This window comes from Sinocyclocheilus grahami, unplaced genomic scaffold, assembly GCF_001515645.1.
Source record: "Sinocyclocheilus grahami isolate Dianchi unplaced genomic scaffold, SAMN03320097.WGS_v1.1 scaffold1704.1, whole genome shotgun sequence".
Lineage (NCBI taxonomy): Eukaryota > Metazoa > Chordata > Actinopteri > Cypriniformes > Cyprinidae > Sinocyclocheilus > Sinocyclocheilus grahami.
In genome coordinates this window covers 8,699-67,141 of record NW_015506883.1, presented here as the reverse complement: position 1 = coordinate 67,141, position 58,443 = coordinate 8,699, and the positions used below count along the sequence as shown (strand labels likewise).

Below are 58,443 nucleotides of genomic sequence, written 5' to 3'. Positions count from 1 at the left end.
CTTCTTTCTTTGCGTGAACATTTGGGCGGTGTTATGCAAATCTTCCCACATCGTGATGTAGACATGTGGGGGCGTGTTAGAACGAGGCGTTTTAGGTAGGCGTGGCTGACTCTTAACTTTTATAAAGAATATCTCTTTGGATTTGAGACTTTAGTCTTTGCATCTTTACAGATCTTCTTTATGCACCAAGAGCTTGTAACACTCCAAAGAGAAAGGAAAATTTTTTAATTTCATCATATGACCCCTTTAATTTTATACAACAGTTCAAAAACAAGAAGTTAATATTGAGTGAGTTACATTCTAGACACAATATTGTCTTTTTTTTTTTTTTTTTTTTTTTTGGCGAAAATTGTTCCAAACAAAGCTAGTACAAAACCTTTGCTTGTCTCAGAGCAACACTGCAAGTCAAGTCACCTTTATTTATATAGCGCTTTTAACAATACAGATTGTGTCAAAGCAACTGAACAGCATTAATTAAGAAAATAGTGTGTCAATAATGCAGTGACAATAGTAAACACTCATTTTTCAGTTAAAGACAGTTCATCATTCAATTCAGTGATGTCATCATCCAGCTCAGTTCAGTTTACTGCAGTGTTATGTTCCTGAATTAATCTGTTTTTGAATGACTCACTGATTCAATAATCTATTCATAAAGACGGCCACTTGCTTCATTCCTAAATGAACCAGCCGTTTTGAATGAATTGTTTGAATGAATGATTCAATGGATCACTCATTTATCACTCATTAAGACAGGGACTTGCCGCCACCTACTGGTGGTTTTAGTATCATATTTATTTATTCATGACAGGCCTAAATCAACCAAGGTACCAGCATAAAACACATTTAGCAAAATAATTATCGTTATTGAAAATAAATAGTTTTTTTCTCAATATTGCACACCCCTAAGTCTGAGGTATTATAATTTCTGTAGTTAAGTGGTGTGGTTGAAGAAACCAGTGTGTATATTTGGTTCATTATTATTTTTTACAAATTAATTAATAAATGTTTTTTTTGCTGAACAAGTTACTTAAGTGAATTTAACCCCGCCCCCGGGAACGTGCAACAAAGGGGGTGAGGCCATGTTGCGCTGCTTTAGAGAAGAAGAAGAGTTGTTGCCATGCCGTCAAAACTAGGGGTGCACGAAAAAATCCATTCATATGAATTGCGATTTTGTCTTCTCTAACGAGTTTCAAAATCAATGTTCTAAAGCAGCGGTTTTTAATACTGTTCCTCGCACCCCTCTGCTCTGCATTTCTCTCTCTCTCTCATTCAGATCATCAGCTCGTCAGCTCCAACAATGAACTGTTCCATTTATACACTTTATGTATATAGACTAGACAGATATTTTTTACATAGCTATGAGAAGAGTTAAACATGGATGCGCATGTGGTTGCCATGCTGTATTAAAGCTTTAATCAGGATAAAACCATATATTAACAGCTAACATAAGCAGTAGCATTTACAAATACAGGTAACAGCGTATCTAAAAGTATGAGACGACAACAAACAAAAAAAATACCATTAAGAGCCTTGTGTTTGCACAGGTTCTGCGTGATCCTCTTCACTAATATCCTCTGCGTCTCATTCAGGCTCAAATTGATAAGCAATATTGACGACGCCATTGTTTACAATACAGTCAGAGCACATGCCGCTGAGGGCGGGACGTTTAGACGCGCACTAGGTGCGAATCTAGCGAATCACAACACACTGGGCCAGCTAACCAATCAGAGCCCTTTGCGTATTTCTGATGGAGGTGCTTCATAAAACTAGGAAATCATCAGCTCGTTTATAGGAGAAGGGACAGAGCGGTGTAGCATAAAGTTAAATTATGTGAAAAAGAATGCGTTTTTTTTAACGAAGCATTAACACATGTTGGGGGCCATTGACACAGAATGCTCTTTGCGTCTAAAAAAAGCGCAGAGCAGAACGCTTCCTCTGCCACGTCAAAGACTATAGAATACCCTAGACGTGTCACTCGTATAGTTTTGAATGGGGAAAAATGCAATGCTCAATACGGCCGCTCTATCGAACGAAGCCCCGCCTTCTGAGCAAAAGAGCCAATCACTAATCGGTAAAGTTAGCGGGTCACTGCAGCTGCCATTAGAAGTCCCGGTTGCTATAGAAACAGTCAGCGTTCTGAGATGTGCGCCTTGGACTGCGCATGCGCACTGGCTGATCTAGCCTGAGAAATTAGCTTTTTATAACACCATTTAAACGAAATAAACAACATTTATGACACAGTTGCTGTCAGATTTCTTTGGTGATTTCAAATATGAAATTTAATCGCAAGCTTAGTAAAACAGTTTTGGAGAATTTGATGTTTCCTCATTCAAAGAGATAGGAGTTGCACTTGCATGCTCGAGTGGCGTTTCAAAGATGGCCGCCGAGTGACATGACTTGTCTTAAAGAGACTTTGGCCATGTTGCCATCAAATACAAAAGTTGCCATGCCAACCTGCTACTGTAAACAAAAGCTTACAACGCTTGCCCCGCCTCCGGGGTCTTCTGATTGGTCCACTGCTTTGGAACTGACATTGATGAGCGGTGCTGCGTGTAAAAGTTGAAATTATTTTCAAAATGCGCTGCAAAAGATGCGAGACACGAGCGTAATGGTCATGCACATCTGTCAAGCACATGTTTACATAGAAACACAATGGAAAAGTAGAGCATTGGAATAGAAAAACGCATTTTGTGGGAATGGCCCCTTAGACTGCACCCCATAAACACAATCAAGCCTAGAAAAAAGTCAACCACCCCTTTAATTGGTCTATATACGTTTTATTCATTTTTGTTTTGTTTATTTTCGTTTCTCAAAGTTAAACTAGCTGAAATATAACTATATTAACCCTGATTTCTAGTACAGCAAACAGAAGATGCAGAGCAATAAGAAACAGTCGTTGTAAGACTGAAATGCAAAAACATAATGCAAACATGCAGTGTTTTAAGATGATATCACTAGATTTTTACATTTAAAGAATGTTTTCCATTAGTTTTTATCCATCAAGCAAAAATACTACGTCTGTTCACATAGAAAAGTAATATCACTCACAATTGCACAAATTATGTTGAGCAAGTTATGCACCAAAGTTAACTTTATTTGTTGTATTCACACGCTCAAGTAATGATGAAACAATTTTGGCTCTGGCCCATTCCATCCCCCAAACTCGGCCTAAGGATGCGCATCACTGCTCCCTGGCATGATTTTCGGACTCCATTGTGTGGCTTTCATTGTCCTCCCTCCCTCGAGCCCAAAAACTCTCGTAATCTTTCCTCTAGTTCACTGCACGCCCCCTCTGCCCGGCCTCTGCACACCTGGTCCTGGCAAATTAGTGCGAAAGAGAGGGGGCTGCGCGGGTCTTTAAGCATTCCGACGGAGCAAAAAGTTAATGATGGGAGCTTCAGTGCAGCTGACAGTGGGGGAAAAAAGTTTGAGAAACAGAAAGAAACAAAAGAAACACCATACATTCATAAAAAAGGTTCTTCCATAGTTTCATGAAAACCTTTAACATCCTTAGAACCTTTCCATTCCACAAAAGGTTCTTTATAGTGAAAATTATTTTTTTAAATGTTCTTTACACTAAGAAAAAAAGTGATTCTTTGAAGATCTGCTCACTGAAAGGTTCTTTGGGAAACCAAAAATGGTTCTTCGATGGCATCACTGCGAAAACCCACTTTTGGGGGCCTTATTTTTTTAAATGGAGAGTCTCTGAATGTTCTTTTTACTTAGTTTGACACTGACATTTTCTATGCATAGCTATTTGGTATTCAGTTATGCAGATTTATGTCTAAAACAAGTGGAAGAATTAATGCGCGACAAGCTAAATCAAAAACTCTTTTATTTTTAGTCATTCGAAGACTGAATAAGTGAAATTTGCACAACACTTTTCTCTACTTGTCCTGCTTTTTTTCCTCTAATAAAAGCAGTTTATATGCCCGCCTTCTCTACAGGGTCTAATCTGGCCTGACAGCTTCCTCTTGTAATTGGTGCTAACACCCAGATGGACGGGGCTCTAATTTGCCGTTCCCAATAAAGAGAGGCGGCTGAGGGGGTGGTGGAGAGGGGGAAAGCCTTGATTTGTTGGTTATAGATACAGAAGCCGTAAACACCCCAGGCCTCTGGGCCGACAGTTTGAGCAGGCTTTTGTTCACACGTTTGTTCAAAAGAAGCGCTCTTCGCAACCTCACCCTCCTCCCGCTGCCTCTCTCTCGCTCACACACACATACAGTCTATTCCCTCGGTTTCATTCAGCCGTTCCTCCATGCAGCACTATAGCTGGAGTAGTAGTGGTGCGCAAGAGTCTGTGTCGTTGTCGTGTGTGGATGGGTGGCCGTGACCTGAACGTTTTTCAGGCCAACTGCTTGACCTCTAGCTATTAATGAGGCCACAGGCAATGAGCTCTGGGTCAATGGTCAGGTAGAGGTATGATGTATAATTAAGCTTCCGTCACACTCTATCATCTCTGTCAATCTGTTGTTCTGTTGTTCTATCTGTCCATCCATCCATCCATCCATATCTATCTATAGTTATAAGTAATAACTATAAAGTAATAACTAAAATGAAAACTAATAAAAATATTTAAAATAAAATGAAGATTAACCAAAATAAAATAAAAATTCCAAAAACTTTAATATTTTACCTTGATGTACTAAAATAACTAAGGCTGGTGATACACGGGGCAACTTATTTTGTTGCCATCAACGGGCAACCAGGTGAGACACAGGGCCCACGACCGATCTAAAGTATCCAGGTAGAAATTTGTTACCCATTCTCAATGGGAAAGTGCCCAAGCAACATTGTTCAAATAAAGTTGCCCCATGTATTATCAGCCTAAGACGTGAACTAAAATTAAAATAAAAAAGAAAACATAAAAATGAAAACTGATTAAAAATGTGAATAAAATCTATAATAATATATCCCTAATAGTAAAATAACATTGCATGTCAGTGAGATAATTGTAGTGAGATATTGTAGTTTATATTCATATTTTGAGTTACTTTTTTTGCCTTTGTTTTAGTTCATTTTAGTCAATTTTATATTAGTCATGTTTTGTTTTTTAATTTTTCTGTATAGTTTCTGTTCATTTATTTTATATCAAGTTAAACCAGTTGAAATAAAATAATTTTTTATGTTTTTGTTTTTATTTTTTATTTTACTTCAAATTTATTTTAAAGTAACAAAAGTGTTTTCTAACTATAATAACCCTGATTCTAGTGCAGCAAACAGAATGCGCAGAGCAAGATGAAACTGTCGATGTAAGACTGAAATGCCTGTGCAAAAGCAAAAACATAATGTGCACATGCGGTGTTTTAAGATGATAAACACATACTAGATTGTTACATTTAAAGAAATCAAATTGTTTTTATCCATCAAGCAAAAATACTACGTCCAGCCGCTTAGAAAAGTACAAAATAGCTTGTGAGAATTGGTAAATTCACATCCAACAGCCGCACCATCAGCACTGGCACCCCCCAGGGATGTGTTCTCTCCCCACTGCTCTTCTCCCTGTATACCAACGACTGCACCTCTACTGACACCTCTGTCAAATTCCTTAAGTTTGACACCACACTTATTGGCCTCATCCAGGACTGTGACGAGTCTGCTTACAGACAAGAGGTTGAGCGGCTTGCTGTCTGGTGCAGTCTTAGCAACCTGGAGCTGAACACACTCAAAACTGTGGAGATGATCCTGGACTTCAGGAGAAACCCCCCTGCTCTCCCCCCACTCACCATCATGGACAGCACTGTAACGACAGTGGAGCCATTCAGGTTCCTGGGCACTACCATCTCTCAGGACCTGAAGTGGGACACTCACATTGACTCCATTGTGAAAAAGGCCCAGCAGAGGTTGTACTTCCTTCGCCAGCTGAGGAAGTTCAACCTGCCACAGGAGCTGCTGAAACAGTTCTACTCTGCTATTATTGAATCCGTCCTCTGCATTTCAGTAACTGTCTGGTTCAGCTCCGCTACCAAATCTGACCTCAGAAGACTTCAGAGCGTAGTCCGGACTGCTGAGCGAATCATTGGTACAACCCTCCCTTCTCTCCAAGAACTGTACTCATCCAAAGTGAGCAAAAGGGCTGGCAAAATCATACTGGACCCTTCACATCCAGCACACTCCCTCTTCAAACTGTGCCGTCTGGTCGGCGCTACAGAGCACTGAGCACCAGAACGGCCAGACACAGGAACAGTTTCTTCCCTCAGGCCATCTACCTCACAAACAGTTAAATGTTCCCCCCACTGTGCAATAAAACGTGCAAAACCCACTATCCATACTTATATTTATATTTTATATATACTTATTTAACATAAATTACATCTTTTCAAATTCCCTGTCATCTATCTATTTTCAAAATATCTTTATCAAATCAACATTCAAAGTTTCTTGAATTATTCATAATACTTTATTTTTTAATTCTCAGTGGTGCACAACCCTGTTGAAACAAACTGCATGATCAAACAGACATTAACTTTCATGCACAGACGCTAGAAATTTTAACTGAAATGGATGTTATAAAATGGATGGGTGGTAGAAAGACTTCATTGTGTTCTTTCAGTGGTTATCTCTAACAGAAAACTGTTTGATCTATGTAATGATACATATTAGTGCATAGTACCACTGATCACAGTGAACTGTTTAACTGTGAGTTATTATGGAGTAAATCTAAGACTGCACTATGAAATCACAGCCCAGCTTTTGAAGTAATGTTGTGTGAGGGCTGCGGTTCAGTAGTGCATCACACTGCACTGTGCAAAAGAAGCTGGAAATAATACAGGGATGCAAGGTTTAATTGATTTTGAACAAATGTTAAAGGACACGAAGCAAATTCATGGTCTCTGTGGAGGAGTCTTGATCACACAGATGGAGAAAACACGTCCTTGGCTTTTATTGTAGGACTTCGTGTGAAAATTGGGGTCACGGGGTCTAAAAATGGGTGGATTTAGGTGAGGAATTGACTTGTTCTCAAAGAAAAGGTGACAGTCAATGTTTTATTCAGCACACTGATGTTACCATTTGGAGAAAGCCAAGAACACAATCTTTTTTATTCTAAAAATTAACAAATCATTGCAGTATTGTGGGCTAAATGTGAGAAATAAAACCACGTAATAAATATAAAAGGTTAAAGACTAAAAGATATATTATCCAGACTAAATTATATATGAATGTACCAAAAATTGATTTATTCCTTTCTTATTAAGGGAATTTTTGCACATATCTTCCCATGACATTTGTCCTAAGGAGTTTTAGAAGAAATATCGGAGACAAAATTCACTGAAAAGTTACGAATCAATAATATTTCATGTATATATTTCAGTGTAATTTCAACATTTGCTTCACACAGCTCAACAGAGCTTTTATTGTACCTAGTTAAAGACTTATTATAGTCTGGAATACTTTAAGGGCTGCCAAAAATGTTTTCTTTGTTTCCGTTGAGCCATTAATATCAGAAACCGCTTTAGTTTCTCTAGTGTTACTGAACAAACAATTCCCATTCTTTTCAGCAGGTGCTCTTCATTTTAATGCCGTCATTCTCTCTTCGGCTCTCAGGAAATATCTGTGTTGTTGAAAGAGCAGCTGTGTGTTCTCAAACCCAAACTTTGTTTCTCATTCTGGCTCTCTGTGAAAGGGCTTCAGGTTTGGAGTGGTGCTCATCTCACCGTGGACCAAACCTTTCAACTCAATCCAGACCCAACAAATACACGCATCTCCTGTGTCTTAATAAGCCATAAAAAGAGTTTAAAAGAAAACGACGAAACAAGAACACAATTCTCTGCTCAATCTCTTTATTGTTTATGATTATAAATGGAGAGTAATAAAAAATGGGGAAAAAAACATTTCATTTGCTGAAGAAAATATCAGTGGTTCTTAAAGGGATCGTTCACCCAAAAATTGAATTTAGCCCATGCTTTACTCACCCTCAGGCCATGTTAGGTGTATTTGACTTTCTTCTTTCAGATTAATTCAATCGGAGTTATATTAAAAAGTGTTCTGGCTCTTCCAAGCTTTATAATGGCATTGAATGGTGGGCGAGATTTTGAAGACCAAAAAAGTGCATCCATTCATCATAAAAAAAGTACTCCACATGGCTCCAGGGGGTCAATAAAGGCCTTCTGAAGGGAAGCAATGCGTTTGTGTAAGAAAAATATCCATATTTAAACTTTTATAAAACATAATCTCTATCTTCGCGCATTCACAAGAGAGTGGCCTCCAGCGGATGATTATTAACCCCCCGGAGCTATGTGGAGCACTTTTTATGATGGATGGATGCATTTTATTTTGCTTCAAAATCTCGACTACTATTCCCTGCCATTATAAAGCTTGGAAAAGCCAGGACTTTTAAAAATATAATTCCGATTGTATTCGTCTGAAAGAAGAAAGTCCTATATGATGGCTTGAGGGTGAGTAAATCATGGGGTAAATTTCATTTTTGGGTGAACTATCCCTTTAAGTAAAACTCACTGCCACAGTGCTAGGGCAATGTTGGTCATTTGAGGTGTTTGAATGGTTGCTAGGGTGATGGAATGCAGTTGTTAAGGTTTCAGAGTTATCTTTATCACATCACTATACAGTTGCTAAGGTGTTTTAAGCACTTTAGTTTCTACATGTGGTATACGTCTCATACTGCTCTTTTTATTATGCATCATGTGAGCACCGCAAGTCAGATTGTTTAGAAATCCAACTGCAAACCCTTTCTCAACCAAACACGATTTTAGAATTCATTCACGTAGCTCAAAACGAAGCAGGACAAGTCACGTCCTAAAGTTGAATACTTTGGGTTAGGGGTTTGTTAGAGGGATCGTCTGATCATTCTCTTCTTCGTCGCATGCCTTCCTCCTCCTCCTCTCGTTCTGTGGAATGCGCTATCATTCTTTCATGGTGGGGTCGGCCTCTTGTGCGAAGTCTGTCAAAACAAGCAGCCTTCATCTTTCCTGAGCTGAAAAAATCGGCTCATGCTAGGAGGCTCTGCTGAGCTGGCCGGGCCCCGGGGTCTTCCTGTAATTAACCCTTACTGCGCTCCCTCTTCTCGCTAATCCAGAACCTTCACAGCTGATCCGTGCCCCCCTCCCCGTGACCTCCGACCCCGCGCACCTCTTCTTGGGTCACATGACTGGTGCAGGTGTGGAGAGGACCCCGGCCCCGTCGCCCCCCAATTAGCGACCCTAATTAGTGACGAAACCTCCTGCAGGGTCACTGAACAGGTTCTAGGGAGCGCAGACGGGCAGAGAGAGCGGGAGGGAGGGAGCACGAGAGAAAAGAATCGCACAGGAAGAGGGAGGGTGGCGGCGGTACAGCGATGCGTGGTTAAAGGCACGAAGGCCAAAATGGCTTTTACACTGAAAAGGAAAATATTGCAGTTGCTGATGGACAGAGTTGCTTTAATGGGGCTCTTTTTTTTGTCAAGGTGGCGTTTGAATTGTTGACAAGCTGTACTATTGAGTGCAGATAAATACAAAGTTTATGTTCTCTTTCATTTTCCTTTGAAAACATTCTGGGTTTAAAAGTCCTGCAGTATTATGCCATTTTCTTAAAGGGGTAGTTCAGCCAAAGAAATTAGGATTCTGTCGTTATTGACTCACCTTCGTGTCATTTCAAAGCTGTGTGCTGTAGAAAAATGCTGTCGTGAATGGACGTGGCTTGCATATTTGAATATGCAGAAAGGAGAATGCGATTTGAGAGCTGAAGCAACAGGCTTTTGAGGAATTTCAGACTGGAATAGCTTGTATTGCTACAAAGCAGTACAAAATATTTCTAATTTGCATGAATAAAGGCTACTTCAATGTTTTAACTGGTTTGCTGTAAGTTACCTTGAGTGAAAAATACATTTATAGTTTTTGTAAGTAAAAAGTAAGATTTACCTTACTGCAACAACATTCAACTAGACAATATGTATACAATAAATACTTTATATATTATAATAAACGTCATATAATTTATGTATTATATAATTTACATTATTAATGTAACTAGTTTATATAAACACTACTGCCATTCAAAATTTTGGGATCAGTAAGATTTTTTGTTTTTTTAAAGAAGTTTCTCATGCTCATCAAGACTTCATTAATTTGATCAAAGATACAGAAAGAAACAGTAATATTGTGAAATTTTCTATTTTATTGTACTTCAATAAATGTAATTTATTCCTGTAATCAAAGCTAGTAAAGACTTATATTGTTAGAAAATATTTTTATTTTAAATAAATGTTAACATTTCATTCATATTTTTATTCATGCATGTTTAGCAAAGCAAATAGACTTGAAAATAAGAGAAAATGCCCAAATCTAAATATTGTATATTAATTTAATGGGCTGGTTAGTCACACTTCTGTTGTTGGTTTTTTTGTCCATTTTTATATTGACATGTTTCAGTGTTTGATTTTAAAGACATTTTTGTTAATTTGTGTTACTTCAGTTTTGGTTCCGTGTCGGGTCACCACTTGATGTTTTATATTGATCCCAATATTGAGTCCTGGAACCAAACCAGTTAGGAATGACCGTCTTAGTGAACGCTGTTCCTATCATTTGAGTTCCTCACCCAATCAAATTCTTTTGTTTTGTATTTTACCTACACTAAAACCACCAGGCCACCCATCCAGGTCCCCATTCCCTCCATCCATCCACTCCCATGAAGAAAAGATGCCAATCATTTTAATTGGCACCCTGGAGTTGATTGTCCAGGCGAGACTCTGAAAGGGAGAGCAGCGCTGGGAGGAGATTGAGGGGACTAAACATGTGGTTAAACATATTGTGTCCGCTTGTCCACCATTTCCTGAAAAATAACTGTGCCGCCCCCTCGTCTGGAGAAAAGAGCTGGAGGTTTTAAGAAAGAACAAATTAATACTTGATCAGCCTAAACTGATATAATAAATATTCAGTACAGTTTAAATATCGGCATGATGCTGTTTTGAAACCTGAAAATCATTGCTTAATGACGTATTAATTTATTTAGTAATCAAATTTCATTTGTTTCCTGAAGAATGCTCTTTATATACATATATATATATATAGAGAGAGAGAGAGAGAGAGAGAGATGCAGTTAACAGCGACAAAGTCAGAAAAATGACACACAAGTAGGCAAATTACATAGACATATATTTATATGCATATGAATAAAGAGCAGCGCTGGGAGGAGATTGAGGGGACTAAACATGTGGTTAAACATATTGTGTCCGCTTGTCCACCATTTCCTGAAAAATAACTGTGCCGCCCCCTCGTCTGGAGAAAAGAGCTGGAGGTTTTAAGAAAGAACAAATTAATACTTGATCAGCCTAAACTGATATAATAAATATTCAGTACAGTTTAAATATCGGCATGATGCTGTTTTGAAACCTGAAAATCATTGCTTAATGACGTATTAATTTATTTAGTAATCAAATTTCATTTGTTTCCTGAAGAATGCTCTTTATATACATATATATATATATATAGAGAGAGAGAGAGAGAGAGAGATGCAGTTAACAGAGACAAAGTCAGAAAAATGACACACAAGTAGGCAAATTACATAGACATATATTTATATGCATATGAATAAAAACACATGTACATATTGTACAATATCTTGGCTTTTTAGCCAAACCATGAGAAAGGCTCTTTTGCCACAGAACACAAACTTTTTTAAATAAGTGCAAATAGTTAATGAGACAAAGAATTGTAAAGCATTTATATTTTTCATTCATTTTTTTTTTCTGTAAGATCACATAATACAACAGGAAAATACTGTGCAAAGACTCATATATTTACATACTGTTTAAGTGTTTTCTTATGTGTGAGAAGCTGGTGCCACCAGGTAATTTTTTTTATTTTTATTATTATTATTCATTTTCTGACACGGTCACACAAATGCAGTACTGCCAAAAAGCTTATGGCTTACTTATACATAATCTTTGTGCCAGAACAAGAGCACTGACCCTTTAACAATGGAAGAAAATATGGAAGTGAGATCAAATAAAACATAAAATCTTTCCACACAATCACAGTAAACTCAAACCACATTTTACAATCATATCTGTGGCAATGTGAATTATATATACTGTCTTTGCTTGTTCAGCATACTTTGAAAACATATTTCAGGCATATGGTTCATAATTAAAGGGGCAACAAGTTTTATAATTTTGTAGTGATGGCAAAGGTCTTCAGTGCTCAAAGCTGTTTACAAAGCTTTCTTAATCTACAACTCTGCTGCATTTTTAAATTCACAGGTCTGTGAGATGCCCCATTAGTTTTTCAGTAATCATGTTAACAATATGATCAGCACATCATCATTCTTTTAGGAAACCGTTTGAGAGATGTCACCAAAAACCAAAGAGTGGGAAAAGAAAACGTGAGGTGTGTGCGGGTGTGTTTTTGTCTCGTAAGCCTCGGCTGCATGCGCTAATGTTATGAGCCAGTGTCTGCCACAGCGCTTCAGGCTAAATTATGCTGCAGTGAATTATACATGAATCTTATAGAAAATAACTGTGTTCGACAACAACACCACCACTGCAACAAGAATTTTTATGCACAAGTTACAATCCATTTGCAATCAAATACTAGATGTATAAGAAGCTAAAACCATGTTCGTGTCTTTCTCGGAAAGCAATGGAAGAGCAACTCAACAGGGTAAAGTCACTTACACCTTGACTTAAAGGACTAGTTCACCCAAAAATGAAATTTCTGTCATCATTCACTCACCATCATGTTGTTTCAAAGACATTCTTGCTCTTTCCGTGCAAGCACGAAGAATAGGGACTGGAGCTTTCAAGTTTCAAAAAGCAACACAAAAGCAAGTGTTGTTAGTTTGATACTCACCCAAAATTATCATATGACTTTCAGAAGATTTAGTATATCAGTCATTCATCAATGTTTCTCTTTTCTGTTCCATAGAAGATTTGGCATTCTGTGAAAGTCAGTACGGGTTCAGAATGACACAAGGGTGAGTGAATGATACAATTTTCATTTGGGGTTTAACTATTTCTTCAACTGTCCAACCTAGGATACTGTTAGAGGATCGAAATGATGAAAGAACAGTGTTGCGGCTATGGAAGCTTATTTTCATCACCACAGAATAAATGTATAAAAAAGGTAACTTCTCATAATTCTTGAGACTTTTTTCTCGCAATTGTCTTTTTTTTTTTAATTCTGAGTTTCTCACAATTAACTTGCAATTGAGAGATACAAACTCTAACAGAATTGTGAGTTTATATCTCAGAAATAAGTTTCCATATGTAGTTGACTGACTTAGAAGCTACTGAAAATGCCTATTCATATTAAAGGGCGTTCACACTGACAGCAATTTCAAGTGACCGGAAGTCATTAACTTTTTGTTTTTAGGGGTGACATACTGTAAGTGGGAGCAACTGTTAAGCAACAAAGTTAAACAGAGTTCAACTTAACGCAAAACAGCAAACTTAAAAATTGTAAGCACACAGACTTAGCAAGTTCCAGCGCCTGAAATGGCTGTCTCTGTGAATGCTCCTTGAGAGCTAAATAAACAAGTGCTAAGGTCCTTTGGTCCTCTAGAGCAAAGCAAAAAAAGCACATGTTTTAATGCAAAATACAACTCAGTTGCTCAATGCAAAATAAAACATCAGACAAAACTGATTTTAACTCAACCAGACTGTAACGATTTCACTCGGCATGGATACATCTATTTTGTGACCCCAAATCTAATTTGTTGGTGGGTTTTTTGCCACACATAGGAAAAAAATTTACTTTACAGGACTCACGATGTGATTTCGTCCCAGTGTGAATATGATTGCTTTGTTTTTTACATGCAAATTCTTGGTGTAGCCTTTACATGATACAGGCTACAAAATCATCCTTTAAATATGAAAATATTGCATGAGTCTGCATGTATTAGCCTAGCTTTGGCGCATGAATTCATTTAATCAGTTTAGAAGTTGGGAAGTAGTTGCAGTAGATGTCTTTGGCTGTTTTTCAACACACAAAAACTGGGAATATTTGGGGAATTTTTTAAAACCGGTGCATGCTATTCTTACTGATATGCATGGTAGGTTTTGAGTGAAGAAGACTAAGAAAATCCATTAACGTAAAGTGCATCTGATTCGAGGTAATGACAAAATGCTGATTAATTGTGGGTTGTAATTCTGCAGTCATAAAAAGCATGTGTAAAAGCCCCAAACTGACCTCACGGCTCTGACAAGACACTTGGCATCAATAACTAATACTGACAGGGGAGGACAAAGTTCATTAATTGGGGTGGTGAAAAAAAGTTTATAAATTTCACACAAAACAAAAAAGTACTACCAATGTATTCTTTAGAGCAGGGGTGTCAAACTCAATTCCTGGAGGGCCGGAGCCCTGCAGAGTTTTGTTCCAACACACATACCATGTAGTTTTCAAATAAGCCTGAAGGACTTGATTAGTTGGATCAGGTGTGTTTAATTAGGGTTGAATCTAAACTGTGCAGGGCTCCGGCCCTCCAGGATTTGAGTTTGACACCCCTGCTTTAGAGCAATCCTTCTATCAAAGTACTTTTTTGTAAGTGTGTATTTTTGTTTTGATTCAGTCTCTGAACCTGTCGTACTGCAAAGCAAGCATTAGTGCATGTAAACTGCAGTCGGTGTCTAAATGATGTGCACATGCTGGGGTTCTCAGAAGTGAGACGAGACGAGTTTCGCAGAGTTGTGCATTGTGACAACTTATCCTTGACGAGAAATGCTCGTGATGGGCACTTTTAGATGCTATTACTTTGCATTTAGCTAAAGACCGGTGTAATTCTCCACATGCTCAGATTTAAAGGGTTAGTTCACCCAAAAATGAAAATTCTCATTAATTACTCACTCTCTTGTTGTTCTAAACCTGTAAGAGCGCCGTTCATCTTCGGAACACAAATTAAGATATTTTTGATGAATTCTGAGAGCTCTCTGACCCTACATAGACAGCAATGTAATTACCACGATCAAGGTGCAGATACGTAGCAAGGAGATCGGTAAAATAATCCATGTGACATCAGGGGTTCAACATCCGTAATTACGTAAACAGCGTATGCTATTCTGTGTCAGCTGCATCACGTTTGGTGGATATTCTCCAAAATGGCACCAGGGTGACCCGAAGAAGACAAATTGTTGAATAAAGTAGTTATTTTTGTTTTCTTTGCACACAAAAAGTATTCTCGTAAAATTACGGTTGAACCCCTGATGTCACATGGATTATTTTACCGATCTCCTTGCTACGTTTCTGGACCTTGATCGTGGTAATTACATTGCTCTCTATGCAGGGTCAGAGAGCTCTCAGAATTCATCAAAAATATCTTAATTTGTGTTCCGAAGATGAACGGAGATCTTACGGGTTTAGAACGACATAAGGGTGAGTAATTAATGACAGAATTTTCATTTTTGGGTGAACTATCCCTTCAATGTTGCATCTCTGCTATATGAATAATCATTCTTTCCATTGAACTCTCATTAGTACTAAGGTCTTGTGTGGAATAAATGCCACAAAAGTTGTCAGTGCCTTGTAATTGTTATTGTACGTGTTCACTCTCCTAATTCTCTCATTCTTATATTTTCACATAGACTCACATTTACATTGACACGAAGCTTCCCAAAGTCAATTAATTTAGAGCAGCATAAAAACGACGTACCACAATGATGATCATTTTTTTCTTCATTTTCTAGTTTTTTTTTTTTTTTAACACCCAACTTGCGAAATGATTTAGCCTTTTACAGTCACGGTTACATTTACAGCGTTTTCCATCGTTCACATAGAATAAGTTCCTCACCACACAATTAATGCAAAAATGGAAGGAAACCTGTGGACGATGAAATTCACCGAACACAGCGATACTTAATTACAGGCTTCGTCCCAAACGCTCACCTCCACTGGAACGATGGAGTCTGACCGGCCTCGGTTTGGTTGTAGGCACTAGCGCAAGAGAGGCCGTCTTTCAATCTCTTTCTGTTAGTTTGCGAACCTTCCGGTTGTTCACGGCACAGGTGAGACCCCTGAGACAGGTAGAAGGGGGGGAAGGTACCAGTCGGTTGGGAAAGTTTTTAGGAAACCGTCTTCTTCCCATTTAACTCTCCGTCCTTCCTCTCTATCCTCATGTAGGGCTCGAAGGCTGAGGATCCGCACCCATATCCCGATGGCAGTTCGTGATGGGTGCCACCCAGGTGAGGCATGGTAAAGCATAAGGAGGGCGGTGGGACCCCGAGGCACGGCGAGGTGCCTCCTAAAGAAGACAGCGACAGTCCGAACGTCCCGCCCGCCACCGCCCCGGGAGGCGTGGTGCTGCTACTCACCCCAGAGGAAGTGGATACGGACGGGCTGCCCAGGAGCGAGCCGTTGCCTGCGTGCGGGTGAGCCAGCAGCGGGTTGGGCGGATGTGCAGGCACAGACAGAAGACGCCCCTGTTCAAGCAGCCGCAGGATGTTGCAAGTGGCGAGCGATTCGGAAGTGGACGACGACCGTTTGTCAGTGTCCTTGGTCTGGTCCTTCTTCTGTTTGGTGCGGCGGTTTTGAAACCACACTTTCACCTGCCAAACGAGAGCAAAAGTTGTAAGAGAAGTTTACAGTGTGAGGCTTTTGATTCATTAGCCTGGTCTTTTCAACAAAAAGCCAATGGGATTTTTCCATTGGTTTTTGGATGATTTCAGAAAATAAGCTCTGTGACTAACAGAAGTTTGTGATTCCTACACGTTTTGTTCATCATGATAATCTTCACAAATGAACACAACAAGCTAAATTTAGGCTATAAACAAACTACATCACAGTCTTCAACATCACTGCCATTAAGCTTTCAACTCTGAATAGTTTGCAAGAGTGTGATTTTGAACACAATGAGGCTGTAAGAGCGGACTAATGAGTAGATGAATTTGCCAGTTTGATGTTTAATGTACCTGACGTCCTCTTTATGTACACTCTCAGAAAAAAAGGTACAAAAGCGGTCACTGGGGCTGTACCTTTACACAAGGTACATTTTTGTACCTTATTTACCCCTAAAAAGGGTGCATATTAGCACCTTTAAGGTACATATTAGTACCTGAAGTGTACAAATTAGTACCTTTTGAAAGGGTGCCGCCCCAGTGACATTGTGTAGTTGCTAATTAGTACCTTAAAGGTGCCTATAGTGCCTATAGTGTACATATAATACTATAAAATAAAACATGAATAAATCTTGAGCTTGTGTTCAGCAAATACATTATTTCAAGCATTTAACCAAAAAAACATTTGAAAAAAACCCATTAACATCAGGACAGTGGAACCAGAAGTGCTAAAATGCAACTAATTTCTGGGTTTTAGCAAAAATATTTCATCCCTGAAGCACTCTATAACTAGAAGAATAACAAAGTGCAGTAAATGGTACAATGATAATACATTCAAACAATATAATAACAAATACCCCTTTGCAACATTAAGTGCCAAAATGCACAGTTTTTATAAAGGTAATATAACTGGAAACAAATGACACCAGTAACCTCAGACATTCATGGAAAATAAAATGGTCATGTCTGCTTTTAAGTTAAAAACTAAGGTGGATACAATGACTTTGGGACCAAAAATGTATTTGGACACTTAGGACACTCTTAAAAATGTCTCAAAGCAGCTTCACGTTAATAAATAGGAAAATAACGGTTAACACTGCAAAATTAAGCAATTATGAAACATGTCTATAGCACGTATTGTATGAGTGAAGTCATTGTATGCGTCAAGTTACGTTTTTGGGTTAGGTGTTTGGAAAAACGTGCCTTAGCAAGCATCACTGATTACCACAAAAACAGGGTTCTCTGTTCAACAACATTGACACACATGGGAGGCTTCTCCTTATGGCTTCCTCATAAGCAAAGATCAATGAAGCATGTTCAAAAGTGCGCTGAACTCGAGTTAAAGCGCTGCTAACCTCAGGTTAAAAAGCGCACTGTACTCTGCATGTCCTTGTCCTGCATGTTTAATTGATACAGAGCTGCTTTATTGCAGAGTGTATTCTGGGGTTGACGGCGGGTCGAGATCAAGCTCCACTCATAAACATAGAGAAAATCAGGCCTATGAAAAATGCATTTCATCCTGACCGGATTTTTACCTGTCACCTGCTGCTTTGTCCCACCCTGGGGACCATAAAGGAGGAGATGGCGCCATTTTCGATGAACACATCGTGAGCTCTCAGAAATTCACATTCACACTCATTTTCTCACTCTTAATGTTAAGGGCTCTAGAACATGGGATGATTGAGGTTCAGATCCCATCGAGTACAGCACTTCACACTTGTCTGCTCTATGAGATACTTTTGACGCTTTTCTCTGTATATGGATATGTCCATGCACAAGAAAAAAGGACTTTAGTTTTGTGAATACTTGACGCTTGAGGCAATGTGAAACAATATTTGTGGCCTGTTTTACTTCTGTTATGTATTTTACAGTGAAATGTGTGAGGATATTCACCAAGAAAAACCTAAGATGGGACTTCACTTTACTATCCATTAGGGCTTGACTGGATTGACTGAAGGGGTTGACGCACAACTAGCATTGTGTGACATTGACATTACATTTAGTAGTGTTAGACAAATAGCAAGCAGCAGAATGATTTCTGACACTGAACTGAATGATACTGTGACACTGAAGACTGGAGTAAGGATGTTCAAAATTCAGCTTTGTGTCACCGGAATAAATTACATTTCAAAATATATTCAAATAGAAAAGAGTTCTTTTAAATTTCAATATTTAAAATTTTACAAATGGACAAATATATTTTTGTCATGACAACTCTCGGAGGGATTGGCATGGTAATGTACATGACAATGTTAATGTATTTGGTCTTGGCGGAATAGATCTGCTACACTGCTGCTGCTGCGGCAGAGCAAGTACCGAGACTTGCTACTGCCAATACATCCACAACATACTGCTGTGAGCATGTAAGAAATCTTGCTGCTGCAAATGTAACACATGAAATAACCCCCATATAGCATGCATGAATCACCTCATAGCAGATCTATACAGGTGGAGCTGGGGAAGGTGAAGGATCTCTGAAGCAATCTGCAACTGCTATGGCAAGCACTAGTCATATATTTGAATGTTGAGCAGCGAGCTCATTGGCTACCAATACAGGAGAGAACCAATCAGCTGTGCCATGTGATAAAGATGTCATTAGGTCAGATTGAGTTAGACCTATCGCACTGCGCCATCTAGAGTTTCATGCCAGAACTCTGTATATATAGCACGTTGTAAACAGTGTTTCACCATATGAAGGCTATAAAGTCCGTCACACAGTTTCAGTCCCTCTCATTGGTACAAACTCCATTCATTAGGAGTCTCTCAGAACGTATGACCCAGGACCTGTATTGTTTACAGCTGTATGATGACCTCCATGACGACAGCAGTTTACAAACACACTCCGGAAATCAATTTCCATCGTAAACCCCGTAAGACGCTAACAGCTGAATAAAACCTGGGCCAAACAGTATTGCAAGCTGAGGTCTGGACTCGATGTGGCCATTAGTGTGAGGATAATGAGATTGTGGAGTGATCCCTTCAAGCTTACGCGAGCATACTGATGATGTGTTCATGAATAGTATGTGTATGAGAGCATGCAAAGTATGTATTTACATGCTCAATATATTTAAAGCTTTTTTATACTTTAAGGCTGTAATCTATGTATTTGGTATTCATATTTCAGATTTTTTTTGCAGACCCTATAGTGGGCGGAGCTTACAGTTTTAGATGAAAAAACTCAACCATATTTCGACTTTACAGAAAGCAGAAGAAAAAAATTAAATATGGGAGTGAAAAGACGAAAGCAAATCTCTTCAATCGTACATCTAAACTATTGGGATGAAATCCTCTTTAATGAGATCGAGGGTTAACCGCTGGGGCACAGATTACTAAAGGCAGGATCTGCATGACCTGGATTTGCACCCTGGCCTGCGGCATCCCAATCCACTCCACTCTCGTTCTTCAGTGAACTCAGAATCAGCACAATGCACTGGTGCAGAACGAAGTCAAGCACGTCAATTCATCAGATACTTTTGCTATTCTACTGAAATTGTATCAGTTCTGCTGTAATTGGAGCCCCTATATCCTCCACCATAATCTTCTCTGTTTATGTCGTTGCTCTGTGCATGTAGATATGAATGATGATGTCATGGACTGTAGTCATGGTAAATGGCAATCTGACATGACAATTAATTTGACAATTGAATTTGACATGAATGAAAATGAGGTTGCAAGTTTAGTGTTTAGTGGGGCTCATGAAACATGAGCGGCATGAACTTTCTAGAGCAAAGTTTGTCAAGACAAACAGTGTTCATTGTCTTTTGGAAAGTGCTAGAAAAAGACTAAGCTAGTTAGCTAGATGGAGGGATGATAGAAAGATAAATGGGTAAAATGATGGATGGATAAACAGAATGATGGATGGATGATAAAGATGGATGATAGATGGATAGAACGATGGATGGATAGATGATAGAAGGATGGGTAGAACGATGGATGATAGATCATAGAAAGATAGAAGGAATAATGGATGGATGAATAGATGGAAAAAAAGAACGAAGGATAGAGGGACAGATTGATAAATTGATATGGATGAATAGATACTATATGATAAAGATGTATGGATAGATGATAGAATGATGGATGAATGATAGATGGGTAGAAAGATGGATGAATAGAATGATAGATAAATAGATGATAGAATGGATGGATAGATGATAGGATGGTGGATAGAATGATGGATGGATGATAGATGGATAGAATGATGAATGGATGATAGATAATAGAAAGATAGATGAATGGGATAGAATGATGGATGGATGCTAGATAGAGAGATATGCATTTGTCAATTCTGAATTTTGCACAACCCTGAACAACACATTGAAAATCCAAAGAAATAAACTTATTCTAGAGTATAAAAAGAGTGAGATGCTCAAGCACCTGACCGTCTGCTGATCTTTTTGACACCTTTGTTGACCCTGTTCAGAAGTTATACTGACCGTTAACTGCCCTCTTGATCCCACACAACGCTGTGCAGCCAGCACGATGAGGCATTCTGGTTATTCTGTGACCCCTCTGTGACCTCTCTTCTTTAAAGAGCTTGTAGCTCATTAATCTCATGCATCTTTACTGAGGGATTTTTGATTTAGCCGAGGCCTGAGTTGATGTCTTTAGAAACTCTCTTGGTGCACATGCATATGCAGACAACATATGGTTTGTCGTGAACATACTTGTGCTGTTATGTCCGGTCAGATGTTGTACACGCATTCTGTAACACGCAGCTCACCTGTATTGTAACGTGGAAGGGAAAAGTGGGGAAAAAAGACCAGTGTTGCATGCATGCATATGCAAATATAATATTCTTTCTTTCTATTCCTATTACCTGATCATCCTACCCAATTACATCTGTTTACCCACTTTTCCTCATACCCTGACCCTTGTTCCTAGTTTTAACGAAGCACGTGTTTGCGCAGGTTCAGCCAACGGTCAACCCTGTCTTACCGATGGCTGGTAGATAGGGCTCTATAATCCTCCTAACAGCAAAAGCATTTGGACTATTATTAGTTCCCTTCCCCCAGCACTACTGGATAACGCGGCCTGTGTGCATATGTGATCGGGCAATTAGGCTTACAGTGTGTGGGCAGATACTGAGAAATTGTGTCCTCCCATTGGATTAAAAGGCATCCCTGCTGAACCACAGAGCCTCTAGTGGTCGACGTTCAACAGCACAGTCTAATAGAGATCTCCACTGTGATCATGCATTTCCACCTTAAATATTTTTTTTTTATTTAAATTATTTAAAATTATTTAATGTACATTTAAAACACTATACTTTGTGATATTAATATAATAATATTAGTATATTTGTATTTGTTATTAAATTATTTAATGTACATATAAAACTATGCCTTGTTAGCTATATTAGCATAATATTGTTATATAATTTTAAATATTTAATTTATATTTAAACCCTATACATTGTTTAATTAATATAATAATATTGTTATTAATTGATATTTTAATTGTACATTTAAAACATTATACTTTGTTATATGAATATAATAATAGTGTAATTATTTTGTAGTGAATAATTAATTAATTTTATTTATAGTGACTGTAAATTTGAGCATTTTTTTCTCCCTCATAATTCATCTCTATTTTGTACCTCATTTTAGAAAGACAGTGCTCAGATCTGGGACTCCGATTTAAACCGAGTTAAGTGTTTAGAGTTTTCTGTTCTCTCTGATCCTATCAGATAATTGTATTACAATCTGGCTGACGAATGACAAACCGCAGAATTACATGCAAACACCGTCCTTCAATCTCATCAAATTTTCCGCTCCTCTGAGGCCTGACCAGCGCATGCTGGTTAAAGTCCTGACTCATACTTTCTGCTCCTAAAGTAGTTTTTTCACATACCGCTATCAGCAAAGCAAACTATAAGCTGCAAAATAAAAATGAAATTGACTTACTAACATTGTCCACTAACACTGTCCATTCTAAGTGCTCAGATTGTCTAAACTGGTGCCTTTCTTTCTTTGCCTCTTCTAGATCTCATCTCTTCTTTTTGTGCTAGACGTTACGTTACTTTACATGCTGTCTGGGTGTAGAAGAGAACAATGAACAACGAAAGCATTCGTTAGGTCACCAGCTCAGTGGCGGATGTACAGCAAGACACGATTATCTGTGAGTAAAAAGCAACCAGAAGCTCTATCTATCTATCTATCTATCTATCTATCTATCTATCTATCTATCTATCTATCTATCACAGATATAATGATTTTTCCTTCTAAAGCTCTTGCTTCAATCACTTACACTTCCTATTTATTCATGGCTTACACAATCTTTCATCCATTAAATCCATGGCTTTCACGTGGATGAACCGAAAGCAACAAAAGAATGGTACAATGTGTTAAGCAAAGCCCAGAGATCTTGGGAATAAAGACCACACAGCAGAGCCACCAGTTGCTACATTTAAGCACATAATATTCAGACAAATAAAAGCTGCATTCAGTTCATAAATGTTCATCTATACGTTCTTAGGTGTTTTTAATCATACCAAACACAAATGCATCAAATGCATTCTCTGAATTGGCTACACAGTTAAGGTAATTACTCCTTGGTCGTTCTCCTGTGTAAGCAGAAAATCAAAGTCACCACATTATGCTGATCGGCATTGGCTATTCTTCACCAAACAATGCATTCCCATTTTAAAACCAAGCAAAATCATTTCATATGTGGAAAGTAAGAGTCTTTCTGTCCTTGACTGTCTGTGATATTTTATTTATAAAGACAAAGAAAAGAAACATTTCAAGGCCCTGCTTGATTAACACAAAACCACTGAGAAAGATGGACAGTGTTGAAGTCAAAGACATCCCACTTTGATTAATGCAGCATATTTCGAAGTGAAACAGGATGATTCTGTACCCAAAACATTATGGTAAACCTTAAGGGAAAAGCACAAAAGGCTCAAAAGAGTTCAAGTTCAACTCTAACAACAGAACCTTATATCATAAGCTTTGTGTGTGCGCAGTAAAGAAGATACAGCCAGCGTTGAAGCATCCTCAACCCACTTTAAATAAACAAACATATTTCTAAATGAAACAGGACGTTTTATGACCCAAAACATTATTGTAAACCCGAATTTAATGGCACATTCTTAAAAATAAAACTTCCATCAGGGGGGTTTCACAGCAGTGCATTAGAAAAGTTTGAAAAACATTCTAAAAAATCTGTAGAACCTTTTGTGGAATGGAAAGATTCTATGTATGTTAAAACTTTTTCATACTGCCATCGACACCAATAAAAGAAGTTTTATTTTAAAGTGTAAAGACAAACACACAACAAAGTGAAACAGGATGTTTCTTCACCTAAAATATAACTGTAAACTCCAATTTCAAGGTAAAGAGAAACACAAAAGGCTCAAGAGTGAAAGATCAACTGAAAATGACAAAAATGGTATTCCTATGTCATTAACACAAGACTTTGTGTGTGTGTGTGTGTGTGTGTGTGTGTATGAGATTCCATCCGTGCGTCGTGCTTTGTGGCAACATGCTGCTGGCTGTATTGATAAAAAGATTGCGCACACTGACTCACTCAAGGCTTTCAGAACTGCCAATTTAATTCTTTTAAAGCTGCTTTTTATCACCGCGAGGACCTGCGAATTCAGAAACATTCAGATTTAATGTTTGCCAGCTGTGTTTGTACATCAACCTCACCCCAAAACCCAAATATGTATTCAATCAAACATATTTGCGGCCTGAAACTTGCTGCTAGAACCTTATAAATCATAATCTGACTGTTGCCTTTCATCAAAGGGTCCCGTTTGAAGTCAACCCCTGCGTTCTGCCTATGTTTGTTAAGGTCACACTGATGGAACAGACTCATTGTGCTCAAATAGAGAAACGCTGAGGTGAACTGTCACTCACTCGGCTAATAAAAAGCTCTCACTTTAATAAGCACAAGGAAACAAAGTGCTGCAAAAAAATCAGTTTATTTCCTCACGCTTTAAGAAAACAGGTCAGGATGCCGCGGCTCAAGCTGTTCTTGTTCTTCAATTTATTTTTCCACGAGCCTCTATTTTGTGGGCTCTCATTCAGTGATGCCAAGCTATCAAAGCACAATTGAAATAAGGTTAACAGTTAAGCCTGAATAAAGGCTCCTGATTCAGTCTGTATATAAATTAACAGCAGTATCTCAGATGATAAATATCTAGCAGACATCGGATCTGCTTGACGATCAACGAGTCTACGGGGCCCTGGATACCCCATATTCAGTTCGGATCCCTGCTGTGTTACGCTGGAGCGGGGAGCCATCTGCTGGGGACAGGGTCTGAGGAAAAAAACCCTCATTTTGCTGTAAACAAACAGGGAATTCTTATAACTTTGAAATACTTCACATTCAGCCAATTACTCCCCCCATGCGTACACTCCAACACAGACTAAACTGATCCTCGGAGAAGCTGCAGGGAAAAAGTTGAGCTGCTTTTAAATCTCACAAGGTGAGTCATCTTCAACTGTGACACTGAAATGCAGTTCATCAAATGAAAAAGTTGAATAAACTCCTTAACAGTCCATGATTGTCCTCCATAAGAGTGGTTACCTATATACCATTACAAAAGAAGTACTATAGTATGTACAGTGATGGTATCATATGGTAATGGTACACAATCATATTCATGCAACATCTATCTATCTATCTATCTATCTATTTATTTATCGCAATATTTTTTGAAAAAAAGGGGAAAACGCTCAATCTCGTGCCTTATCTTTAAATTCGATTCAGTTTGAAGATAATTTAAAGCTCTATTCTCTGCTTTCACAAGACTGACCACTTTCTCTATTCTTATTCAATTATTATGAGAGAACGAAATCAATTCTGCGTTGAATATAGAGGCTAGATTGAATTATTCCATTCGAATAAAAACCGCAATTGACGCAAGAAATCACGGCTTTTCAAAAAAAAAATGTCAAAACGCAGCTTAATGCATCGTCTCTTTCTCAAACGAGTCCTTGGGTCCATTTAGAACCACATTGATTGGGTTTTAAGCCAAGACGATCAAATACAGCCCTCGTCGTTTAGTTTGGATAGATTGAGTGTTTTGACCATTGACATTTTTATCATAAGTTTCTGACGCACATTTTGTCTCTCGGGAGAGAAGCACAAACGCAAAGACTGTGAAAAGTTAAAGATAAGGATCTGGTCGTGTTATATGCAGAAATTCATTGGGAGTTCATTCATAGCCAATGCAAATGTTTTCAGAACTGAGGCGCAGCAAGTCGCATGCGCGCGCCTGACGGGAGATGTTAGTTTCTCTTTTCCTCTAGTTAAACTCATGCGATTCAGAAACTAGTATCAGATATACAAAACAGTCCACAACTCGGGAGTGCACGACTGCATGTGTATGAGTATGATTGTAAATAAATAGTAAGTAATTTTGGACTAAATGGATTTCGATAAAGCTGCATAATATTGGAATAAATTATTGAATAGTGTGACGACTTTCGATATTGTACCCCTAGAAACACCTACAGATGCCACTGTGATGCCAAAGGATAGGAAAATAGGCTAAATGCGCATTATTTATAAAAACATAGCATTTCTATAGACACGTGATTATCCAAAGGCTCAAAACACTGCATGTGCATAACTAAACACTCATTACGTTAGGTTAGATTTATGTTATTTTGCTTTCATATATTTATGAATTATATTAATTCATACATATTTACATAGACAAATTGCAGTGGAATAAACTGAAATGCACATATTTTACAATCGCATTTGCACGTCGAAATGGAAGCTGTTGCACCAAGATAATTTGTCTGAGCATAAATGGATATGAATAAGTATTAGCACTCAATCTGTGATATGTACATTTTAAAAGCAATTTCATTCAAATGAAAATGGAAACGCTTTGTGTATTGAACACGATGTATTGCCTCCAAAGCCATAATTATATCACTTTGGTGACCAGCTGGTTCATAGCTTTACAATATATGATTTACAGATTTGATTTCAGTTGTACGTTGTGTATATATTCTTTTTTTATTTTTAAGTTCAATTAAAACTTAATGAAAGCGGATTTTCCATTTTTTATATTTTCATTGTCAATAATGAACTCTTATACTGCGTCTGATGGTTTTGGGCTCTTTATTCATAAATTATATTCGTCACATTTAAATGAAGAGATTAATTCTGCCTTAACAAAACTTTTGACACGATTTACAGACTCGTTTACACACTGACCGCGAGTTCTTCAGACCAGCAAAGTTTTAATTAGTTTTAATTTCAATTTAGAAAAATAGAGCATATACCTGAATATTAGTGCTCATACGAATTCTATAGAAAGATTGCATACGATGATTTTGTTTCTATAGTCTATACTTTTGCGAGAGGCAGTAAAATGCACTGTTCAAAGCTGACTGAAGTTCTTGTTTACTTTGATTAATTGCATTTAGTCTTTAGTTGACGTATATCGTATTCATACCTTTTTTATTCATCATCAAGTTTAATGCTTATCTAACTAGTCACTATTTCTCTTACGTTTTCACCATTTTAATGACCTAGTTAATTTTGAATGGTCCTGCAGTGTGGGGGAAAAAAACATGATTTGGTTACAACTATTCTATGTAATGGAACCTCAATTATATGAGCTAAATAATAATACAAACTGAATGCATGATACAGTTTAGTTTTAGATGGTCCATAGCAAGTCACACAGGCTTCAAACGTATTTCAGGTCAAATACCATGCTCGTTCAAAACTTAGAGAGCTCTTCTTTTATTTGTTGTAAGCATAATGTTGTTATATGGATCTTTCAAAATCCATGCGTTTATAATCGTTTTCCAAATTCACTTATAAATGCATCTGTAATAATGACACCCGCACAGCGTCCCTAGCTTCACATTTCTGACCTGCCACCAAACTACATCAATATGATCATTTACACAGATGGGATTTTTTTTTAAGGGAAACAGATTGAAATGTACAGTATGCCGCTATGCAGGTCTACAAGAATTTGACATAAGGGTATTATTAATAACTCGTTTCATTAATTCATGAATTTCTAATTGGGTAACAATATTGTTTTGTTTGGATCAATTTAAAGCAAAATATAGCACGGTTTGAAAACATGACTGCAAACATCATAAATGCATGGCTCCATTAACCTTTTAAAATCGGTTTGTTTTAATATACCCTTGCAGGTGCCAGCTATGTGCTGAAAACATTGTTTGAATCAAACCATATAATTGATTATCTACATTGCATGAAATCTTATTTTTTCAGATGCAGCTTTATGGCGATCTAAGACCCGTGGTCAGTGCCGATAATATATTGAAATTGCTTTGAAATTACTACATCATTGTCTGCTATTTATAAAAAAAATAAATAAAAATACAGCATTGAACCAAAATTGCGTGTTTTGAAAAATTGAGCTCTGAAGCCATCATGAATGTCCACATAATACCGTGCGTCTAAACACGATTCAGTGTGATTTATTGAGGTGATTTATACAGGATATTCTCTGTGTGATGGTCTATTTTGAAAACACGCTGATACACGCTATGTTAGATCGGTCTTGTGTTTTGAAAACACAAAGATATGTGTTAGATGACCAATAGGTGGATCCGCGAGTAACGGATTATCGTTTAATCGTATGAGTTTTATAGTTGTTATTCGGTTTCTTGAATCCCTTGGATGATACCATTTAACTAAATTAAACTTTTAAATGAATTACAAAAAAATTGTAGGCAACCTAAAAAATAGATAAAGTACATCTGACGCAGTTCAGTGCATGAATGATGACTGGACAACTGGGGCCGTTGTTTTTTTTTCCACTTCTGGATAAAGAAATGCTCCTCCCACTAACGCCCACTGTGCGAACACTGATTATGAGTATTGTGTTCATAACAATGGTGGCTGACATGCAGCATTTGCAGACAGGAGCTCGATTTGACGTCTACACTCGTTACATTTTTTGCCAGTTTGCTATAACATCTGACCAGCCTATGGCTGCTTTGACAAAACAGTCATTCATTCATTCATTCATTCATTCGTTCAGTAATTTATTTATTCATCCATCTATCCGTCCATTCGTTTATTTATTTATTGTTTTATTTATATTTACTTATTTTCTGTTTCAGATCAATAAAGTCAAATGTTCAGATTCAAGACAGAACAGGTCAACGAAAACAGGTCATTTATTATCAGTTTTGTTGGGATATGAATAACTAATTAACTAAATATATATTTATTATCTGTCTGTCTGTCTGTCTATCTGTCTATCTGTCTGTCTGTCTGTCGTGTTAAAACCTTTTTATTTTAATTTTGCATTAGGGTACATTTACTTAGTTTTTTTAGTTGGCTATTTATTGTATTTTTACATGCCATTATCATTGAGGATATTACGCAAAAGATTTATTTAGTTTTATAACCCAGTAAATATGTTTTGTTGTAAATACACTGTAAAAATCAAGAACAAGATCAACTTTAAAATAACAGGCAGTCTCTAAAAGAAATGTTGAGGTATTTTGCGGACTCTTAAAAAATGCATAGGCTATCTGACGTAAATGTTTATCTTGACACTGCACTACAGTTAATCTGATCGGATCTAATCTCCTTTACCGCGCTGTACGACAATCAAAATCAAACACTTGAAAAATCGAAGAAATAACTTCGATGTCATCAAAACATATCACATGAAGAGGAATTCAGGAGAATTTACAGAGACGCAATCAAATTGCAAACAGAAATGTAATCAATATAATATAAAAAAAATAGCTTACAAAGCATAATAATAATTTGCTATACACCAACCATGAAACAAAATGTTTTTAAAGGCTATTAAAATATATATTTATATTGCATTGAAAAGTAGCACATCATTCAAAAGCGAAGCTCACTATTATCATGTCTAGCAAGCATGAATGCGTTTGGTACCTGAGTTTCTGACAGATTGAGCTGTCTGGCGAGCTCCGTGCGCTCGCGTCCGACCACATACTGGCATCGCTGGAACTCGAGCTCCAGCCGGTAGAGCTGCTCCGCCGTGAACGAGGTCCGCGTGCGCTTCGGCCGGTCCAGATCCAGGCCTTTTGGCAGAACAATCTCCCGAATAGTGCCCTTGGCGTCTGTCAAATCACACACGTGCATTACATGATTTACCATTCGTTTTGAGAAACCCCGGTTTAACGTATTTAAAAATACGGAGGACAATAAGAGTGTGTATATGTATTTTAGATCATTTTTGCATCACAGAAAAAAACTGAATTTGTACATATTGTCAGATAAACAGACTAGAATTTATCTCAGTATAAATACGTGTATTGCTTACGATTTCTAAAGACGTTTGATTATTTATAGTGCCTGTAAGAAGTGATTAGTTTAGTGGCGGAATTGTTGAACATTTGAGTAGTTTAATCGAGATTTAATTTTGTGTCACATTGCGAAATTTAGTACACAACAAATAAGTTGCCAAAGAGGAGCTTTAAACTCCAATATCTTGTCATTGAACTGCTTAAGTAAGCAAGCTTTTTTGGTCTATTTGTTGGATCAAATCATGAAAACATATTTACATTACAACACTTGTGTTCATGTTCACCCAGACAGACCAAAGCAGCATAACAAGAAAGTACATCGTTTGCAGTCACTTGAAGATTATTATTTTTTTGTCAGCATGAAACAAAATGATCAACACAGTAATACAACATTGTATTGATATCACGACTGACATGCAACATCAGAAATCATAATATCAGACAATTATGTGATAAATATGGCATTACATTCATCTGCCACCAAGATATTCTTAGTCTTGGTTAATACATTTTATAAACAAATGTAAGAAATGCTTTGCTGTTCAAATGCAACATTTTTATTGATCATTATATTTTTGATCTACTGTATACTATTCATATTTTCACATCCCTTTCAAATTAAATATCCAAGCGGTTCTGAGTCTTTGTGCATATAAGTTACGCGCATTAAACAGTGCAATAGTATTGATTAATTTAATTAATTTCTTATTTGTAAGTCGCTTTGGATAAAAGCGTCTACTAAATGACTAAAAGTACAAAGTAAAGTAAAAGTAATTTGAGAAAGATTTATTCAATGTATAGTAATTGAATTATATACACAATTCTATAGCATTGTCAGTTCTTATTCCACATTTTCCTAGAAACCAAACATAATAAAGATATCCTTGACAAATAATAAACAGAAATTAATATATTTGAACTCATTTTAAACTGGCCTATGAAACTGAATAACAGCATACACTGCAGTTTTAATATAGTGACTTTTTCATGTTTGACTGATGCCTCACCATCATTAGACCTTAGAAAAAATGTATAAAGTAAAGAAATACTAAGACTTATGTCTCAAACCAAAATATGCACTATTTTAGGGGGCAAATGCTTTTGGTCATATTGCAGTGAGTCATATCAGTCAGGTAGTGACTACAAGAAGATACTTAAGCTTTGCTGATTTTTTTCAGAACTTCAGAAATTGTAACTGTTAAATCATATTAATGTGATATGTTATTAGAATGGGTTTAATTAGCTCTGTGTTAAAAGGATGTGGTAAAGTATTCATATTTAGCATGACCGTCTGTATGTCTATAGCTCTGCCTATCTGAATGTCTGCCTGGCAACCAAGCTCAGTGTCTTACGATCACACTTAATATCACAATAAGATTAATGGTATTTGTTGATGTAAAGAGGTATAGAATGTTAATGGCGAACACTTCTTTAATCGCATTTTCCTCACTGTTTGAAATCACCACGAGCCTATGACACAGACTGCTGACCTTTCAGTGACCCCTGTTCTCACGAGGACTCGGGCGCATTCAATCGTCAGCTTTAAAAACAAATAGTGACACCGGGGATTGTGGGCTTACTGCGCCAAAACCACTCGGATCCCCTACAGCTCGTCCAGTCATAACCCAAATACTAGCTCGGCTATTCACTGCCACTATTGCAGGACTCAATGCTCGGACAGTTTGTGTGCATTGAATTTCATAAACCATAAAGGGCATTTAAATGAAAAGCCTGGGTATTTTAGAGCATGTTACATATTATAATCAAACAAGTATTTTCCTGTCGTATATATTACAACAACATAAAACTCACAAAATAGTTATATTGGAAATATATAAATGCTTTGAATAGTATCATAAGCATTGCTATGCAGATACTAATTCGGCCAAAAATTGTCATTTTAAAATGTCAAATTCGTTACAGTTACATGGTGCAAACAATTCAGATGATAGTCAAATATTTATGTCGTTTTTATTTTCAATTTTTGGCTACATTTTGGTTCGTGTTTTCTTCTTGTTTGTAAAAGCTGAAATGGGAACACGAAAAATATGCATAGTAAACGTGAATTGTAACTTGCATTTTTTTATTTACCAGGAGGTGAATGGCTTACACCTCCTGAACGCAAATAGCCTATAATATCACTTTACTAGAAATTATTTTACAACCACATATTCCCTAAATTACAACTTTTAAAAATGGTATTTATGTATGGACCTTTTTGTTGTTATTATTATTTTAATTTTTTTTAAAACAGTTATTCCCTTTTCTCAGTTTTATAATGTGTTTCGAAAGACTTTACCTCTGTAAATAAAGGGTGTTCTGCCAAAGAAATATATAATGTGCATTGTGTTTAAAAACAAAAAACTAACCTACATTTAGAAGTGGGCTACGTATTTAGATATTTTTTTCATAAATTTAAAGAACCGCTTTCGATTATGCGTAATGTTTGCATGTTTATGTCGTTGTTTAACCTTTTTTTTTTTTGGCTCTCAAACACTAACATTTAATGATACACACAAAATAAGCTCAATACTCATGTTTGATGGTTGCAGTTTGTATGACATTAAATAGGTCTATAATCCCTTTCATAAATTGCAAACAATATAAAAAGACACCTCTCGAAAACAGTTATGTTTTTTATTTATATATATATATATAAATTGCAACTATGATGTTTTAAATATTTGTAAATTTTCATATATTGATGTTCATTTAAATGTGCATCATTTTAAGATTTTGTGGTGGCCTATTGGGAGCTTATACCTACAATTGTGTGCATACATTTTTGCATTAATGTTTGTCATGAATTGTCAGTTGTAAATATTGTGAACTAATCTCAGATATTTGTGTTGTGCATATTATAATAATCACGTCCACTATAAGAACAAAATACACTAAACGACACAGAAAAGTTCGTGTAAAATGAAAGGGAGTCTGTTTGAGATATTGGAGAAATATTTTAGTTTTTTATTAAATGCCAATAAAATGAAAGCGAGTCTGTTTGTGACATTAGTAAAATGTTTAAACCAATTAGTTAATGATTCAGTAGCCTATTACTAAGTGTTAATTTTTAGCTCCAGCACATTTACGATGAATGTTCGCTCACTCACCTCTAACCAGAATCCTTCGGCAATAGTCCGGATCGACTCCTAAAAGTTTATCGTGTCCATCTTCGCTAGATGAAGTCGGTGTGGACGCCGAAGTCCCCGGTGTGTCGGTAGAACTCTGCACAGGTGACCGGTTCCGAACTTCCGTCCGGCTTTTGGAGTCTCTGCCGCGGTCACGGCACAACGAATTGGATTCACGGTGGTTTCGGTCTTCGGCGATTCCATCGCCCATACTCGTGGCTTGATCAAACATCTAATAATGTAACTGTTTTGTGTGTGCACTTAGTTTTCTTGAGCTGTCAGAAGCTTGAATAAATAGTCAGCGTAATTCTTTTCTGTCAGAAATAGGGAGATTATTCCCAGCAAAACATCAAATTAGAATCCAGGCGCAGACTCCAGCGACCGAGTTTCTGCCCAAGTATTTTAGCATGTTCCGGCATCGGGCGTCCATGCAGGAGGAGATGTATAAAGAAGGGAAGGAAGGTTGAGGTGGAGGGGGCCCTGTGGGCAAGTGGAAGGACCCTCCTCAGCTATAGGATCGCGCTCAACCCAAAATGCGTTTAGCATAAATGCGCTGGGTTTCAAGGTCTATGACCGAGGCACTGGGAGGCGCTTCACTGCGTAACCACGTATAAGTAATTCCACACAACCAACATGGATCCGAGCAGCGCAAACTTTCCCTTGTATAGTCGATTTACTCGTTGTCTACACTGGGTGTGTTTTTGTATCTGCCCTGGGCTCTACAGAAGCTCTGGAGAAAGAGCCAACGGATTTCAGGATTTCTTCGGGAGGAGGGGGAGGTCATGTTTTACGCGGGACCAATTCAAGAGTATCCTATAACAGACAATAAAATATAAATGTGTGGGCATAATGTGGGTGTGATTAGAATATAATTTCCAGAGTAGAGTATGTATTTGTTACGTTGACTGACAGCAGCGACGTCACTTCCGGACTGTAATCCATCAATCCATTGGTAAACAGAAACGAGTAAAAGCACGAGGTGGTTTCAACGCCCTTTAGCGTTCAGCGAAGTAAACGATGCCCGTTGTCTTTAGACGTTGTATTTGTTGCGCTCGGTAAGTGGTATTACAGTTAGGCTATATGTCACCTTTTTAGCCTATATCACAGAAACCGCGTTTAGTTTCTTAAGTTGCGCTTTCGTAATAACGGCCAAGGCGAATGTGAACGGATGCGTTGTGATTAAAAAGTAAGCGCCCAAAACTATTAAAACACCGATTATTTTATGGTTTTAAAAGTATTTTAACTAAATCTAAAAGTAGAGGAAACAACTAGGGGTGTAGGCTATGTTTATTTTGCAGAGATAAGCGTAGATGAATAAACTATTATAATTATAATAATTAATATATGTTACTATAATCGCTTTCAAACTAAACACAATGTTAAGAAAAATATTTTAATATCATGACGTGTGCCCATAAATAGTACGCCAAATAAAAACGAAAACTGGTGGTATTGATATGCAAAAATGGACTTTGGCGTGTATATGCTACGCGATGGGGAGGTTTAGGGTTGTGGGGTAGATGCGTATCATATGCACGCGAAAAATGCGTATTATATGCACGCCAACAAATTTCGTATCATATGCACGCGAAAAATGCGTATTATATGCACGCCAACAAATTTCGTATCATATGCACGCGAAAAATGCGTATTATATGCACGCCAACAAATTTCGTATCATATGCACGCGAAAAATGCGTATTATATGCACGCCAACAAATTTCGTATCATATGCACGCGAAAAATGCGTATTATATGCACGCCAACAAATTTCGTATCATATGCACGCGAAAAATGCGTATTATATGCACGCCAACAAATTTCGTATCATATGCACGCGAAAAATGCGTATTATATGCACGCTAAAGTCCATTTTTGCGTATCAATACCACGAGTTTTCGTTTTAATTTGGCGTACTATTTATACGCATTTTCATGAGACCGGGCTCATTTCCCCTATTGCTTTGACACCGTTGTTTAATACCTTAAGTTTTTTAGACTCCGTATTGACAAATGCTCAGCCAACTTCAGCACAACCTTTGAATTTGCTTCCACAGTTGTTAGATGGGAAAGGGGTTCGGTTTGTAAGATGTAGGCTATTGTACACATTCTGTGCGTTATTGTGTAAATATGAACAAGAGGTTTATTTGTGTTTACCTCACGGTGCACGAACCGCAGGTGTTCATCTCATCATTGAACCGCTGCCATAATACACAGCAACAAAATGAGAATCTTTTATCTGAGTGCGCAATCCCATTACGGAGGCCGCAATGACATAATTGCAGTTTTGCCACTTTCAGCAGTGTTTATCATTCAGTGCCGAAATGGCTCATTATTGAATTCAGCTGCTCAGCACAGATTAAACCGTGAACGGGATGAATGGAGCTGTCAGTCACTTCCTCAAACCAACAGTACAGTCAAGAGAGGTTTAATTGCCTCCACTGCTCTCTGGCCCCACAGTCTCACACACAGGGCCCTTTCCTCCAACACACAAATATTGCAAAACAGCAGATAGCCTATACCATAAACACAGATAAATGCACAAACGGACCCTTCCCCCTCGGTTTTTAGCCGACTAATCCCAGAACATCACGTAAATCAAAAAATAAATTCAGATTTAATTTGAACAAATGTTCAGTTACACATATAGTAGCCTATGTTTTTACTGTAGCCGATAACTGTCATGAAGACAGAATATAGTCTAGTAGCCTATCATATTTTTGTAATAGGTGTTAAACAACAAAATTAACCAAAACGTTGAACTGAGTTCTTGAGTGTACAGCTAAAAGTTTATTAATGTGTTTATTCATTTACTTATTAACAGTCAATGTTTTAAGATTTGTATCTACAGAAATGGACTTTCAAAAATAAAATCACCAGTGTAAAAAGTGGAACTAGCCCTGGTCTCCCGTTCTAGCTTCTAATACAAGTTCTGAAAAGTTAGTTGGATATTTTACAAGACATGTTTTGTCAAGTAAAATCAAATGAGGCTTATATGATTCAAGTCATAAATATCGTTTAACCTGGGTACATTAAGTTACAGTGCATCTCATTTCTTTTTTAGGGTCAAATCAAGACGTAACAGTAGTTCTTATAAGAACTATACACTCGTAAAAATAAAGGTGCTTCGTGATGCCGTAGAGAAGAACCTTTTTGTCTAAATGGTTCCATAAAGAACCTTTAACATCTGAAGAACCTTTCTGTTTCACAAAAGCTTCTTTGTGGCGAAAGAAGGTTCTTCAGATTATAAAAAGGTAAGAAAGAGATGGTTCTTTGTGGAACCAAAAATGGTTCTTCTATGGCATCGCTTGAAGAACCTTTTGAAGCACCTTTATTTTAAAGAGTGTAGTTCTTCATTCTGATAGACTGCAAAGAAATATTCGTGTCTCAATATTGTTCAATTACAATTTTCTTGTTCAATTAGTCTTATTAGTTAATGAGACCATATAAGCAACCGTGAACGTTATTTAAAACTTTGATCTTCCAAGTGAACAAAATACAGCTACGAAAACTTTTAACCCGGAACGACAAATCAAATAGAAAACGTTACATTAAAACACGGAAAATGCCATAAACTCGCAACAATTTAAAACTAGACGAACGTATGAAAAACAGAAATGAACGTATTTTATCGAAATAATTGGCTTCGTAAAAATGTAGGCCAAGTTGCTAATATTTCACAATCACATGTAATACACAAACACACTATTAAAGTAAGTTACAAACCCAAAGAATTATATAATAAAAAACAATATCGATGCGAGTTTTCATCAATTACCAATACAGCAACCAGAAGTCCAACCCTATATATTCCTGAAACTGTGAATAGGTTGATTATTTTAGCGTGCACTGACCACTAGTGGCTGTTCAGTGCATTGATTTACAATTGCTTTACGACACACAAATTACTATAAAAAGCATTTTGAAACAAGAAGTGAATTTTATTTGCTTGAAAGTAAAAAAAAAAAATACAGTAAAAGACAGAAACAAGCCGTCAACCGTTAAACCCATCAAGAAATTATTTTGAATTTCCGTTTGAAAGGACATGAACTTTTACAGAGATCCAGAGACCTCATAAAAGCAGTATATGGAGTTGAGAATAGACATACTATGCTGGAATAAGGCTGCCAACATTCAATGTGTAATGGCTCGATTTACATGCTGGCATCAATCAAATAAACTAACAATGTACATGATTTCAGGCACTTTGGCTCCACAAAACAGACCAATGTTACACACAAAAGATGAACGAACAGCCCTTAAAGTGATGATCTCATTAAAAATCTACCAGGGCAGACAAAATCTCCAACATTTCCTGGATCTAAATGATTTTGAGTAAATTACTATCGAATTCAGTAGATGAATCAAAACATTCAAACTTTAAAGCCAAGATGCCAACAGAGTTCATGGTGAAACATGTAAGATTGATTTTGTGGTCAGCAGTGCCTCATACTGGTACAAATACAAGAGGCTGATTCACAGTGAGCACAAGCATCACTCATAGAATTAGTTTAAAAACCTTAGAATCACATCAGATTGGAGCAAGAAAGTGCAGAAACACAGACATAAGAGCATATTATATTTGTTTTTATCTAAAAGAAACATTCAGTCATAACACTGGAATTCAGGAAACACACACTATTTGATTTGTCGTTTTTCAGGTTTGGATAAAAAACAACAATCACAGAGAGCTACAGCAAACGACAGATCATTCCTGCATTCCATTGTAACAGTACAAACAAGCTAGTAACCACACTTTGTTTCCAAACGCTGCGAGCAGAAAGCAGTGACACTGACAACAGAAATCCAGAATATTCTGTGGCTGCCGACACGAGATATGTGGCACTGAGTGGGAAGTCTGTGAGGTTCAGGCGTTCAGTCGAAGCCTTGCCAGTCGCTTTGCTCCGAGTCGTACTCGAGTTCTGCTCCTATGCAGCGCACGCCTTCCAGCAGCATCGGAGTCCCGTGATGCCGGTCTGACAGAGGAGAAGTTAAGCAAGTTACAAGTCAAACTCTATATGGACAGCATCATCAGTGCACAGGACACGCTGTTTTAAAGGAATAGTTCATCCAAAAATGACAATTTGCTGAAAATGTACTCGCCCTCAGGCAATCCAAGATGACTTTGTTTCTTCCTCAGAACAGATTTGGAGAAATTTTGCATTACATCACTTGCTCAGCAATGGATGCTCTGCGGTGAATGGGTGCCGTCAGATTGAGAGTCCAAACAGCTGATAAAAACATCACAATAATCCACAAGTAATCCACACCAGTCCAGTCCATCAGTTAATGTCTTGAGAAGCGAAAAGCTTCATGTTTGCAAGCATGTGTATTTTATTCACATCTTATTTTTATTATCTGTGTGTTGTTGTTGTCTCCGTGTACTGGAAGCTTGTGACACTATAACAAATTCCTTGTATGTGCAAACATACTTGGCAATAAAGCTCTTTCTGATTCTGATTCTGAAACAAATTATTAAGGCGTTTTTAACATTAAACCATCACCTCTAGCCAAAATCCATAATAACACTTCCTCCAGTAAAAAAAGTTCATCCCCTGTAGTCAAAATCCACACACATATTTGTTTAGAACTGCTTTCATATGTAAACGATGCTTGATCAGTTCATATTTCACACCTGATTCAGACAAGATTACTTTTTCAATATAGAAAGCAATATTATACATAGAGGACTCGTATTTTAGCCAGAAGCAATTGTTAAAAGTTAAAAGCATCTTAATGATGGATTTTGTTCTTACATGCAGCTATTCATTTAAAATGATACAGACTTTAATCTGTGGACTGGAGTGGTGTGGATTACTTGTGTATTACTGTGATGTTTTTATCAGCTGTTTGGACTCTCATTCTGACGGCACCCATTCACTGCAGAGCATCCATTGCTGAGCAATTGATGTAATGCTACATTTCTCCAAATCTGATGAAGAAACTAATTAATCTACATCTTGGATGGCCTGAGAGTGAGTAAATTTTCAGCACATTTTCATGTTTGGGTAAACTATTCTTTTAACTTTTAAAATGCCATGATCGGGACAAGATAGTTTGACAGCATCTGTTACATAGTGACAAAATATTGTCTCTGTTCTTCCTTTTCTTTAAAAATGGCAAAACTCTGGGTTACAGTGAGATGCTTACAGTGGAACTGAAAAGAAATAAGGGACAAGTTGAAGTTATTTTTGTGGGGATGGGCATTATACCACATGCTGCAGATGAGTTTACCTGAAATATTCCTTTAATAAAAACACCAGTAGAGGGCAGCAAATAACCTGACATCTGATCTCCTTCATTCAGCATATGCCTTTAACATCGCCCCAAATTGTCTCAACAACTGTAACTCAAAGAAACTGCCCGGAAAATAATATGCTGTCACTTACCCATGACACGAGCATGAACTTTAACCTTCACGCGTGCATCCTCTTTGTTTTCGCTAAGAATCTGTGCCTCCTCACACATCACTCCCTCCTGATGGGCCATATATTCACATGTCACCCTCAGACCTCCTGAAGACACAGAGTCAACAACAAAATGTCATTTATACAATCATCTACAGATCCATCTACAGCCATTGTGCAAAAAAGAAGTCTTTATCAAACAGACAGAACGTTTGTTTAGCTGTAGGTCACACCAGTTTAAGAATGGACTCACACTCATGAGTTCAGATAGACGTGTGGGCTATCCACTCATGGGCACATCTCCTGTTTGATACCTTTATTTATCCTTTCCTGAGTACATGCACGCAATCTATCACGGCAATGGAAAATGCCGTAAAGCTACTGTGAGCTATGTCACAAGTGGCATTATAAATCGCAAACGGGTATAGCCCAGTCTCCAAACTAACGCTACTGAGCCAGAAGTTGATATATTGGGAGACACAAAGTATGTAAACACAGTATTTAAACAATTCAGGATGTCAAAGTAGGTGACCAATGGTTTAGCGGCCATTCACAAAGAACACTTTCTGCATTCTACTGCGCTGCTTTCCTTTCTTTTTCAACGTAAATTTGCGCTAGATGAATACCGTTGATGCTGTGATCGTGTCTCAGCGTCTGGGCATGAGCACTGAGCTTTTTGAACGCCGTGAGAAATTCAACGGCGTTCGAGACTCCACTGCCTCGTGTTTTTAAACACACAAAAGCGTCCACTGTGTATTAAACGGCAACATAACATATTCACTGAAAATGACGCATTTGCCTTTAATTTCCCCAGATGTCTCACAGAATGCATATTATAAGATATTCAACTACGCACTGAATAATTAAAAAATGCTTTGCTATTTTAATATATGTAAATAAACGAAACATGCATCAAAGCTGCTTCATTTCAGCACCACAAGTAGCATCATAAACTCATTTGACTTCCTGCCAAATTATTACCCACCTCGTTGAAATCGCTACCTGATTGCCTAATCCTAACGCCTCCCCCACACCTAACCCTAAACCTACCAATACTAGGGGGGTAATAATCTGGAGGGGGTCTGAATTCAGGACTACTCCAGTAGGGCTGCACGATTAATCGAAATTAAATCGGCAAAGGCGATAAATCGCGATTAGGCAGAGGCTGCGATTGTCATGCGTATCTTTCAGTGAAGCATGGTTCTGTGATCAGCAGTAAATCTCCATCCGAAGGCCAGAGGGCGCTCTCGCACTGAAACTCCAAATACGCCTCGCAGAAGAAACCCAGAACATGCCTATCGCTGCAGCTGAATAAACAGAAGATTCAACTGCTTTCATTGATTCAACGTGACTAATAAACACACGACTACGGCAATATACGGTTTATCAGAGTTCGTCTTATAATTTTTATTATAATAAAGTATATAATAATGCAATGCTAATCGACATTTATCACTGCTTAAATACTATGAAATATGTTGCGTGCCTTATTCTGTGTAAGAAGTCACATCATCTCACAGAAGGATTTATTTTCAAACACTCGACTGACTTTATGAAGCGAGTTTGGAGTAAAAACGTTATTAAATGTGCTATTTTCACGTGCTTTCAGATGAAGCAGTGTTTACTACACAGAGCTGTAGTTCACTGAGAAGCTACGCAAACAGCTTTCATAATCACAGAACGATTTCATAATCGCGCGATTAAATCGTCTGCGATTATGAACGCGATTTTGCGTAGCTTGTCAGTGAACTACGGCTCTGTGTAGTAAACGCTGCTCCATCTGAAAGCACGTGCTGGAGATTTACTACTAATCACAGAACCGGCTTTACTGACGCATGACAATAGCATTCAATTAATCGTGCAGCCCTATACACCAGTCTCCAAACTCACGGTGCGTTTCCACTACAGCGTCAAATCTGCGCTCAGTGCCGCTGGCAACACTAAAGTATATAATAATGCAATGCTAATCGACATTTATCACTGCTTAAATACTATGAAATATGTTGCGTGCCTTATTCTGTGTAAGAAGTCACATCATCTCACAGAAGGATTTATTTTCAAACACTCGACTGACTTTATGAAGCGAGTTTGGAGTAAAAACGTTATTAAATGTGCTATTTTCACGTGCTTTCAGATGAAGCAGTGTTTACTACACAGAGCTGTAGTTCACTGAGAAGCTACGCAAACAGCTTTCATAATCACAGAACGATTTCATAATCGCGCGATTAAATCGTCTGCGATTATGAACGCGATTTTGCGTAGCTTGTCAGTGAACTACGGCTCTGTGTAGTAAACGCTGCTCCATCTGAAAGCACGTGCTGGAGATTTACTACTAATCACAGAACCGGCTTTACTGACGCATGACAATAGCATTCAATTAATCGTGCAGCCCTATACACCAGTCTCCAAACTCACGGTGCGTTTCCACTACAGCGTCAAATCTGCGCTCAGTGCCGCTGGCAACACTACAACGCCACTGCTTTGGGGCATGTCAAATTTAGGGCAGAGCACGTCTCTGAAAACAGCGTTTACACCCTGTTTGCGTTTCATCTTCTTCTTTTAATGGCGGTTATAATGAAAGCATGCAAAGTGCATTTATTTTTGCATATGACTTTTTCAACAACAAGTGATTTCAGCTCAGTAATCCACCAGTTCAGCAAACACTTGGAAACATGTCAAAATCTTGCCTTGCCTACTTTTCACAGCGATTGGTTGTCGCCCGGCGTTTGTCGCTCGATATTTGCATAAAGTTGAGAAATGCCCAAACTTTTTGATGCTCTCAATGCTTTCTCCGAGCCGCTTTCAATCCCATAATGCACCGCACGAGCATTTAAGATCAACTTCTATAGGAATGGATTGAAAACACTCACTCCGCTGCGCTTGATAGTGGAAATGCACCGTAACGGTATTGAGCCATAAATTGACATGTTAGGAGTGGGACACTCATAGTATGAACACAGTAGTTACCATTTAATGAAGTATGGTTTCCCATACTTTGGTTCATTTAATGGTTTAGTGGCCGTTCACAAAGAACGCTTTTCCCATTCTACTACGCTGCTCTTCCATTGTTTTTCTATGCAAATATGCGCTAGATAAAACTTTTCTATGTAAATATGCGCTAGATAAAATTTGCTGATGCTGAGCTGCCATTTCAGCGCTGCATTTCTTGAACACACAAGTTCAACATTTAAAAACACGTCTTGAGAATCCAGTGCCATGCTTCTCGCATTTTTAAACCAGTGTTTTAAATGCACAAGCGCATTCTCTGTACTTCCACCGCACGAGCATTTAAGATCAACTTCTATAGGAATGGATTGAAAACACTCACTCCGCTGCGCTTGATAGTGGAAATGCACCGTAACGGTATTGAGCCATAAATTGACATGTTAGGAGTGGGACACTCATAGTATGAACACAGTAGTTACCATTTAATGAAGTATGGTTTCCCATACTTTGGTTCATTTAACGGTTTAGTGGCCGTTCACAAAGAACGCTTTTCCCATTCTACTACGCTGCTCTTCCATTGTTTTTCTATGCAAATATGCGCTAGATAAAACTTTTCTATGTAAATATGCGCTAGATAAAATTTGCTGATGCTGAGCTGCCATTTCAGCGCTGCATTTCTTGAACACACAAGTTCAACATTTAAAAACGCGTCTTGAGAATCCAGTGCCATGCTTCTCGCATTTTTAAACCAGTGTTTTAAATGCACAAGCGCATTCTCTGTACTTTGAGAACGGTATTCACAGAAAAATTACGCACTTAACCTTTAAATTCACTAGATGTCTCACAGAACACATAGGCTAAGCTACTCATCTGCACGTTAAACCATAAATCCTCAGTTATTTTAATGCCTGTAAATAAATACCATGTAGCCTATGTATCTATTTGTTTAATTGATCACGCTAATACTCTCAAATGAGCACCAGTTTAAAGAGTAAAGAGAGTGTTTTTCGTCAGCAGAGCCACAGCTTTCAAAGCATTCAGTGATTTGCGTATTCAGTAGCACTAAGATGATTCACGCTTGTTGAAGAAGCATTTGTAGACTGGTGATCATAGAGCACTCGTTCATTTTTTCTCATTAAATAAACTCATAGAAATAACTGGTGGAAACCGGTTGTGAGGGCCATTCGCTGGAATATGCTGTATGGCTCTCAGAGGAGTTTTATTCTTAAGAGCACGTGAGGCTCGCCCATATTTGCGATCTGTATGTGCGAATGCCATTGTAAAAGTCTCTTATAAAGAAAGTTTCCAAAAGGGGGTTTTTGCAACAACGCCATAGAAGAACCATTTTCTGTTCCACAAAAAAAATGTTTCAGTGAAAATAATTTTTGTCTTAGCGTGAAGAACATTTTAATCATCTAAAGAACATTTTTACCATTATAAAGAACCTTTTGTGGAATGGAAAGTTTATTTTAATGCCTGTAAATAAATACCATGTAGCCTATGTATCTATTTGTTTAATTGATCACGCTAATACTCTCAAATGAGCACCAGTTTAAAGAGTAAAGAGAGTGTTTTTCGTCAGCAGAGCCACAGCTTTCAAAGCATTCAGTGATTTGCGTATTCAGTAGCACTAAGATGATTCACGCTTGTTGAAGAAGCATTTGTAGACTGGTGATCATAGAGCACTCGTTCATTTTTTCTCATTAAATAAACTCATAGAAATAACTGGTGGAAACCGGTTGTGAGGGCCATTCGCTGGAATATGCTGTATGGCTCTCAGAGGAGTTTTATTCTTAAGAGCACGTGAGGCTCGCCCATATTTGCGATCTGTATGTGCGAATGCCATTGTAAAAGTCTCTTATAAAGAAAGTTTCCAAAAGGGGGTTTTTGCAACAATGCCATAGAAGAACCATTTTCTGTTCCACAAAAAAATGTTTCAGTGAAAATAATTTTTGTCTTAGCGTGAAGAACATTTTAATCATCTAAAGAACATTTTTACCATTATAAAGAACCTTTTGTGGAATGGAAAGATTCCATGGATGTTCATGTTTCTTCATGGAACCAAACCATTTTTAAGACAGTTTTTATTAAATCATTTTATTTAGTGAAGCGGAGCCCTCATAGAAAGAATGTGTGTATTATTTGGTTACTAAATAGTGTATTTGCAATCCGTGCGTTTCACTTAGCAAGATAAATTTTGGGTAGTGAATTCATCAAACGCACCATCCAATGGAGTATACTCTAGACAAAAACTGAAACCCAGTATAATTAATTACTGAGATTGAAATGAAATTAATTACTGAGATTGAAAGAATTAATGAGAATGAAATATTTGAAAATAACACATTTGTTGCGTATGCGTATGATAACTTATCGCAGTTATTATTTAGTTGTGGAAACAGCGGTGAAAATGCGTTTTATATATATATTAAAAAAACAACAACAACTGCAAGTTTGAGCACCCATCGGCAGAAACATGCGCCTATGATCGCTAGAAAAGACTTCTACTAATTTCTACAATAGTAGCTTATGCTATCCACCTTTTTCTTCAACGCAGAAGTAAGCCTATGGGCAAGACTTCCGGTTCATAAGCCGCTATAACGAGAAGAATAACAACGTGCAGTAAAAGGTAAAACTGTTTGCACTACAAACCAATGTGTTCACAATTAAGATAATACATTAAAATAATATGATTTTAATGATTTTCAATATGAAGCAACAAAACGAACGTTTTGTACAGCTAAAAATAGCTGGACGTGGATGAGACTAGAAGCCAAACCCATAGAAAAAGGTGGATAGCAGCTAATATAAGGTTTTCAATATGCCTAAAGGATTTGAACAGTTAAGGCACACTTAAAAAATGGGAAAGGAAATATTGTAGGTCAAAGGTGTTTGGCTGACAAAAAACATTTGGGAATCACTGCAATAAGTCACTTAAGTCTTCATCAACAGGTTCAGCTGTTTTGGGTCAGAACCTCGAGCGATGGGACGTACCGTCTGAGGACGGCGTTATGTTAGTGATACGGAGGTGAGGATTGGGGATGGGGGCTGGACACACGTCTTTCCCGAGCTCTGGCATCTCCGGCAGTGTGAACACGATCTCATATCGGTGCTGTGTTTTCAGGAAGCCCACCTGAGGAGATGGAGAGCAGCAGAGAGGTTATGATTGGGTGTCAGCAGGTTTATGATGATATGAGATTTATGAGACACCAGAATTATGAGTCAGTCTGTTGTTTGCACTTGATCAGAAAGATCATAGCGATAAATTATGTTAATGAAATCTTAGCAGATTGATGAAATCATTGTATGGATTACAGTTGACTTATTTATGAATCCCTAGTTGACTTTCATTTATGAATCATAGTTGATTCCTTCATTGATGACATCATAGTTGATAGCTGATATCATTAACGAAATCAGCCTTGATGAACCAATGATGAAATCATAGTCAACTTAATTCAATGAATTTAGAGCCAAACAATAATTTATACAATCATAGTTGGCTTTACCATAGTTGGGTTGGCATAACCCAATAAAGGCTGGCATTTGAAATAATAAAAATCTTTTTTTTTTTTTTAATGGATCAGTTGAATCTATCCAGATGCCCAAATAGAGAAAAACTATGCAATTCCATGTAGATGCTGATATTTAGATGATCAAAAAATAAGATGAAATCCTGATAGCTTGTAATGCAATTCAATGAGATCTTGATTTTAGGAGCATGAAATACATTGCAAATCTATTCTATAATCCATTATATGATCCACTGATGTAACTGGATGAAACTGTTTCACAGCCCTAAAAAAATCTGTCAGATTTAATGTTCATTACTTAAAGATCTTACTAACCAAGGAAGGAAATCAGGATGATATTTTGAAATAAAAACAAAAGGAACCGGAAAAGTGGGAAGGACAGTGACAGAGCTCATGCCAGGAAATGTCAAACTGCATCTGGGTCTCAGTGAAGGATGACAGAATCAAATAACGTCTTATCTGACCAGAGCCCTCATCAAAAACGCTATAATCAAACAGAACAGACACAGACCAGAGGTACAGGTGTTTATATACTGCTCGACGGCGCTGTAGCTGGTCTCCATGGCAACAAGGGGCACTAACAGGGCAGTTTGAGAGAGACATCTGCAATGAAAAGAGTCAGAGAATATGACACCCGCTGCAGAGTGAATGCAAGCATGATTGTGTCTCTTGTCTCTTAGATATTAGCGAGTAGGAGGATCGCAAACACTGAGTCTCTGTGCCATCAAATATGTTCAAAAAGTCACTGTTCTCAAAACAACAAGAAGCAACTTGTGAGAGTGGAGCTTCAGCAAACTATTAAAAACATGTTAAGTCGATATGATATCAAAATAGATCCTGTTTACTTTCATAATACACATACATTTTTTAATGAAAAAACAAACACAGACTGATTCATAACAATAACATTCTAGTAAACAAAAGTTTTAAAAAAAAATATACGAAACAAATATACTAAATTAAAAAAAAGAAAAAAATAGCTAAGTACATACATTTAACTTTAAAATTATTTAGAAGATTTATATTTGAAAGCTTAAAGCATAATGCTTAGATTATGCAATGTGCTAAAATTTAATTAAATTTATATATTTAAAAAAACAATTATTTCCGTCTATGCCTGCATCCATCCATCATCATTCCATCCATCCATCTATTATTCATTATTTTATCCATCCATCCATCCTTTGTTCGATCCATCGCGTCATAATCCATCCATCCATTGTTCTATGCATCCATTGTTCTATACATTGTTCCATTTATCCATCATTCTATCCATCCATTGTTTGTTCTATACATCATTCTATCTATCATCCATCCATCCATCATTCTGTCCATCCATTGTTCTTTCTATCATCCATCCATCCAGCCATCATTCTATCCATCCATTCTTCGATCTATTCATCATTCCATCATCCATCATTTGATCCAACCATCCAACATTCTATCCATCATCCATTCATTCATCCATCTATTATTCTATCCATTATTCATTATTTTATCCATCCATCCATCCTTTGTTCGATCCATCCATCCATCATTCCATAATCCATCCATCCCTTGTTCTATGCATCCATTGTTCTATACATTGTTCCATCCATCCATCATTCTATCCATCCATTGTTTGTTCTATCCATCATTCTATCTATCATCCATCCATCATTCTGTCCATCCATTATTCTTTCTATCATCCATCCATCCAGCCATCATTCTATCCATCCATTCTTTGATCTACATCATTCCATCATCCATCGTTTGATCCATCCATCCAACATTCTATCCATCATCCATTCATTCATCCATCCATCATTCCATCCATCCTTTGTTCTATCATCATTCTATACATTCATCCATCCATCGTTTGTTCTATGCATCCATTGTTTTATACATCATTCTATCTATCATCCATCCATCCTTCATTCCATCCATCCAGCCAGCCATCAATTGTTTGTTCATCACATCCATCCGTCTTTCGTTCATTCCATCCATCCATCCATCGTTTGCTCTATCCATCCATCCATCGTTCATTCTATGCATTGTTCCATCCATCACTCATCCCATCTAGCTATCGTTTGTTCTATCCATCCATCCATACATCCATTGTTCATTCTATCCATTGTTCCAGCCATCCATCCTTCCATCTATGCAAGGTGTTCTAAAAAAAAACTAAGCCTGATCACTTAGAAAAGTAACATCTGCACTTCTCTTGAGCAAGCAAGCAGCATGATTTGAGATATCATTCAGCTTCACACATTACAAAATGAGTTGCACAGCTTAAAAGTTAGGGGTATTTGTTTAAATAGCTTGCCTTAGCGAGACCCACTAATAAAAAGTTTGATGGCAATGCATTGCACCAAAAAAAAATTGAAAACAATTAATCATTGTTAAAAAAAACTGTATTGTCAAAGCTGTGGTCTAGCGGTCAGCACACATGCTCTGACATATTGACCTGTGCTGCTCATATGTAGGCGATCGATGCAGTTCAAATCTGGCTTGTGTCATTTCCTGATCCTGTTTTTCCTCTTGAAATCCCAGATACAGCTGAAACGGCTCCTGGCATGAGTTCTGTCACTGTCTTTTTATATAATAACAAGGCTAGAAGTCAAGTAGCACATGCTGACTAAAGGAAAGAAGCTGAAGCTTTGATGTGAGCTGAGAAATAAAATCAATGTTCTTCCTGTAATATGAACTCATATTCGTGACTGAAGACCTTCAAATGAAGCTAATGAACGAACCCAGCCATTTAATTCTCTCTCACCTTAACCAGGAAGTTCCCGTTTGATTCGGGTATCACCATGACGACGGAGTCGTGCAGTTTCTCGTCAAAATGCACATGAGAGTGAGCGGTGGCGGCCGCAGCGGGTTCCTCAGCGAAGCGAACGCCCCCCGTCTTAGACACTGCTGCAGGAGGAACAAAAGCAAAGCGCTTACAGCTGTGCTAATTACACACACACTGCAGGTTTACAGACATCCAGATTGTGAGTCTCTGAATGATAATGTTCTGCAAGAAGCTTTTAAAGTTGAAATTATTCAAATCAAGCTTGCCATCTGACACCTGAAAGACCTTCAGTCTAATATCAGAGATATTTTAATTTCTTCACTCAAAGAAAGTTAAAGCAAAAGTGGGCTTACAATAGTCAGGTTGTGCATTGAATTTACCAGCTTCAATTTAAAAAGGCATAAACTGCATTTAAGTAGACGAATACAAAACCAGATCAGTTTAAAACACTTGGATCAGTAGGAATAAAGTTGATGTGTACAATAACCTCAATGCCTTTAAGGTCTTACATGCTTTAAAAAAACAGTTTTAATTTAAAGGAATAGTTCAACCAAAATTGAAAATTTGCTGAAAATGTATTGACCCTCAGTCCATCAAAGATGAGTTTGTTTCTTGATTGGAACAGAGTTGTGGAGAAATGTAGAATTGCATCACTTGCTCAGCAATGGATGCTCTGCAGTGAATGGGTGCCGTCAGAATGAGAGTCCAAACAGCTGATAAAAACATCACAATAATCCACAAGTAACCCATACCAGTCCAATCCATCAGTTAATGACTTGTGAAGGGAAAAGCTGCATGTTTATAAGAAACAAATCCATCATTAAGCAGTTTTTAATTTCAATCTGATGCTTCCCGCTAAAATATGAGTCCTCTATCTAAAATATTGCTTCCTCCAGTGAAAAAGTAATCTGGTTTGAATCAGGAGAGAAATCGCTCACAGATTTCTGCTCGTTCTAAATCAGATAAAGGAGCACAGTAAAGATTACATTCATATGAATGCATTGAGAGCGATTGCGTGTATGAATTAATTCTACCTGGCAGCGTCTCTCTACTAGTAGTGCTGTGTTCAAAATATCGATACGACGATGTATCGTCACAGAGATTTGACGATACGAGTATCGATACAGCTGGCCCTGTATCGATATTGTGGCACGTGTGCAGCAGTGGACCACGCTTAATTTGTTTAAAATGTTACAACGTTTAAAATTGAGTAGAAAAGTGCAAGGTTTCTAAAAAAAAGAATGAATAGAGCATACATAGGCTACAACAAGGTTTAATCTGGCCACAGAGGAACACAACTGGGTTGCCTAATAAAAAGAGACGTAATCCCCGAAACAGAGCTTCCCACTTGCGCAATACAGAAATATCTGCTAAGTGTGCTACTTATCTTTGTCAACCTGGCAACCCTGTGCTCACGCTCTCTCTCCGCTGTGGATAAACACGCTTGCTTTCTGAAAACACCGCTTAGCTTGCAGTTTAGCGATCTCCACTTCAATAATCTATTCTCAGAAAAGTGTAATTCATCAACTGTTCATTTACCACACACACAGAGAGAGAGGCTGTGTATGTATGAATTACCACCGTTTTGCCGCGTCTCTCTATTAACAGTGAAGCTGTGGCTTTAATTACTTTAGAGACAATGACGCTACCAGCTCCTTGTTGAGAAAGATAATGTAGCTCTTGAGCGATTAAGCTATTTAGTTGATAAAACTGCGGGGCGGCGCTAAAAAGTTTGTTCCTGAATGTCTGAGTGCGGCCGCAACGTGATCGGTGTGTGTGACTGCACTTAACATCAAACTGCTTCTGTTTCACACAAATGCAAGTTCGGCTAGAGTCACTTTGAACTCGTGCATCATCGGAAGCGGAGCTGCGCGGAAAGTTACAAAAAATGTTGTGCACACCGCCATTTTTCAGTCAGAACTCATTGCACACTGCGTGATTGTGAATCACCGACAGCTCCAGATATTTAGCATGCCAAATATTTCTCGGGCGTCGGCGATTCCCCCAGATCACGTCTTTGATAATTCACACTGTGTGATTGTCACTCGCATGAACGAGCACCGATTTGCCTCCGATTTCGGGCATTTGTTGGCAATTTCACAAAACCTGTCGGCGAGTGAAAAATCGGGCTAAAATCGTGCAGTGTGAACTCGGCATAAGGGAACTTGCGGACGCCTCGAGTATAAATCAGCCTTGAGCGTGTGTGCGTTAGATAAAGTGAAGACAGCGCGTTAGTTTAGAACTCTTCTAATTATTTTTTTTTATTTTTAGTGTTAATTTGTGCAATGATAACCTACCAGCAATGTAAATTTCTTTTTTAGATATATTAGAATGAGTACATTATTTATGGGCTTAAAAACAAGATGCAAACAATCAGAATATTGTACCTGGTGGGGAGTGCACAATGTAAACATGAAACATATGCCATTACCTATATTGTACTGTGGTACAGTTTTGGAGGCCCTTCATAATGCAGAGGTCAGCTGCTGCTCTGCCAGTAGTTAGAAATGGCACTATAGTAAACAGTGTTTAATAAACAGCTGTTTTACTAAATTCTGCTTTGGTGAAATTCAGTGCAGTCATGTATCGTGATATGTATCGTATCGTGGCCTCTGTATCGTGATACGTATCGTATCGTGACTTTGCTGGTGATACACAGCCCTATCTACTAGTAGTGAAGCTGTGAGATTTAGTTAAGAAATATATGCTTGAACTTTTCAGTTTCTAAGCTATTTTATTGAGAAATCACAGAACAGTGTTGACAATACATTTCCGCGCTGAATGATTCTGTGCGCGCGTGATGTGCGCGTGATGTACGAGCTACTGTCTGTAGCCTATGTGCGTTACAGTGCAGCAGCGCATTAGATTAGAATGGCGATTAACTTACCTGTACAATAAGCTGTTTAAAACGTGCATTCTCCTGTTCAATTTCGAGCATCCAGTAATATAATCACACATGTCTTTTGGAGCGCTTTCAGATTATGCATTTATTCGTCATTTTAACTGTTTGGAAACGGAGCGTAAATGTGGAAGTCCTTCAAAGATTTCTTATCCTGTTGCGCCCTCTATAGGACCAGCGACGCCAAGCTTAAAGCGTCATGGCAGAGCATTGAAGTCGACTAGTCGATTAGTCGTTGCAACCCCTAGAGACAACAGGGGATGGACTTTTTCACTGGAGGAAGTGTTATTATGGATTATAGACTCGTATTTAAGCCGAAAGCGATGGTTTAAAGTTGAAAATGTCTTGATGTATTTGTTTCTTACAAACAGATATTTGTATCAGCTGTTTGGACTCATTCTGACGGCACCCATTCACTGCAGAGCATCCATTACTGAGCAAGTGATGTAATGCTACATTTCTCCAAATCTGTTCCAATGATGAAACAAAATCCTCTTGGGTGGCCCGAGCAATTTTTCAGCAAATTTAAATTTTTTTGGTTGAACTGTTCCTTTAAGCTTTGGATCAAACAAGCACCTAAAAAGATAATAAAAAAATATGCAGACAACAGGATATGACCTTATGACTCAAGTATGCACAAATGAATGCTTGGCTAATGCAGAGTATGTTTTGGGCCTAACAAAACTGATCTGGCTTTTTATTTTTAGTCTTTCTTTCCCACAGGATTTATTAGGGACTGAAAAACTGGTTTCAGGTTCACTTGATGTGGTTTTAGGGGAGGTTTATGTAAGATGCATTCAAAAAGAGCTAGATAGAGCACAACAAAATGGAACAAGAATATAGGAGCCTTTTAAAACTGTAATTATTTTACAGATTTTACAGCTTTTACTGTGCACGCTGTCTAACACCTTCAGCACATTCAAAGTGCTAATTAAAGCACCAGAACTAAAAATATCAAAACTAAAAATAAAGAAAGAAAATCTCTTGCAATGTTCTTCCAGGCTCTTCTCTTTAACAGTCTGATCTCTTCTGCTCACCAAGGCTGCATTTATTTGATGAAAAACAGAGTAATATTGTGAAATATTATTACAATTTCAAATAACTGTTTCCTTTGTGAATATATTGTAAAATGTAATTTATTTCTGTGATCAAAGCTGAATTTTCAGCATCATTACTCATCATTCAGTGTCACATGATCCTTCAGAAATCATTCTGATTTGCTGCTCAAGAAACATTTCTGATTATTATAAATGCTGAAAAACAGTTGTGCTGCTTCATATTTTTGTGAAAACCTTGATACCTTTTTAATGAATAGAAAGTTCAAACAGTTCGAACAACATTTATTTGAAATAGAAATATTCTATTGCATGTCTTTGCTGTTACATTTAATCAATTTAATTCTGAATCTTACTGACCCCAAACGTTTTAACAGAATCTAAACGCTCTGGAATGAACATCAGCTGTGGAGATTTGTCCTTCATTTTCACTCTAAAATCCTCCATGTCTGATCAAAGCCTCTGCAAAAAACCCTGCTTTTATTGCATTTTGGAGATAAGATGTCGCAATTAATTTCCCTTTTTGTGTGAACTTTTTCTTCTACTTTAAATCTAAATTAAATGAGCACTTAAAGATTTTTACATTTTCTGAAGAAAACGTTCTTGTTGATCACTCATGCTAACCTTGTTAATACAAGTGGAGGGTTTTTGAGCTCTCTTCAAACTCAAAAACTCATTTCCATGATATTCTAATATCTGGATATGACTCGAATAGTAAATGTAACAGCTTTCCAAAAAGCCACATGATTGCACAACTGGTGCAGGATATGTGTTGAGAGTTTATTCAGATCACTAAACCAAAATATGAGCAGCAATAATATCGGCCAATGGCAGCCACAATAAGATTGTGATATTACAGACAATAGTTATAATGTCTTATCACTCACGCACTGTGTGTGTCAAATGAAGTCTGCTAATCCAGAGCGCAGCGTCGGCCCTGGGGACCCATCGCTTGAAATGAGCGGCCCCTGACAGACCGACAAACTGCAGATTACATCAGGGACTCTTTAGATCCCTGCGCTACGAATAAAAATAAATGACATTTGAAATTCAGAGAACATCGTGTGAAAAGAACAGGAGTTATAAAAACAAATAACAGATGAGAGTATTGCCAAGATATTTCAATGTTTATGGTCAATAAACATTGCATTTATTCATTTAGCAGATGCTTTAATCTAAAGCGTCCTACAAATGAAGAGCATTACGTTATATAAAACCCAACTATATTTGCATTGTGCAATGCCAAGTGTAAATCATAAACTAGATTAGCACATGCAATTTTAGGTATTTGAATATATTTTACAAATATGAGAGTGCTATGAGTCTGGAGGGTCAGTGGTGACCCTGTTGGCCTGCAGGGCTTGTGGCTACATTACACATAATGTAAGCTGGGATGGGACGGCATTTGTAGCAGGAATGTCTACATTATTGGCCTCATTACAGAGGTTATGGGACTCCAACTGTTCAGCCAATGTAGAGCACTATAAACACTCTCACGCGTGACAGATAGACCTGCCAACCAGCGTCTCACGGTCCGGATGACCAACACAGAGGCATCTGTACACTGTTAAAAGAGATCTAGAATTAAGATGGATACACGTGTAGTAGTCTACATTTTATGACCTATGAGTACAACATTGAACAGATTATTTATCACCACACCAGCAGGGCCTGAAGAGTTTATGTATTTATGTCCATGACTTTCGGGTCTTTATGACACTCGCCTGAGCCCCAAACGCCTCGAAGAAATCACAAGAACACAGACGTTTCACTAGTGATTATCCTGATATGCAATGTCAAAACAACATAATAAATAATAAGAAATATTGTAGTACATGTTTTACCAGTGCCAGATTATTTGGCAAAAAGCATGAAATAATAATAATAAACTTTCTTTTTAAAGCAGTGTGCTTACAGAGAAAACATGAATATAAAACAGATCAAAAAAAGAAATAATAATAATAATAATAATAAAGGCTACAGCATCCGTGCAACTCCACATAAGCCAATAGGCTAGAAAAACAGATGGAATTATTTTATTATTATTATTATTGCTATTATTATTATTATTAATAACGAATAATAAACAGCTTTATTTTTAAAGCAAGCTTCTAAAGCAAACAAATTGCTTAAACAGAAAAGAAGAATATAAAAACTGCAAGAAATAATAAAAATAAAATAAAATAAAACAAAACAGATCAATTTTTGCCATTGAGATGGCTGGGGAAAATGGTCCAATTGTACTTATATAGCCCTAAATTAAATATAGAATATTAAAAACAGCATATACAAACATACATATCAAAATATTATGAAAATAAAAGTTATCCTGAAAAAATAAAAGAATAATATAAGATCTTCATTTAAGATCTATTTTGTGAGAATCTGCGTTTCTCTAACATCAGAGTGATCCAAAGTATTGGAGTAAATGGAGTCATTAATATTTTCCACATTCCTCTTTGAGCTGAATCACATCTGAACCCAAAGCTGTTCTTTGTGGTGTTGTTCTTTGAAAGCAATCAGAAACTCTGCAGTCTGGCTGGGACCAGAGATGGACGGGCTCTCTATTAAACGAATGCCTGGCGGTGCTGTAGAGGCGCCGCATTTTATGAACCTCATCTAAAACTTCACACAGTCACCATGGCAACGACGAGAAATCTGGCCCCTGAGAACCGGCCTATGGAAAGGAGCATTTCCAAAAAGCTGTTCTGGGGTCCGTTTCGTGCTTTAATATTCAACGACAAAGCCAGTGATGGGAAGATGCTTTGTGAATGTTGCACAGCTGTCTGAGCTGAAGAAACCGTAGATGTTCTGGAGCTGCTGCAACAATACGCAGCATGACAACAGACCCTCTGCCTTCATCCAAAATGAAACTTTATCGCATTCGTAAAACAAAAACAAAATGGAGGCCATCTTTGTGCCTCCAGACAATAACTAGAGTCGCGAGAGACAGATTGATTACCACAATAAATAGTGGAATGAAAGAAGACCGACTTTATCTTTCAGGAGTTTTTCCGACGGCTCTGGAAAGGCTTTTCAGACAGATGTGAAAACAGACACAAGATCTTGCACATTTCCTGATAATAAGAAACAGCCCACTTGTTTTGCAACTGCTGAGTCACCACCGACTGAGCAAGAATTCATTATTGTTTTAGCTTTATTAAAATCACTCGAAGTCTCATTCCTGAGAACGAAAAAGCAGCAGGTTGTCAAAACTCATGATAAGCAGATTGAAGTTCAAAGTCAGTGTGGTGGGATTATTCTTAAAAAAAACCCAGCTCTTTATGTTTTTGGGTTTTTTAAGTTTGGGGTTGGTACGATTTTTTGATGTTTTTAAAAGAAGTCCCTTCTGCTCACCAATGGTGCATTTATTTTATTTAAAAACAGTAACATTGAACATATACAAAATCCTTCCAATTTTTTCTGACCTAATGCTCAGAAAAAATATCTGATTATCATCAATGTTGAAAACAGCTGTGCTGCTTCATATTTTTGTGGAAACACTATAAATGTATAAATGTCTTTACTGTGACTTTTGATCAATTTAATGCATCCTTTCTGAATAAAAACAATAATTTCTATCCAAAAAAATCTTACTGACCTTCTTCTTTTAGGAAAGAAAAAGAATACATAAATAAATAAATAAAAAATAAATAAATAAAGAATAATATATATATATTTTTAAGATTTTCAGTAAGGTGTCAGCAAACACTCACAGTTCATATTTTGACAATTATGCATCCAAAACCCCTGCAAAATTAGAAACTTTAGTTGTGAAGGGTGGACGTACCTTTCTTAGCAGTGGCCATTCTGGCAACAATCAGGACCAAACTCAAGAAAAGCTTCAGTTACAGCCTCATCGTAGATATCATCTGACCTCAAAACAACCCTGAGAAACAGAAAGAGAACCACAAAAAAGGAATCAATAAACAGAAGCTGATAGTGTGAGAAATACAGAGAGAGCGGATGTAGAAAGAAAACAAGAATTATGTAGAGAGGGGGAATATCATACTCTTTTAACACAGTTAAGAGGCTTTCAATGTTTTTGTTAAATCTGCCACATGTTGCCATGACACACAGTGAACTGAGCCAGCTGTACTGACCATAATGCAACAGAGAATTATGAAGAAAAATCACTCTGAAAGAGAGCTGGATTAAAGCATCACGGAGTTCTTCTAAGGATTCTTCATCCATTTCAAAGTAATTTATTTCATCAAAGCTGAAGTCAAGACGAGACCCTCCCAGACCAATGCATTAAAAGTGAACTATGAGGGCAACTTTCAAAATAAATATATTTAGTCTTACACAAATGGTCAAAAATTGAACATTTTGCAATATGTCCCCTCAAAATAAATAAATCCTATCTTGTTCTCTTTCTCTCTATGCATACAAATGCAATAACATTTGTGTTATTCCAGATTAAATTTAAAAACATTTAATCATTTTTTTTGTGTGCACCAAATGCAACAACCCATTTTAGTACACCGAATAAAACAATTTTTGTGCACCAAATGCATCAACCCATTTTTTGTGCACCAAATAACTATTTTTGTGCATCAAATGCAATAACTATTTTTTGTGCATTAAATGTAATAGCTATTTTTCGTTCATCAAATGCAATAACTAATTGTTTGTGCACCAAATAACTTTTTTTGTGCATTAAATGCAATAGCTATTTTTCATGCATCAAATGCATCAACCCATTTTTGTGCACCTAACTAACTAACTGTTGTGCACCAAAAGCAATAACTATTTTTTGTGAACGAAAAGCAATAATTAATTTGTGTGCACCAAATGATGCAACTAATTTTTTGTGCTTCAGATGTTAGAACAAATGTTTTTATTTGTTTTATATATATATATATACACAATATAGGGAGATTTTCTATAATGCTGAAGATAACATGCCAGCAAGTGTTTGAGGTCATTATCAGCTTTAGTACACTGGAAATAGTGTCATAGACTATAAGCCGAGACCCATATCCCCACCAGGACACTGAGTAATGAGATCCACCAATACTAGACCCCACGAGACCAGACTAAGCCCAAGATTAGACCGCTCAGGGCTCAAATCCAGACCTCAAACACTGCCCAGATGAAGGCATCTCAGCAGATGGGATGTTATGCATTCAGTGGATTCGGATGTGCCTTAATGACTTCCAACTTTCAGGTACTGTTTGAACAGTCAGCATTTTTAAGTTTCAGTCTTTGTCTTTTTATCACTCTCCCTTCTTCCTCTGGATGGTGACTGTACTTTTATCTGATCTCATCTTTCTGCAACTCATTAGAGAAGCGCTGAGACTAGGACGAACGAGTATGGAGGGACTTTCTAATTCACTCGGGAGCTAAAACACACACATTCATACATGGAGCTCGCCCAATCACCAGCATTTACTGCAAGAGAGAGTCAGACCTGTCTAGTATTGCTCAGTAAAGCTCATCCACTCTACTGTCAAATCAAAAACATACTGCAAGAGCCAAGTGTCAGATGTTAAATGCACATCGGCGAGGAGAAAGCTTGATGACGTAATTAAGTGGCAGAGAGCTCAGAGATCATAATCACAGCAGACATTCAGCACTGCAACATAAAAGCAACTCATTCTTATTGCTATTCTGAATTCAACAGAACACTCAATAGTAGCCATTTGAGAGCGATTGTCCCTGCCTGTTTATCCCAATAATGAAAGATAAGGAAAGTGCAGAAGATATGCTGTACAACGGTCATAAGTGGTGCTTTTTAAAGTAGCATCACTATTTCTTTTACTCGTGCTAGGGTTAGTGATCTGAAGAGACCCTAATTGTAAGCATCAAGTCATGTGTATTGCTTTTCTAAGCAGTCAGACTTGCATACAGAAAGGCAAAACCATCATGGAGACTTGTGGAAGGGCTCTTTTAATTTGGCCCAGCAAATAACCACCTAGCAACCACTCAGAATACCCTAGCAACACCCTGGCTCTATAGCAGTGG

General features: G+C 37.5%; 2 protein-coding genes and 1 long non-coding RNA gene across 5 annotated transcripts; 1 reads left to right on the top strand and 2 right to left on the bottom strand.

Moving 5' to 3' along the window:
- Positions 1–15,293: 15,293 nt before the first annotated feature.
- On the bottom strand, positions 15,294–35,076 carry LOC107572133 (ventral anterior homeobox 2-like). Its single transcript, XM_016258547.1, has 4 exons — positions 35,018–35,076; positions 32,844–33,674; positions 29,360–29,547; positions 15,294–16,471 (listed from the first exon to the last, which is right to left on the bottom strand). Exons 2-4 carry the CDS (start codon positions 33,091–33,093, stop codon positions 15,989–15,991), a joined length of 921 nt encoding a protein of 306 aa, XP_016114033.1. The 5' UTR covers positions 33,094–33,674; positions 35,018–35,076; the 3' UTR covers positions 15,294–15,988.
- LOC107572136 (uncharacterized) lies at positions 22,474–45,703 on the top strand. 2 transcript variants are annotated; one of them, XR_001607282.1, is made up of 3 exons: positions 22,474–22,603; positions 45,166–45,241; positions 45,338–45,703. It is a non-coding gene; the product is annotated as an uncharacterized lncRNA (long non-coding RNA). The 2 variants fall into 2 exon arrangements; XR_001607283.1 differs by lacking the exon at positions 22,474–22,603 and adding an exon at positions 33,834–33,916.
- On the bottom strand, positions 36,796–56,364 carry LOC107572134 (UPF0687 protein C20orf27 homolog). Of its 2 annotated transcripts, none has more exons than XM_016258549.1 (5): positions 56,267–56,364; positions 48,502–48,641; positions 45,208–45,346; positions 39,250–39,375; positions 36,796–37,836 (listed from the first exon to the last, which is right to left on the bottom strand). In XM_016258549.1, exons 1-5 carry the CDS (start codon positions 56,283–56,285, stop codon positions 37,736–37,738), a joined length of 525 nt encoding a protein of 174 aa, XP_016114035.1. In that variant the 5' UTR covers positions 56,286–56,364; the 3' UTR covers positions 36,796–37,735. The 2 variants fall into 2 exon arrangements, with proteins under 2 accessions (XP_016114035.1, XP_016114034.1); XM_016258548.1 differs by having other exon boundaries at positions 36,797–37,836; positions 48,502–48,644.
- Between the last annotated feature and the right edge of the window lie 2,079 nt (positions 56,365–58,443).

Coding starts and splice junctions, on each gene's coding strand:
- LOC107572133 (XM_016258547.1), bottom strand. CDS start 33,093: ATGTTTGATCAAGCCACGAGTATGGGCGATGGAATCGCCGAAGACCGA. Junction 29,548..32,843: donor CCGAAGGATTCTGGTTAGAG/GTGAGTGAGCGA, acceptor GTGATTTGACAG/ACGCCAAGGGCACTATTCGG. Junction 16,472..29,359: donor TCAATCTGTCAGAAACTCAG/GTACCAAACGCA, acceptor CTCGTTTGGCAG/GTGAAAGTGTGGTTTCAAAA.
- LOC107572134 (XM_016258548.1), bottom strand. Junction 39,376..45,207: donor CATAACGCCGTCCTCAGACG/GTACGTCCCATC, acceptor CTGTGTCTTCAG/GAGGTCTGAGGGTGACATGT. Junction 37,837..39,249: donor AGTTCATGCTCGTGTCATGG/GTAAGTGACAGC, acceptor CTCCTCTGTCAG/ACCGGCATCACGGGACTCCG.